This window comes from Dermochelys coriacea, chromosome 4 (genome assembly GCF_009764565.3).
Source record: "Dermochelys coriacea isolate rDerCor1 chromosome 4, rDerCor1.pri.v4, whole genome shotgun sequence".
In the NCBI taxonomy this organism is placed as follows: Eukaryota; Metazoa; Chordata; order Testudines; family Dermochelyidae; genus Dermochelys; species Dermochelys coriacea.
The window spans coordinates 109071715-109143803 of record NC_050071.1 but is presented as its reverse complement, the minus strand read 5'-3'; the positions used below and the strand labels follow the sequence as shown (position 1 = coordinate 109143803).

Genomic DNA, 72089 nt, shown 5'->3' with positions numbered 1-72089 from the left:
CATCTTGCCATAGGAAAAGATTATTAAAAATGGACCTGTTGGGGGCGCAGTAGGTCTGATCAGGCTGTATGACTACACCAGCCATCCTTTCTGCATGCTTCTTTTCCAGGCATCCATTTGAGAAAGGAGCCAATTTCAGGACCTAACCAGTGCACCTTTGAACTTTACTATTTGACAGGTCTCTCAAGAGCTGTTTTCTACATTTCAAGCTCTCATGTGAACCAGCATCAGTATTGCCATGAAAGATTTTTTTCTTTCTACAATCCCCAACACTAACTCCTCCATACTTTGACACAGGCTCAGAGATGTAAACGTTTAATATTAAACTTTACCCACCTCCCATCATTGCCTCAAGGAGGGGAAACATCCATTGAGGCAACCCAGGCTCCCTACAAATAATTGAGAGACTCCCAAAAGTGAGTGTCTTGTAAAAGGTGAGTGTTAAAATGCCAATATGGATGACTGTTGTGTACAGAAGGAAGAAACACAAATAAGTCCAGACCATGATCTGAAATCCCAATAGGGTAAAAACATAAAAATGGTCCAAACAAGCCATAGAGAAAGAGCTGGCACTAGCACTCAGCCAGGCGTACTGCTGCATGTAAGGGTGAAAATGTCGTTTTACATCAGTCAGGTCAGAAGCCTGTAAAAGAGTTGCAAGTCACTGAGCAGACAGTGGATTCCTATTCAATCTCTTATTAAGTTTACAATTAAAAATTAAAATATCACTTGTCAAACAATTTGTCAAAAGAGCACCCCAAGTAGGAGCATAGACATTAAATCAAAAAGAGATGATATTGCTCAAAAGTATCTTGAGCCATCCATAAATGGCCTGGAACAACTTCTTGTACAACCACCGAACTGAATCAGGCTTCACCCTATCCCCCCCGACAAATTGGAACACCTGGGCTTGCAGTGGAACCATGACTCAAAAAAACCTTTCTTTGTCAATCAGCAAGCCCGTCAGTTTGGTTGCCTGCATCTGTTTGCGGCTCTTGCAAAATGTAATGTCTGGAACAGGTATTCAAAAAGAGCTGTATTTTTTTTAATGTCCCTGCACCCATTCACATTCAGAGAACCATATATAAAATTATCCATCAGACCAGTACTCATCAGGAAAAATAAGAAAAAGACAGACACAACCCCCCCCCTCCGCCCCAAAAAACCTCAAACAAAAACACCACATTCTCCTACATCCATTAAACCCCAACATTGCCATTGGTCACAGACATGAACTTTGGTCATCAGTTGTTTATTTTCCCCAGTCTGTACCACTTCTGTTTGTCAAACTCAGACACAGAAACACATCACATAGTATACTAAGCAGATAACAAAAACAGGTTTCCTGATCTTAATCTATCTGCCACCTCTACTGCACATTTTCTATTAGTCTCATCTGGAAGCCTACCAATAGTATCCGGGGATATTCCCCCTCCGTGAGTTCAGGATCCAAAAGAATCTGAGTTCGTCAGACCCAACACACTCAGACTCAGAGTCACTACTGACCTTGAGAGGGGGGAGAGAGAGAGAGAGACAAAAGAGAAACCAGAGGTAGGGGGCTGTTGGGTCCAGGGGGCAAAACTAATACTTGAAAATTCTCTATGTCCCCAACCAAAGAACCACCCTCAGCAGGACCCTCAGCAGTGTGCTTCCCTACTGCTATGACCAAACTAGTCTGCTTTACAGCACCCTCAGAAACTGGAGCCCCCTCTTGTCAGAGTTTATGCTCTTTTCTATTTTCTACCAACTTCAACGGCCGTATTTTACTTTGAAGCTGTCACAGGGTATTCACTCACTGTGGGTGGTGCCTTCTCCTGGCTGTTCTGGAGATTAGCTCTCTTCCAGGTCCAACGCCTCCCCTTGTGGTCTCTCCCCATTGTTGTCTTTTTTGCTCTGCAGCCCCTCTCTCACTCTAGGAGCTGCAGCTTCCTGTTTGTGACTTGACCCTTTGGCCAGATCCCTACGTGATTTCTCCTGCTGGAGTATAGAGTCTCACTGGACCCACTGTTTGGGCAATGCCAGTCAATCAGTGGCTGGTAGGGGATCCCAGGCCCAGCCCAGGAACCCTACAACACACAGCTAAGGTCTGCTCAGTTGCCAATCTTGCTGTTCTCTATCCACCACCCATAGGCTTTCTTCTCCACCATTCTCTCTCCTGGGTATGCCCTTCCTCAGAGCCAGACTCTCTCCCTGTGTTCCCTCCTTCTGTCTCTAAAGCAGAGGGTGGCTACAGACTTTCTCACTGCAGCTATTTCTGTTGTCAGCTTCCTGGCTTTATGATAGGGCCCACACCTGCTCAGTTGAGCTTCATCTTCTGATCAGGGGTGCTTCTCCAGGCTAATTCCCGTGTGTGTGTGATCTGTCAGTGCCCTTTCTCAGGTTCCTTAACCCTTCCTGGGCTGGTGTGGGGGTGAATACCCCTTCACAGGGGCTTTGCCAACAAGCCAGAATCCTCAGCCACGGCCACAAGTTTCCATAGCAACAGGCTCAACTTCCATTTCGCAATCAGGCTCTGGCCATGAGGCCACTGAGTCAGGAGCCACAGAACCAGTAATACCATCTCTCCCAGGGTGTAAAGGGGGCACTGACCTCCCAGAACCAACATCCGCAGAGACAGCTGGAGCCTGTTGGGACACAGTCTCTGTCACAGCCACCCCACCTTGTGCTTTATTCTCAAACCCCCACATTCCCAGACACAGGGTCACCAAGCAGCCTTCTTAGGGCACTGATTAACCAAATGTCTCAGACTACCACTACAAAAACAGGCCCTGGCCTCAGTGGCAACATAGAATCATAGAATATCAGGGTTGGAAGGGACCTCAGGAGGTCATCTAGTCCAACCCCCTGCTCAAAGCAGGACCAATCCTCAACTAAATCATCACAGCCATGGCTTTGTCAAGCCTGACCTTAAAAACCTCAAAGGAAGGAGATTCCACCACCTCCTGAGGTAACACATTCCGGTGCTTCACCACCCTCCGAGTGAAAAAGTTTTTTCTAATATCCAACCTAAACCTCCCTCACTGCAACTTGAGACCATTTCTCCTTGTTCTGTCATTTGTTACCACTGAGAACAGTCTAGATCCATCCTCTTTGGAACCCCCCTTCAGGTAGTTGAAAGCAGCTATCAAATCCTCCCTCATTCTTCTCTTCTGCAGACTAAACAATCCCAGTTCCCTCAGCCTCTCTGCATAAGTAATGTGCTCTAGTCCCCTAATCATTTTTGTTGCCCTCCACTGGATGCTTTCCAATTGTTCCACATCCTTCTTGTGGTGTGGGGCCCAAAACTGGACACAGTACTCCAGATGAGGCCTCACCAATGTCAAATAGAGGGGAATGATCACGTCCCTCGATCTGCTGGAAATGCCCCTACTTATACAGCCCAAAATGCCATTAGCCTTCTTGGCAACAAGGGCACACTGTTGACTCATATCCACTTCTCGTCCACCCCTAGGTCCTTTTCTGCAGAACTGCTGCCTAGCCATTCGGTCCCTACTCTGTAGTGGTGCCTGGGATTCTTCCATCCTAAGTGCAGGACTCTGTTAGACTTGAAATCAGACGAAGGTTTTTAATCATCAGAGGAGTGAAGTTTTGGAATAGCCGTCCAAGGGAAGCAGTGGGGGCAAAAGATCTATCTGGTTTTAAGATTCTACTTGATAAGTTTATGGAGGAGATGGTATGATGGGATCATGGGATTTTGGTAAGTAATTGATCTTTAAATATTCAGGGTAAATAGGCCAAATCCCCTGAGATGGGATATTAGATGGATGGGATCTGAGTTACCCAGGAAAAAATTTTCTGTAGTATCTGGCTGGTGAATCTTGCCCATATGCTCAGGGTTTAGCTGATTGCCATATTTGGGGTCGGGAAGGAATTTTCCTCCAGGGCAGATTGGAGAGGCCCTAGAGGTTTTTCGCCTTCCTCTGTAGCATGGGGCATGGTTGACTTGAGGGAGGCTTCTCTGCTCCTTGAAGTCTTTGAACCATGATTTAAGGACTTCAATAGTTCAGACATGGGTGAGGTTTTTCATAGGAGTGGGTGGGTGAGATTCTGTGGCCTGCGCTGTGCAGGAGGTCAGACTAGATGATCAGAATGGTCCCTTCTGACCTTAGTATCTATGAATCTATGTTGAACCTTGTCCTTGTTGAACCTCATCAGATTTCTTTTGGCCCAGTTCTCTAATTTGTCTAGGTCCCTCTGTATCCTATCCCTACCCTCCAGCATATCTACCACTCCTCCCAGTTTAGTGTCATCTGCAAACTTGCTGAGGGTGCAATCCACACCATCCTCCAGATCATTAATTAACAAACCCAACATAGTCACACACCCCAATCCTATTCTTCAGGTAAACTTAAAACTTTGGAAGCATTGTTTAATAGCATATAAACTTCCCTATGAAAGGGCAAGACATGCCAAATCCTCCTAATAGAGCTGGTGAACTTACCATAACTCACCAGGTCTCTAGCCAGTTGCCCATTTTCTAAAAAAGGAGGAACGTTAGTGATAGTGACTTTAACAGCAGGTGTTGCAAGGAGCACTAGAGGGACAAAGATTTCCTGCACAAAATCGCCTCCACAACCACCAGCTCAACAAGGCTAACAAGGCAACAAACACAACAGTCTTGCTCATGCAGGAGGCATAATGCACATTTATAAACCGAGTTACCTTCCCCACAACTGGAACACACTCCTCCGCAGAGGCTGAGTCTGGAGGCAAAACCTGCAGCCCATGGCCACAGGTTAAACCCTCACAATCCAGAATAAATGGAGATTGCTCTCATCTTGGCCAGTCCAAAGGGCAGGCAGATAGCCTGATAAAAAAGTGAAATCCTGAAATGGAACCCACAACAAGCACAAAAGTAAACAAACATACAATAATCATCAAACCCCATTTCCCCAACAGAAAGAAACGTGGAGAACAGCAAAGCACACCCACTCTCAATCTCACTCCCACAATCCTCGGAGAGAGAGAGAGAGAGAGAGAGCAAGCAAGAGAGAGATCTACCCCAGAATGGGGAGAGGAAGAGTTGGGGTGGAGAGAGACTAGATGCTTGATAGATTGATATGTACTCACCTCAGAGTGCAGTGGGGTTAGCAAGAGGAAAGAGCTCAGGCATTAAGGTACTCATCTCCGAAGTAGGAGACTCAAGTTCAAATCTCTGGTTTGAATCATGCAGAGTGCCCTAATCACTGGGCTGTTTGGATTTTTTTTTTTCTGTCTCTCATTTTGACTAGAAATTCTACTCTGGACCCAAGAAACCTCCCAATACCTTTCTGCAAAAAGTTTTGGTTTTGATGATTCAATATTTTCTGATAAGTGTTTCTTAGTCAACTTCCCAAGCAGCTCCTATAACATCTTTAAACATTTAAAGTTGCTAGGTTTCAGAGTAGCAGCCGTGTTAGTCTGTATTTGCAAAAAGAAAAGGAGTACTTGTGGCACCATAGAGACTAACAAATTTATTTGAGCATAAGTTTTCGTAAGCTACAGCTCACTTCATCGGATGCATTCAGTGGAAAATACAGTGGGGAGATTTATATACATAGAGAACATGAAACAATGGGTCTTACCATACACACTGTAACGAGAGTGATCACTTAAGGTTAGCTATTATCAGCAGGAGAGCAATGGGAGGGGAACCTTTGGTAGTGATAATCAAGGTGGGCCATTTCCAGCAGTTGACAAGAACGTCTGAGGAACGGGGGGTGGGGGAGTTTTACTTTCTGTAAAGACCCATCCACTCCCAGTCTCTATTCAAGCGTAAGTTAATCGTATCCAGTTTGCAAATTAATTCCAATTCAGCCGTCTCTCCTTAAAATCGGTTTTTGAAGTTTTTTGTTGTTGAAGAATTGCCACTTTTAGGTCTGTAATCGAGTGACCAGAGAGATTGAAGTGTTCTCCAACTGGTTTTTGAATGTTATAATTCTTGATTTGTGTCCATTTATTCTTTTATGTAGAGACTTTCCAGTTTGACCAATGTACATGGCAGAGGGCCATTGCTGACACATGATGGCGTATATCACATTGGTAGATATGCAGATGAACGAGCCTCTGCTACTGTGGCTGATGTGATTAGGCTCTATGATGGTGTCCCCTGAATAGATATGTGCACACAGTTGGCAACGGGCTTTGTTGCAAGGATAGGTTCCTGGGTTAGTGGTTCTGTTGTGTGGTGTGTGGTTGCTGGTGAGTATTTGCTTCAAGTTGGGGGGCTGTCTGTAAGCAAGGACTGGCCTGTCTCCCAAGATCTGTGAGAGTGATGGGTCATCCTTCAGGATAGGTTGTAGAGCCTTGATGATACGTTGGAGAGGTTTTAGTTGGGGGCTGAAGGTGATGGCTAGCGGCGGTCTGTTATTTTCTTTGTTGGGCCTGTCCTGTAGTAGGTGACTTCTGGGTACTCTTCTGGCTCTGTCAATCTGTTTCTTCACTTCAGCAGGTGGGTATTGTAGTTGTAAGAATGAATAATAGAGATCTTGTAGGTGTTTGCCTCTGTCTGAGGGGTTGGAGTAAATGTGGTTGTATCGTAGAGCTTGGCTGTAGACAATGGATCGTGTGGTGTGGTCTGGGTGAAAGCTGGAGGCATGTAGGTAGGAATAGCGGTCAGTAGGTTTCCGATATAGGGTGGTGTTTATGTGACCATCGCTTATTAGCACCATAGTGTCCAGGAAGTGGATCTCTTGTGTGGACTGGTCCAGGCTGAGGTTGATGGTGGGATGGAAATTGTTGAAATCATTGTGGAATTCCTCAAGGGCTTCTTTTCCATGGGTCCAGATGATGAAGATGTCATCAATGTAGCGCAAGTAGGGTAGGGGCATTAGGGGATGAGAGCTGAGGAAGCGTTGTTCTAAGTCCGCCCTAAAAATGTTGGCATACTGTGGGGCCATGCGGGTACCCATAGCAGTGCCGCTGATTTGAAGGTATACGTTGTCCCCAAATGTGAAATAGTTATGGGTGAGGACAAAGTCACAAAGTTCAGCCACCAGGTGTGCTGTGACATTATCGGGAATACTGTTCCTGACAGCTTGTAGTCCATCTTTCTGTGGAATGTTGGTGTACAGGGCTTCTACATCCATAGTGGCCAGGATGGTGTTTTCAGGAAGCTCACTGATGGATTGTAGTTTCCTCAGCAAGTCAGTGGTGTCTCCTGGACAGTCGGAGAACACTTCAATCTCTTTGGTCACTCGATTACAGACCTAAAAGTTGCAATTTTTCAACTAAAAAACTTCAAAAACAGACTCCAATGAGAAACTGCTGAATTGGAATTAATTTGCAAACTGGATACAATTTGCAGGCTTGAATAGAGACTGGGAGTGGATGTGTCATAACAGAAAGTAAAACTATTTCCCCATGTTAATTTCCGCCCCTTCCCCCCACTGTTCTTCAGATGTTCTTGTCAACTGCTGGAAATGGCCCACCTTGATTATCACTACAAAAGTTTCCTCCCCTCCCGCTCTCCTGCTGGTAATAGCTCACCTTACCTGATCACTCTTGTTACAGTCTGTATGGTAACACCCATTGTTTCATGTTCTCTGTGTGTATAAAATCTCCCCACTGTATTTTCCACTGAATGCATCCGATGAAGTGAGCTGTAGCTCACGAAAGCTTATGCTCAAATAAATTTGTTAGTCTCTAAGGTGCCACAAGTACTCCTTCTCTTTTTGCGAATACAGACTAACAGGTCGGCTACTCTGTAAACTGATAGAGGAATTATAAATAGCAGATTAATAAGATAAAGGTTTAGGGATCAAGGACAGTACAAAACATCTTTGTAAATGTGTTTTATATAATTTGACATTAACCTAAAATGGTACAGTTTTGCAGACTCTGTAGGTCCTTAGTTACACATCAGCTGTAACAGACACATCTGTTTAAATCTTAATATATGCTAAAACACACTTGTTGCCTTCAGGTAAAAATTGTCTCGCCAGTGTAAGTTAACAAGTAATTCTTTCCTGCTGAGCTCCATCAATTGATGGGTGATCCATTGCTGTGAAAGTAGTTAACTGACCTTTTTAAGGTTTCAGAGTAGCAGCCATGTTAGTCTGTATTCGCAAAAAGAAAAGGAGTACTTGTGGCACCTTAGAGACTAACAAATTTATTAGAGCATAAGCTTTCGTGAGCTATGCATCCGATGAAGTGAGCTGTAGCTCACAAAAGCTTATGCTCTAATAAATTTGTTAGTTGCTAAGGTGCCACAAGTACTCCTTTTCTTTTTGACTTTTTTAAGGCACAGTCTTTTTATCCGTGGTCTTTCTAATGTTATGACAACTCTGACAAAACTTTCCAACAATAGATTCTTCTTAAGATCATGATCCTGCAAACACTTATACAGGTATATAAATTTACTTGCATTGGGGTCGTTAGGATTTCTCCTGCAAGTAAATTTATACTGATAGATAAGTGTTTGCAGGATCAGGGCCTAAGTTTGGCTTTTTAAAAGGTTTGGTGATTAGAAATCAGGGCAGACCTTTATTTAGGAGATTTGTTGGTTGCTATGTTTTAAGAATTAAAGATATCTTTTCCTGAGCATGGAAATTATTTTATAATTGTAAGTATCTTACACCTTACACATTTCACAACAGCAGAGTTGTGTGATGTTTCCCCACAAAGAGTTGTTCTAGCGCTGTGTTTACATTAAGATTTAAATAGATGTCTCCATTACTGCCTGCCAGTGGAAACACAAGCACGTATCTTTTAAAATCAGCTGTTGCCCAATAACAGTATCTGATTTTCACAACCCAGGATACTATAAGCCTGTATATCTATGGACAAGATTGTGGGTAGGATTTTGCCATAGCAAAATTTTAGTGCTGGATTCTGCCAACCTGTACGCTGAGTGGTATGTAAGGTCCTGATCTGGCAAACATTTATGCACATGAATAACTTCATTTGCATGGGTAGCATCAGTGTAACTACTAATGTGAGCAAATGTAGTCATGCATACATGTTTGCAGGATTGGGCCCTTACTTTGGAAGGAAGTCCCACTGAAGTTAGTGCCATATTTGATTTTAATAATGGAAAACACTGAAACACTAAGGGCCACATTCTGCTCTGAGGTACACACATGCAACTACTACTCATGTGTCTGTCAGGGGCAGCATTTCACTTTAAATAGTTTTCAGGAGGGTGGGGGCAGGCTTTAGAATAAGAACAACACTATTATCCCTACGTTCCTTATTTGATATTAGAAGAGAAAACTCTTTCTGGGGCTCTTGTCAAGTGACTCTTCCTTCCTTCTTTATGGTAATGAAAAAGTGTTTTTGTTTAAATTGCTAAATAAGTGTATAGATTTACCAGTTCAACCTCTCAGTGAACATATGTATGCTGATTTCACAGGATTTTTCACAGGCTACATCAGGAAAATATTGTTATTGCCTTGTGTCAAAATATTGACAATACATTGGGGGATTACCTAAAGGGGAAGTCTTTTAATGTTACCCTACCCTGTCCTGAATGCCATCTATCTAAATTAATCTTTAAAACAGAATATCCTCCCCAGTCTGTAATATGGGTGTGTATTTTAGGAATGGAAGTGGCTGGGTCGATGACATCGAGCAGTATGTTGTCAGCACCCAAGGATAATTTGTCTTTTCTGTCTATTTGAGTACTGTGTAATGTTTGGGTGTTCACTTGTGGCAAATGTCAGTGGATGAGAAACACTCAGGATATTGGTCAACCCTGCCCACATGAAACAACCCCCTGAAGGCTGTTTAGAAGACACATGCTAGGATCTTGCAACTTATAATAGTTTTCATAAAGTTCATGAATCTCTTACCAAAATGGAAATGCATCTGTGATGGTGGTTCATGGTGCACTCCAGGCTGATAAGGGGTTGTGTCACCATGTGCCTTGCAATCCTGGGTGCCTTGCAATGCTCTGCTGCTGGAGCTCCGAGCCTGGGATCTCACAGCCAGATTTCAGGCATGCAGGTCACGCCCTGAAAGTCTATGTGGTAGACAGCCCTGGTTCAGCAGCTTTGCCCCAGCAACCTGTCTATTGCCCCATAGCCCCAGTGTCGCTGACTGCGATGTCCCAGGCAGAGAGGTACAGTAGCAAGGCATTGGGAAGCATTCAGAGTTACAGTGTAAGAGGTGACACAACTCTTCACCAGTCTGGATTCCACCCCAGAATGTAACAACATCTAAGTGCCAAACATATAAAATTTCAATTCATCCTGGCAAATGCTTTCTCTGCTTCTGTGGAGATGAAGAGAGTGGATGTGCTCTAAATTACCCTATTGATGCATCCGATGAAGTGAGCTGTAGCTCACGAAAGCTGATGCTCAAATAAATTTGTTAGTCTCGAAGGTGCCACAGGTACTCCTTTTCTTTTTGCGAATACAGACTAACATGGCTGCTACTCTAAAACCTATTGATAAGGTTAATTAGTTGTCAGACATCATTGCCAGAAAACTGCTATTAATGTAACCTACCTGGGTAAGAGCAGTTAAAGTGTGAATGAACTGTAGCTGAACAGCTAGGACCTTGTCCCAGATGTTTCTACCTATATAGATAAGTGATATGGGCTTACAGGAAGCACAAAGCTCAGGATCTTTGCTTTTTTGTGTGAGTGTGTGTGAGAGAGAGTGAACAGATTCTAACCTTCAGTGTTCCCACAGGGAAGACTCTGCTTTAAATACTGTGGGAGGGGAAAAAGAGCAAAGATGGGGTGATAATGCATAAAATTCACTTTAGATTATCCACTTCTCAGCTATATCCACTGCCGTGATCTTGGTTGCTTGTTGAAGTTCTTCACCATCTAAAATGTACTCCACCGCCTATAATTTAGGTAGTTCTGCAGCTACAATGAGATGGATCTAATCTGTGTGATGAAAGTTGTGTCCTATGTGTATGGCTTCAAAGCTTCAGAATCTTTATTGATATCATAATGGGTGAAATATTGTCCCGTTAGACTTAAGGATGGCTGAGATAGTAGTGGGTTCTTCCCTACATTTTACAAAATTGCTCACATAAATATCATGCTGGAAAAAAACACTGCCACATGAAATAAGTCAAAGTGGTCTATTTTTTATTTTTACGGTAAGGAGAAGGATATTTTGGTTTTGCACAACCACATTAAATTTCAGAATATGGACCTGTCTGCTCTGGTTAAATGGTTAATATTTAACCATTAAATATGGTTTAATATTTAAATATTTAAATATGGTTAATATTAACTGCATGTGGTGTTCAAAGTAATTCATCTCTTTCCTCTAGATTCAATTGAATAAACAATTGGAATGTCGGTTTCCCTGCCAACTAGGCAATCAGAACTCCATAGGGCATGTCTGCACTTGAAACTTGTTGCAGGTTTTGTGTATCCACATTAAGTGATCCACAACATCTGTTGGGTGAGTAGTCTGTATTCACCATATTCAGAGGGGTAACTGTGCTAGTCTGTATCCACAAAAACAACAAGGAGTCCGCTGGCACCTTAAAGACTTAGAGATTTATGTGGGCATAAGCTTTCATGGGTAGAAAACCCACTTCTGAAGTGAGATTCCAGGCTGGGAACTCCAACAGCGGAGCTTGCAAGGCACCCAGGATTGCAGGGCATATGGTGACACAACCTCTTATCAATCTGGATTGCACCAAGAACCACTGTCACAGATGCATTTTCATTTTGGTAAGAGATTCATGAACTTTATGAAAACTATCATAAGTTGCAAGATCCTAGCATCTGAAGAAGTGGGTTTTTAACCCCTGAAAGCTTATGCCCAAATAAATCTGTTAGTCTTTAAGGTGCTTTGTTAGTCACCATATTGTTATTTTCCAGTTACGGTACTTTTAGGTTGTATTGTTGTGGCCAGACAGCACTGCAAAGTTTTGTAATAAGCATTCAGCTTCTCAGTAGACATCCCATGGTGCATTACTCCACTGTTGTACTGTGTGCATTCAGGGATTTTTTGCACTGTGCAATGTGAGAAACTACTGAAATTCAGGGGGTTGGGATTAAATTAAATTAAATAATTCCTATGATTCCTCTCCTTTCATCCCATCATCCGTTTGTTTTTTATGTGGCAGCTATCAAGGAGGTGCTGTCATCCTAGGTCATATGGCTGGGCAAAATAGGAGGTTATTAATTGGTTTCCATGGTTGGGGTTCCCCAGATGTATTGAGGCCAGTGATGGGACATATACCTATTCTTTGCCCTCCCATACAGGGTCTCAGAGTACATGAACAGAAAGGCCATTTCACCATGGTGCTGCAAGGTTTGCTTGATCACAGTGGAAAGGCCCATGATCCAGGATCTTTAGAAAATTTGAACTGTTTTCTCCAGTGAGAACAGCAACATTTACTCTGATGGTCATTGCAGACATTGATATTGTTGCACCTTAGAGACTAGCGAATTTATTTGAGCATAAGCTTTCGTGAGTTACAGCTCACTTCATTGGATGCCTTCAGTGGAAAATACAGTGGGGAGATTTATATACACAGAGAACATGAAACAATGGGTGTTACCATACACACTGTAAGGAGAGTGATCAGGTAAGGTGAGCTATTACCAGCAGGAGCAGGGGTGAAAAAAACATCATAGGGCCTAATCACATCAGCCACACTATCAGAGGCTCGTTCACCTGTACATCTACCAATGTGATATATGCCATCATGTGCTAGCAATGCCCCTCTGCATGTACATTGGCCAAACTCGACAGTCTCTACCTAAAAGAATAAATGGACACAAATCAGACGTCAAGAATTATAACATTAAAAAAAAAGTTGGGGAACACTTCAATCTCTTTGGTCACTCAATTACAGACCTAAAAGTGGCAATTCTTCAACAAAAAAACTTCAAAAACAGACTCCAACAAGAAACTGCTGAATTGGAATTAATTTGCAAACTGGATACAATTAATTTAGGCTTGAATAAAGACTGGAAGTGGATGTGTCATTACACAAAGTAAAACTATTTCCCCATGTTTATTCTCCCCTCCTCCCCTCCGCACCCGCTACTGTTCCTCAGACGTTCTTGTCAACTGCTGGAAATGGCCCACCTTGATTATCACTACAAAAGGTTCCCCCCCCCCCCCCGCTCTCCTGCTGGTAATAGCTCACCTTCCCTGATCACTCTGGTTACAGTGTGTATGGTAACACCTCTGGTTACAGTGTGTATGGTAACACCCATTGTTTCATGTTCTCTGTATATATAAATCTCCCCACTGTATTTTTCCATTGAATGCATCCGATGAAGTGAGCTGTAGCTCACGAAAGCTTATGCTCAAATAAATTTGTTAGTCTCTAAGGTGCCACAAGTACTCCTTTTCTTTTTGCAGATATAGACTAACATGGCTGCTACTCTGAAAATTGATATTATTGCCATTCTTCCAGTCATCTGGGAGATGCTGCTTACTCTCTGTTTTCCCCAGGGAAACAGAGCTTTTTACTTAGATGAGAAAAAGGAGCTGTTTAACTATATCCTGAGTATTTGTAGAATGACATTGGAATGTGCATTAGGGAGATTAAGATGTATATGAAGGAGCCTTTTGTTGCGGTTGGAGGCTGATGAGATATTTGTCTCTTTATGATAGCTGCTTGCTGTGTTTTGCACAACCTTTTGTGAGAGCAAGGCAGAAAGCCTTGCGGCTGGATGGGAGGAGGAAGTGGACAGATTTGCTGAATGTTTTGAATTGCCAGAGAGGCAACCTCTATAGAATGCTGTAACTACTCGGGGCAGAGTTAGCAATGCATTTTGCTACTAACCTGAGTGTTGGGGCTGCATGTGAACAATGTATTGCTTTTGTATAAGGCTTTAATTATGATTATTGCACAGCTTCATATGTATGTGCAGAGGTGCAAGGATTTTATCATGCTTCATATGTGCATTTTATCACACTTTATGTGAGGATGTAAGGATAGTAAATGTGTGGATTTTATGACAATGAAGCTAGGCATTTCAGTGAATTGTGTAAGACTCAAAACCATAAATGTAAAGATATTTTAAATGATTTCTTAATAAATTACAGTGAACACAAGTTTGTGCTTTCAAAGCCCTGCGCTTCAGGTGGATTTTTGTTTTTCCATCATCCCCAGTGGCTATGATGTGCTAGCAATTTCCCTGTCCTTTAGGAACTCAATTGAGCACCTCTGTCCAAGATTACCGCAACATGTCCGGTGCTTTGGGGAAAAGAGAGAAAAAGGACAGCTAGTTTTTGTCCAATTTATAGTCTCCATGTCAACAATGATAAAATATTGCTTTTTCCTAGATTTTTGGAATTCCAGGAGAAGAGATGAAAAGGAAAGGAGGGAGAAAGAGAGTGAGGAATGATGAAGAAGAGAGGAAATATGTTGAGTTATTTTAATCTTTAAAAATACCCCTCTCCACAAAGAATTGCATGGAAAGCAATAATCTTTTATAGTTTTTATATAAGAAGTTTGGTTGGTACTTCTTAAATAGCCTGCTTAAGCATTTAAGCTAAAATATAAAAAAATTAAAGCAGCCATGATTAAAAATTATTTAAAACATATAGCCAGACCAGTTATTTTAACCTTCTGCTGACATTGCTGCTGTGAAAAATGAAGCTATTTTATGCAAGTGGATTTGGTGTTTTAAACATACACTTTACATACACCCCACTTCCATTCCGAGAGGGTAGGAAGATGCCCAGCCACACTACAGAATTTATACAAAATTATTTCCACATATCATAGAGAAACTGGAAAAGATCCAGAGGTGAGTGACAAAGTGATCAAAGGGATGGAATAAAAGCCATATGAGCAAAGGCTGAAGGAACTGGGGATGGTTAGTTTGGAAAAGAGGAGATTAAGGTGTGACATAGCAGTCTTCAGATACTTGAAAGGCTGCCATTAAAAAGATGGAGAAAAGTAGTTCTCTTTTGCTATAGAGTGCAGAACAAGAGGCAATGGGTTCAAAATATAGCATAGCAGATTTAGATTATATCTCAGGAAAAAATTCCTAACTGTAAGAACAGTAGGACAATGGAACAGACTGTCTCATGAGGTTGTGGAAGCTCCTTCACTGGTGGTTTTCAAAAGGAGGCTTGACAGCCATCTGTCTTGGAGGGTTTAGGCACAACAAATCCTGCATCTTGACAGGGGGTTAGACTAGATGACTCTAGCAGTCACTTCTAACCCTATGATTTTATCTATCCAAATGTCTGTATTCTAGAATTAGTAAATGAATTATATGTTCCATTGAACATCAAGAAATGGGTACTGACATGTCTATTAGTTGCAAAATATTTAATCCTCAAAATGAAAATCAAATACACCTCTAGTTTATTCAGCATGGTAGAGAGAATTGTCAAACACAGCTTTGATGGAGAAAATAACTTTACATTGAAAACAGAAAAAATACACTAAAATTTGGGATCCCATAGATGCATTTGTGCTGTTATGATATAACAAGAATCATTTATGATATCATTACTGAAACAACATTTGTAGATATCATTTTAAACTATTGTAAACGGATCTTGAGGTCATGCACTGGGCTGATCCTGTCTAAAAATTAAAAAACAAAACAAATCAACAACAACAAAAAAAGCGCTAAAAAAATAAAGCAAAAGACCTCTGTGTTTTACTCTTTCATTGATTCTAATGGCTATTGTATTAATTTAAATATCGTACTCATTGTGTAGTATTTTCTTTGTTTTTTTCTTAAATTACCAATGAAAGAATTTTGTAAAAGAGAAAAGCACTGGCCTTTCAAATGCTTACATTAAATAAGATACATTTAAAACTAATTTGATCCCCTCCCTCATTTAGAGATCACGTAAAAGGATGTATGAACATTAGGAATGAAACTAATGTAGCCCTAATTATGTCATATTTAAATTGACAGTTTGGGATTGTATGTTCTTAAGTCACTTAGCTGTTTTTGAAAATCTCACCTTTAAAGGCTTACATTTTTCTAATTTAGTTGTTTTTTATAGACATCACATCTTTATACCATATGGCAGAACTGTTCTTTTCTTACACTAGAGAGACAAGGTGGATGAGGTAATATTTTTTATCGGACCAATTTCTGTTGGTGAGAAGGACAAGCTTTCAAGCTACACCGAGCTCTTCTTCAGGTCTGGGAAATATACTCAGAGTGTCACAACTAAATACAAGGTGGAACAGATTGTTTAGCATAAGTAGTTAACATACATTTCAAGGGACCGTTCAAGGCAAAGTTGCCAGTTAACACCTCTCCAGTGACAGGAGGAGGAAAAAATGCACCACGAAACCAATCATATACCTGAGATACATTGGTGATATTTTCATCCTCTGGACAGATGACCTAAACTCCCTTATAAAATTCAACCATGACTTCAACAACCAACATCATCCATCATACTCTCTCTAGAACACTCCCACAGCAGAGTTAACTTCCTGAACACCACAATCAGCTTCAACAATGGAACCCTATGGACAACTATATACAAGAAACCCATAGATCACCACACTTATCTTCACAGATCCAGTAGCCACCCTGTAAAAGGACACATTCTCACTCTGGTGGAGAGGAGACTTACTAACTCTTCTGCGCTGTTCAAAATTAATGGCGCACCCGTAGGACTTCTCCTGCCTGGGGGTGAGGAGTTTAAAAAGGAGAAACCTGCCAAATGAAGGGGTGAGGAGCAGGAAGAGGGCTGCTTCACTTCAGGGATTACTGACAACAAAGATAGGTCAGCTGAGAAGGAGACAGTTGCAGGCTATACCACTCTCAAAACTGCACAGACCAGCTGTAAAGCCGTACACCCCAAGCAGAGGGGAAGAAGGTAGGCTCCACTAAGGGGTAATAGACCCTGATAGACCAAGCTCATAGACCTGAATCCAAAAAGAGTGCCTGAGAGACAGGCCATATTTGCCCTTCTTTGTTTTCACCCAGGTTCTCCTCTCTCATCAGGGAAAGATAGGGGAGAGGACTGTTTCTTTTGCCTGTTTGTTTAACTCAGAGAACCCCTCATGTACTATGAATTGGGGAGGGGTTCTGGACCAAGAAACACACCAAGAAATCTATTATTTACAACCAGACACTTGGATACCACAGAAGATGCTCTGAGGAAAAGTCCAGGATACACACCTAAACACACTTAAAACCACCTTCAAACAAGGACACTCTGTAACACTGCCTGCGGTGACTCCAGAGTTTAAGTACCAACCTCTAGGCAGACAGTTAGGAACCAGGGCACAAACCTTAAGTTCTATACTTAGATTTCACCAACACTTATCAAGTATAAGCTTGTCAGGCACTGTAACAGCCTAAGCGGGGAGTCTCAGACAGTTCCATTGGGTACTCCGATCTGTCTCACCATCCAGGTGAACATACTTCAGTGATATATTGGACCGTTACACCAAGAATCAGAGCAGTATTCAGATTATTCTCTGTCCCAAAAGACCAGTCACTTACCTCAGGTCAATTGCACCTTAGATCTCACACCAATGATGATGCTTGTAGCCAATCCTATAATAAGTGATATAAAGTTGTATTAAATAGGAAAAGGAAATTAGAGTTATTCACAAGGTTAAAGCAAGTAAACATATATACACAAATGAGTTTATAATCTTAAATTTCCAAAGTTAATAAAAGCTTCTATAATAAGCAAGTTTTATATGTCCTTTAGGGCTAATCCAGGCTAAGTAGCTGGAGATGCCTTGCTTATGCCTCAAAAAAACCTTCCCCTCCCCCCGAGTCCAAACAGCATAGAGGAAAAACAGTTCCTTCAGTTTGGGGTTTTTATCCCCCTCCTGCCATGTACTCTGAGCTGCAAAATTAGCTGATGGGAGGAATCAATTTCATGACTCATCTTCATGGTGGGGAGAGCGAAACAACAAAGTCCTTTGTCCTCTTCAACATCCCACAATAGTCCATTTGGTGTTGATCAGTCTTTCCTATTAGGAAGGACATAGCATCTTCTGTTGAAAACCAGCATTTCACGCTACTTACTGTCTCTCTCCTGTCTGGTGATTTACACAGTCACAGAGGCTCACAATACAACTGCTCATATATTACCTTACAATATAGGATACAGATGTTCTGAGTGAGATTAATCACAAGCATTCAATAAAGTCAAAACACTACAGGCATTCTTATAATTCTAATACCTGTTTTAACAATACTAACACAGAGATGAGCCAGATGTAGGGCACATCTACACTAACATTTAAGTCAATCTAACTTATGTTGCTCAGGAGTGTGAAAAAAAACCTCCGCCCACACAGTTTTGCACTGTCCACACTGGTGCTATGTCAGCTTTTGCTGAGGTGGAGTAATTATGCCGATGATATAGCACATCTTCACCAGACACACTCCAGAGGTGCAGCTGTGTCATGGAACGGGCCACCCAAATATCCTGAGAGAACCTGCTTCAATACAGAAGTAAAACCCTTTCTGACCACATACCCCTACTTCTCACCTATTACTCCACACTGGAACCCATACGGGGTAGCATTAAACTGTTAAACAATTGCAACACATACTTGATGAGGATCACATCTTGAACGAAATCTTTCCCAAATCCTCTCTTCTGGTCTTCAAACAACCCCCCAATCTCTCCAACTTTATCATCAGAAGCAAGCACAGACCAGGACCCACCACCTCCAAGTCACACCAGACTGTGCCACAACAGGTGCAAAACCTGCAGACATATTTCCCCTGCTGTGATGATCAATAACCCTGAGAGCACACCTTTCAAGACCCATGGGTCCTACCTTTGCCTATCACAACATGTGGTATACCTCATCTGGTGCAGTAAATGCCCCAATAACAACTCTGTCGGTGAAATGAGACAATCACTATGCTCTCAGATGAACTCATATAGAAAAATGATATGACAGAAACATTGTATCATCCATAGGCAAACACTTTTCATAAAACATTTACTCCATATCTGACCTCTCAGTCCTCATCCTCAAAGGACACCTACATAAAACTGTCAAAAGATGAGCCTCGGCTGGAACCTTAAATTCATAACTTTGCTGGACACTAAAAATCATGGACTTAATAGAGACTTGGATTTATGGCTTATTACAGTGATCTACAACCTCCCTCTCCCCATTTTCTCCTATCCTATTATTGCAGAAGTCATAACTGGCCACATTGAATGGTACCTTGAAATATGTGTTAACTACTTATGCTAAACAATCTGTTCCACCTTGTATTTAGCTGTGACACTCTCAGTACATTTCTTAGACCTGAAGAAGAGCTTTGTGTATAAAAATCTTGTCTCTCTCACCAACAGAAGTTGTCCAATAAAAGATTTTACCTCAGCCACCTTGTCTCTCTAACAACCTGAGATCCACATGGCTACAACTTTTCCTAAATTGGCTTTATTTCTCATGAGTATTGTTCTGAATCATTGGATACTGTTTTTGCTTCAGAAAAGAGTTAGAAATAATCTAATCATTGTTTTTGATAGGAATCTTAATAAAAATGTGTAAGATATAAGTTTTCCAGGCGTTCAGCTCTTGTGTGGCTTCCATTTTGGTTATTTTCTCAGCCTGCTATGCTTTTTTCTTATTCCTCATTACCATTTCAGTACCTTCAGCTTTTTTGTGAGCCTTTTCTAGAGCGAGAAGATCATCATCAAATGTACCTTATCTTTTCTAACTTCCTCCTTGACCCAGGCCTTCTATTTCTGAAATTAGTATCCAGGCTTTCCTTTCCTCTTGCCTTGACTATTGCATGTCTCTGCCTATTTGCCTCTCCAGAGACCAGCACATGCAGACTGCGTCTATTCACTTTCTCATATATACAAAGAAATGCAACATCAACTCCATCCTCAAGCAACTTTATTTCTAACTCCCCATTTATTTTAGGATTCTGTTCAAATTTGTCCTCTCATTATTAAAAGCTATCATGCACTTGCTAAAAGATCCTCTCTATTTCCCCCTAGTGCTTTGGTTGTCTAACACTGGCCTCCTTTCTGTCCAATCAGAAAATCTTGTTCCATTTGGTGTGAAAGCCTGCTTTCCTCTTATTATCTGGAAAAGCCTTCCTGTGGTTTTTCACTTCATTGACTCTGCCACTCATTTCATATCTCACCATTTCCTCCTTGACTATACCTGTCAAATGCTCTCTCTTTCTGACATTATTGAGTACTGTATGTGTATATATTGAGTACTGTATATTATTTACAATAACTCTGAAGAATTTTTGGATACCATTTAGGTGATTAAAAACATTAAACTACAATGCAATTACATTTTGCATAACACATAGGATTGCCAACATTGTATTTCAAAAATAAGAGACTGTTTTCTTAGCACCCCAGCCCTATTCATCCTCCCAAATATTATTATAATAATAATAACTAATAAGCAGTACTTACCTACATTCCCCAGGGGTATTTCTTGCTGCTTTTTTTCAGCACTCAGCAACTCCTGATCTTGTTGTACAGAGATGAAACAATAAAGGACGTCCCTTTGTAATAAGGGACTGTTGGTAATCCTAGTAACACACTACTCTGTGTGATATGATGCAGATACTTTATCCACTAGGTTATGTAGCCTTTACATAATTTATATAGTTTTAAATTATCCTCAGGAAGTCTCCCTTATTATTTTCTGAATACAATAGAAATGTATTGGGACAAATACTACTCTCAGTATATTTTTGCAATCTAACCCAGCTGACAGTAAAGTCATGTGGGAAACTAAAAGTAGAATATTGCCCTGTAAGAATGCTCTCAGGCATATATGTACTGAAGTGGAAACCTCAGGTGTACTACCAAGGACAGAATTTGATCTAAATATTATTTCCCAGTTCATACGGAAGTGTATGTGAATGCAGAATTTCATACATATCAACTTTAATTTACTGTGCTTTCCTTTTTGAACAAAAAAAGTTGTTTAAATATCATCCAAAAAGTAGTCTGTATTTAAATGAAACAGATAATTTGGGGTTAAATTCTACCCTGAAAACTGCACCATGGATGTCAAGAGCACTATTTCAGGTTGTTTCAAGGCTGACAGTGGCTGGCTCTGCACCAAATAATTTTTATATCATTATCCATAATGCAATCAGTGTGGGGCTCTTTTTCGTATAGCCAACAGTTTTGTTTAAGATTGGGAGTGTGGGTGGCTAGGGGAAAGGGGAGGAAAGGAGGACATTTTAGGCCAACTATATGCACTTTCCAAACACAGATCAGTGGCCAGAATTTGGCAGAACAAGTTTCAGTGGACATTGTGTCCAGGAACTCTGAATCTTACAATACGCTCAACAGTGAGCCACATAGCTATCTGTGAAAGAAAGTGACATCAGCCTTACCTCATTTATGTAATAAATACATGGCAATATATTATTCTGATTTGTGGAACTTTAAAAGATTAAACTAAACGGTATATTGTATAAGAGGTAATTTTCTTCCTGGTGTGAGAGGAATATCTTGAAGATGCATAATAATTCTATGGGGACTATATCTAGTAATATGATCAGTATGATCCTGCAATGTTACTAATGACAAAAACAAGCCCTGTGCTGCTGTGAAGTTTTTGTTAGGGTTCATGTTAGTCAACTTTTAGATTGATTTGAAAAGTTTTATTTTAACTGTATATGATCCACATTTTTCTACTGGAACATATGTGCCCATGCTCAGGAATGAATATTGTCCCTTGGGGACAGATGGATTTATACTTGTCTTGCTCTCACTGCAATCCTATGTATTGCCAGTTTGTTTGGGGATGTTGTAAGAGAGCTTGTAGCATTTTGTGGTATGTATGCATGTGAGACATATTTCTTGACTGTTTTATAGGCTCCTGATGACAATAACAGTGTCTTGACAGAGTTCATAACTCACATAACTTACTGGCAGCCTGTAAATGAGCCATTGTTTGAGGTAGGGTTTCTACACAAACATGAAAGGACTTCAAATGGTGTTTGTTTCAAGTACCTTGAATTGTGAGTAACTACTTTCTGCAGAATAACTAACAGGACCTTGTGGCAGGTCAAACAAAACAGAAAACCACATCCATGGAGTGAATTTGTTAACTCTTTCCTTGCCAGAGATGTTTTTCCCCACTCCTCTCAGATAGGGTGATAGAATCATAGACGACTGGGGTGAAAGAGATGTCAGGAGGTCATCTAGTCCAACCCCCTGCTCAAAACCTTAAGGTATTGTTTCTGGAACAGTAAAATACTGGTCCAAGAGGGGTCACCCTCCTAAAATCTAAAAAGGTTGGTATACTCTATTAAAAGAATCATTCTGTGTTTGACAGCCAGAACAAAGTATCTTGAGTAAAAACCAAATGTTAAAAAGGTAGGCAACTACCTGGTTGAAAACTGACCATGTGTTTGAATCTTGAATATCTAATAACTTTCCCAATACCAGAGCTGGTGTTTTACACCTACAAAACCAAAGGAGGATATTGCATAGTTCACAGAACACACGGGTCTTCCTATTTTAAGTTGTTCTAATATGTATTTTTCTACAAGTGGGGGAATCAATTAAAATTATTTTGTATGTAAAATTAAAGTGCAGTTTTAGTAGGGAAAGTGACTATAAAAATGGCAATATGGATTTCCAGGTGTGGTTTCTGTCATTTATTTCCATTTCAAGTGCTTTCAGCTTTCACAAATAAAAAGGTATTTTTAATAGTCAATTTTGCAAGCGCCATCTGGGATCTGAGATTAAAGCTGGGTACTTTGCTCCTAGTGCATCATCATCAGTAATAAGGGTTATTAGGCTTTTGGTTACACCTATACAGGTCCCTTGTCTTCAAATTATGCCCTGCTCACTCCTGTGCCACCCCAGTGCCTCCATAGCATGGCATGAATTTAACAACTTAGAATTTAGTAAATAATTCTAGTAAATAACTGATAATGTATAAAAAGAATAAGATCCTGCTCACACCTTGTCAGCTGTATTGTCTCTGCAGGCTAACAGGAGTGAAAAGCCATAATAACTTGTTTTGTCACCAAACTATTTTTGTCAGTAGATATGACCTGCATACACATACGAAGCAGATCTCTTGGGTAAGACACTGCTTCACGTAGTCACTTTTCCAAGTGATGGTGCTCTTTAAGAGTGCGTAGGTCTGTAAAGCAAAAAATAATTGCAATATTTGATGTTGCCTGGTCAGTACCCAGATTCCCTACAAACCCGGTCCTGTATAGTAACTCTTGGTCTAACTTGAGTCATTTGTTTGTATAGTTCATGAATCTTTTATATCGTAATAAGCATCTTTGTACCTGTCCTACTTTCTAGACTTTGGGATACAATTACCAGGAACAGTCTCACATCTTTAAATCTCTGTAAGAATGAAAACCACACCAGCAATGGCCAAAATGCTAATTTCTCTTTAATTGGAAACACTGAGCACTGATAAGAATGAAAATGACTCCTTTGTTCTGAAAGGAATTCTTACAGGTTTCCCAATGAGACTGTTTGTTTGTTTTTTTTATCTGCTTCTCCTTCACTTCTCTTCTTAGACAGATCAATAGGCAGATGAAACAGACAGATTAACAGGTAGATGAATAGACAAATAATAGTACCATATCCCAATCAGAACCCTTTTGTTAGACTTTTGATACCACAAAATAGTTTTGGAAAATTCTTATTGGAGAGATTACTGAATGATAAGGTGCCCAGCAATCAGAGTGGAACAAACAGCTCCACAGCATTCACGGGAACATATGAGCAACTCTGTTTTAATGGTGATGAGACATTTCCTAGAATATGATGAGTGTGAAACAATTTGAAGTTTAGTACTGTTGGTTACTGCCCTACTGGAAAGAGCTGATTTGAGATCATTAAATTGCAGGTAGGCAGTGCCTCCAGAGTGTAAAGTAAGAATGTAAGTGTGTGGTGATGACAGTAGACTTTGCTCAATACCTGCGTCTATATATATTGTAGGTTTCAGTGGATACCTGGTTGATCCCTCACTCTATTGTCTGGGAAGAAAGAAGCGGTAAGTAAAAGCCACTCAGACAAACTCTCCTTTTTAAAAAACTTTACCTTAGTTTGCAAGTCAGAATCACCACAGAATTCTTTTGCAGCTCACATGAAATAGCAGCAACTAGAGCTCCTAAAGGGAAGTGGAATTATACAATGCAGTATAATTCAGTTCTTAATTTTTTCATCTTTTGTTCTTTAATTTGTACTCATAATATTTTAAAACAGAGGATAGAAATGTATACACTGTGGAGAAATGTATACATTGTGGCATAATAAATATTTTTAGAAAGAAACTATATTTTTTATTGTCAAATCCTAAAAAGGAACTAAAAGTTATTTTAATAGTGGTAAAGAGTAAGAATTAACTCAGCTATCTATAGCCTGTGGAAAGTATTGTCTGAACCTTTTATTTGGTGAGATTTTAAAATACAGCACAGTGAAGTATAGTATCCAATAGTGGGGAAAAAAGTCTAGAATGTAATAAATAAAGCATTATTTAAAGATATCCCTTTGCATTTCACTTTGTTAGTATAAATAATAGTGTAATGTCTATGTGCCACACTGTTGCAGTATCAGGAGATTTGTCAAGGATATATTGTCTTATGCTAATTCAGTTTAATATACTGAGGTAAAAGGAATACATTAGTCTAATATAGTTAGCTGAACTAATGTGACAGGAAACAGAAGTCCACGGATATCAGAAGAACTTTATTAGCGGCTCTTCTATTAGATCAGTAAGCCTTTTAATATCATTACTTTTTCCTTTCTTGAGATTCTTTACTATGTTCTTCAGATTAAGTACTGGTAGGTGCCTGTTTTATTTTCATTGTTTATTATTAAGAGTTGTTTTTCTTTCCATTTTTAAGAATTGTAACTTGTTTTATTTAAGTATCTTTCTGCCAGGTAGTTCATTGAAGTCTTTTATACGATAGTTGGTGTGGTTATGGCCGTTAGAGAGCAGCATCTCTGTTCGTGAGTTGATGGATTATTATTGGGGATTTGCTTTATTTCTGCACTGGCTTAGACATTCATTTTATTTATTATTTCATGTTATCTATGATTTAGTTTTGACATGCTTTAGATTCTATTTTGTGAGGCAACCAGAGGCCCAAGGGCTCAATATAATTGAAAAAATAATCATTATTTAGCATCCATCTACATCTATGAAGAAATGTTTAGAGGTTTTACATTGTGGCTAGATTCTGATCTCTTTATTGATGCCAATAGTCCTACCAAAGTCACTATTGCTGAAGCAAAGAAGAAACTTGTTCCTAGCGAGTTTGAGTCATTGTTTGCATGTATTTCAATTATTACCTGTTCTATCACACTTATGGGAATGGGGCAGCAAAGTGATAGACTGTTGGACCAGATCCACAGCTAATATAAATGGGTATCGCTCCAATAAAGTTAATAGAGCTAAACCGATTTACACTGTATGACAATCTGGTCCCCTCTGTCTTTACAAGTCTTAACTTTTATCTCAGATTATACATTTTAAAGAAATATTCAATATTTATTCAGAGTGTATGCTGACAAGGGTTAATGCATACTTGCTACTAAGATGTTTAGGTGATGAAATAGTATTGATTCACATAGTTAGCACTGAATATCAGACTAGCTGTAAAAAATGCCATTTTTAAAACTAAAATCTCTACAGCATGGTGAGTGACTATAAAGTATTGTGTATATGTAGAAAAGTAAAAAAAGAGGATACTTAGAAGAAAGCATGAATAGCCTGCATGAAAGAGATTTTCCATATCTTGTCTTGGAAACAGTATGAAAGACCTGGAAAGAATTTACATGTATGATAGTCTAGCTGTTCATTGTGTTTATTAATAATTGCATATGAAGGTAGCGGTACTTTCTCTACAGAGAAAACCCCTTCCCCCCCCCCACCAGCATTTCATCTCAATTTTACTTTATCCCGTTCCCCTGTAATTTTGATTTCTCTAAACCTTACTGCTTCCCAGTACTTGTTTCAAGTACAACTTGCCCTTTCACTGAACTGTCATGGATGGAAAGGTACAAACAATGCTTTGTAGACACATGGCAATTGGTAGTTTATATCTTCTTGTGTTAAGTCCAGCAAAATAAATAGACTTGTGACTGATTTTACTGTAGAATTGAAAACTACTGAAAGTTTAGCTCTACAACACAGAAAATGTGGAAGCGGTTTAATGAGACACTTGGCAGTGTAATACAGGATAATTCCATGGTGCCTAGTGCTGCTCAAGTTATTCATCAGAGAGTTGAATTTTTGTGATTGTGGCACTGTAAGTTTCCATGCAAACTGTGGGCTCACCCTTTGCTGGCATATGTCAATGGGCCACTCGTATTTCAATGTTGGTTTAAAATATTCCACTTTTTGTTCTGATGCTCTATAGGGTGACCAGATATCCTGATTTTATAGGGATAGTCCTGATTTTGGGAGCTTTTTCTTATATAGGCACCTATTCCTCCCCACCTCCGTCCTGATTTTTTACATTTGCTATCTGATCACCCTAATGCTCTATGCTTTTTAAGGAAGGGACTTTGCCTTCATTTATATTTGGAAAGCAATTAGCACACAGTGGGCACAACCAGAAGCAAGAGTTACAACTATAGGATCATATGCTTATGACTTGTGAGGATATATTGCAAGATTCACTGAGACAGATTGGATCACAGCTTGCGTCAGCATTAAATTTCATACTTTGGAAATATTACTTTCATACAGTGTGCAAAGAATCTTTTGACATGTTACTTTAAAAAAGAAATCTTTTCCATTTCAGTGCTTGCATCATTGTAGGTGGGAGCCTCTCAAAGTAGCATTCAAAATCATGACTAAAGTAAATTTCTATGTTAAGGACTGTGGAATTGATTCTCCATTCCCTTACACTTTTTATAGGCATTTATACCTATGCAAAACAAATATAAACTGCTACTAATTTGATGTGGTGATGGATGTGTTCACTGACTTTACACAGGTGTAAATAACATAGGGGTCAAGGAAGTGGATGATGAGGCCCTATGACACTAGGTTTCAGCTTCTCTGCAGTGTCCACTTTTTCTTCGAAATATTGTTTCCAAAGTTTCAGTGCTTACCCTTGGGGAAGACAGTAAACTCGGAAGTGAATATTGCAGTGATAGTATCTACATTCTGCATCGAATGGGAAAAGACCTTTATTAAATCAACTTGTGGGTAACTGTGGGCCAGAATTCTGTTAATTAGCCTGTCTGGTGGCTGAAAGTTACCTGCTCAGATGCTCTTTGTTTCACTTAGCTAGAGGTTAGGGATGGGGGGAGTGTACATCTTTTGGTAACACTTAAGAAGTCCAACCTCTACATGATTCTACTTTCAGAGACCCTTGATAACATCAGGCAGTCAGAGTTGGCTGCTACTGTGATATCCTTCCTGGAAACAGCTGCTGAGGGCAGTTACTTCTAGGAATTAGGGTATTCAGGTTGTATTCCCCATCTTGGACATTGATCAGACATCAAATTTAATATTTTGATGTATATATTTAGCTATATAGCACATCTCCTCTGTCACCTTCTCCCGCCTTCACTCCTCCCCACCTCAACTTGCTCAATGTGCTTCAGGATAATGAAATAATAACATAAAAAAGCAATAATAAAAATAAATGACGTACCTGTGGAACTCCAGACACCTTAGTGTTATGAGGCATCCTCATTATGAAAATGTGTTCTGCCAATTCTTGATCTTAGAAGATTTCTTGTTTAGTGGGATGAAAGAGGCTGTTCACCAGGTGGAGTTTTCAAGCCCTCATGCCTCTGGAGATCACCCCAGTCTCATTTTCATGTTACCTCAGTAATAGGGGAGGCTGAATCCTTGAGTTCCTCCTTGAATATGGATATAGCAAAACAGTTTTAAATGTATTTTGTAGGCGATAGGACCTGTGGTGGGTGGTGAAAACAAGCTGCCAGTCCAACCCTAAACCTGGATTTTAGACACTTTTTTTTGATGTTTGCATTTAAATTTTAGAGGGCTGCTATTGCTAAGCAATTTTGTTGCAAGCTGTTTTAATGCTGAAGTTAACATATACTAATGCAACTTGTCTAACAGGACCGGGTTGTTCAGACATGCGTGGGACTATGAGAATGGCTCCAGGCAAATGAAAACACACTGTTGAAACAAGCAAGAGTGTTTTTTCCAGCTGTGTAAAGATCATTCTCTGTATGCCCTCCGAGTTGCTATGTCTACATTACTGTTAAAACTCAACTAATAACAAATGTGTAAAGGCACAGTTATTGCTATCAGAATATTACCATAATTTTCCTGAATAATGTGGGAGGAGGAGAATGTTTTCCTTATGAGTGTCATGATACTATGCTATAGAAGGCGGTGACTGTCTGTGACTTTCTCCCTCAGCCATGGTTGAACACAAATAGCCATTGAAGGAGGGACTGGAACCTGATTCTCCTCCCTCCCACATGAGTGCCCTAGCTACTGGGCTATCAAGACATTCTCATTCTCTCTGTGGCCCAATGACCATTTAATTATTTATACAAAGTGGAATAGCTTCAACAGAAGCAATTGTGTGACACCTACCCCTTAGCCCAGTGGTAAGTGCACTCCCCAGGGAGACAGGGGAACTGGGTTTAAGTTCCAGATCAGGCAGAGTGGGGACTTGGACATGGTTTTCCTGCATCCTTGGTGAGTGCTCTAACAACTGGGATATTGGATAGAAGGGGGGAAGAAGCACCACCATCTCCTCCTCTGATGTGGGCCCTGATCTGGTCCAGATCTGGCTCTATAGGCAGGGGAACATCTAGTTTCAGACTCCAGCCAGGGCTTATATGTGAGCTAGGCACTGAGCCTCAGGACAGAGGTGGCTTTACACATGTCCACCAGCAGAAATTTAGGCACCCAGAGAACTTTGCTGGCATAAATTTAGACAGCTAAAGAATTTAGGCACTTACAGGGTGAGAGGGCAACTCCACAGGGGTTTTAAGGATCTGATTTCTGGATTTAGGCACATACATCCCTTTGTAGATCTATCCCTGAGTCGTGTAATGGCTCAGAGCAGGTCTATACAACACAGAACTTAAAATTCCAGTGGCCTCCGCAGCTTTGTCCATGTTAATAATCTCATTAGTGTTACCACAGTTGGAGATGAATTGGTGGTAGCAGCCAAGTGATATTTTAGCAAATATTTCCTACATACATAGCCTTTAGGGAACAACTTTCTGGAATATCCTTACTTTGTAAAGGGCCTGTTCAAAGGAAAGGCTCAAACGTTAGCAATATTTAGCCATGTTTTTTGCTAGAAGGGCTCTACCATGGTTCTTTTTGTATAACCATGCTATAATTGTAACTGTCCAGTGCTTAATTTGTGTCAGGGCCAAGCCCCTGGCACCTCTAGGCTTGGCAGTTCATAGCCCTGGCACCTCTGGGCTTGCTCCATCAGTTATTAATGTAAAAAATTGTTAAGTCCGGGCACCTAATTGCTTGAGCCCAGGCACCTCTTTCATTACAAATTAAGTGTGGCGGTAACTGTCTGGTCAGATGTTTATAACACTGAAGCTTTATCTACATGCAGTAATTTAGTCTTTGTTAAAAACAGCTGTCAGCAACAGATGTGGCTGAACCAATGCTAAAAACAGTTAAACTGAAGGGGCAGACAAGACCCAACCCTGATCAGCACCCAGAGTATAGGAATGTGCCTGAATGGCACAAATGGGCCCTATGATTTGGCTTCTGAAATAAACATCCTGGAAAGATTAATGGAAATGGAGAGAGCAGGGTTGTAATTCTCATATATTCAGCCAACAATAAAAATAGCTGGTCCCTCTTCAGATCCATACACTGGAATACTATTTCAGGATTACAATTACACAGTTAAGCACCAGAAAATAGAAAAAAAGTTACAGCAGTAATTTAAGTTGTTTTCTACAGGAGGCAAAATGAATGAAGAATTAAAACAACCTGTAAACTTAAACTTTGGGAAGTATGACATTCTTTGCTTCAGTAGCAGCCAAAACTAAACACATTTACAAATAGGGAGAGGAAATCATATTATCTGCTTCTTTTTCAACCACAGCCGCTAGTCAAATTTCAGGGTCTTGAGGCTGTTCCAGTTGGACGTAGAAATCGATGGAGTCTGGTATTCTTGTTGTGCAATCTTATTTATTTACAAGGAATGTACAAAGTCCTCCTTCTCTGATTGCAGGAAGAATCAAGGACAAAAGAAGTTCCTTAGCCTACTGCTCCAAGCCTCTTTAGCCAACAAACCTGAAGCTTTCTCTTTAGCTTTCCCCAGGTCACACAGGATATTGCTTGGCTTTCTTGCTTTTTGCCTCTGCTTCTCTTTTTGTTCTTTTGTGTTCTCAGTTTCTATGTGTTGTGCCTTCCTTCAGCTCCCGACCATTTTGCGCACAGACACACCTGGTTACAATACCCCGTGGAATCCCCCGGTCCACATGGTACTAGTTTCTGGGCAGACTTTATTGGCCTTGTTTTAGACTTTGTGGCCCCTTAAATGTCTCTACAATGCTCTTAAATGAGGGCTTTGTTCACACATCAGTTTGAATGAGGTTTTAACTCAGCTCATAATAAGGATTCACCCAGCTCAGAATACCCCTCAACTCCATTTTACTCACCCTCCCAATGAGGCCTAAAATGGTGCTACCCAATAACCCATCCCAAATAGAAAGAAAAAAAATAATTTAACACAAATTATTACAAATGATACAAGCGTAACTATTTACATAATCCTTGGGATGGGCCCTAGACAGGCCTATCCCAAATAAATGAAGTGGCATACAGAATGCAGTTGGGTCCCAAGACTAAACCCAAACGTAACTATTTATAGTGTCTTTCTGTCAGAGTAGTTTCACTTCACCAACATAAAATTTTATTCCCACACAAATCTGTTTGGGGGCTTTTTTCTCCATGGATTTCCTTTCAGTGTGCTCCTGAGGTGTGTCGTTTGTTTCTGTGGAACTGCTGGCAGTGACAGTCCCTGCCCTGTCTGGGTATGGGACTCATTACTGTCACAACATTCCCAGCCTCAGTATCCACAGTTACATTCTCCAATTTGGAGAGCAACCTTGCTGAAATCTTATCTCCCTTATACTGCCTTTGATGGTTCTTCTGGATAACTTTGGGTTTAGTCCTAGGACACAACTATATCCTATATTCCATTTTGTTTATTTGGGACAGTACTCTATAGGGTCCATCCCAAGGTTTATTCAGTTTAGGGGTCCTACCTTTCTTCTAGGAGTATGGAACCAGACTAGGTCCTTGCTTCTAAAAGATTCTCTATATGCCATGATATCAAAGAAGCTTTTCATTTTATCAGAGGCTATCCTCAAATTTTCCCCAGCAAAAGTGTGAGTTTTTTCAGTTTTGGGTTCCATTCCCTTTGTTCCTTTTCAGGAACTCCATACTAGAGGATTGCCGGGGTCCATAGCTCATGCCCAAACATGGGGAACACTTTTGGTACTCTCATTGATATTTTGTATGCCCTCAAAAGGAATGGAATATGCTGGGCCCAGTCCCTTTGGTGGTGCTCTACAAATGTAGCCAGCTGAACCTCCAAAGTCCTATTGACTCCTCCACCATCCCATCAGATTGTGGGTTTGCTTTTGTGGATGCCTAGAATCTCACAGATCCCAAATCTAGTGAATACCTTCACTAAGACCCCTGCTACTATCACAAGCTCTTGATTTCTTATTGGATATACCGCAGGTCATTTTTTAAAATCATCTATAGCTACCAGCAAATATCGATTGCCCGCCTCTGTCTCAGTCAACAGCATAAGAGCATCAATGGCAATGCTCTGGACTGGTGCCTCCCATAAGATCCTGCTGCAAAGGGCTCTCCCAGTTTTAGGGGGACCCTTCTTTGTAAAGCAAGCATCACTTTTCCTGCATCAACTTTTTATGTCCTGCCTTCATTTTACCCCATAGAAATTTTCTCTTAGCTTGGCTAAGGTTTTGCAAATCCAAAATGTCCAGCAGTATTAAGATCATGACGCACTGAAAAAGAAGGTTCTGATGTTACATCTGGTACAAACAGCTGTGTCCATCATCTGCTGTTTTCTCCCACCTTCTAGACAATATTTCATCTTTAAATTCCAAGCTTTCCTCGTGACCAGGAAGCTTTAATGGTGATAATGTGGGAGGAGACCACATACCAGGGTGGCTGTGTTTGCCAGTTGATTTTCTAATTACACACTATCATGAGATCAGAATCTTCTCTTTGGGAAGTTTTTAGTTTGTCCTGTGTTCCATTCCTGCAACTCTAACCCCATTGTTCCAAAGGATAAACTGGGAACATTGGGCACTTCTGTAAATTAGAGGAAGAAAAGCAGACCTGTTCCATTGAGCAACTAATTCCTTGCTCTCCTATTTGGGGCAGTGTTTTCAAATTAGTCTCCCAACAAGGCTGTCTGGACAAGGCAGGACCTTTACTATGCCTATGGCCACATCTGTGTGTGAGTGTGAAATCTTAGTGCTGCAGTTTTTCCAACCACCTGACAAGCTGTCCCTTAGACTTCCTGGATCTAAAGAGACATTGCAGGGAAGCATTGGTTGGTCCTGACCATAATCTTCCTCTCATACAAATAGTGAGGAAAACATTGTGCTGGAGTTCCTTTTGGTTGGTGCAGTAATTTCTCTCTGGAGAACTTAGATTTTTGCTATAATAAGTTACCACCCACTCAAGTCCCTTGTGTTCTTGTGTCAATATTTTCCTCAAATCATAACCACTAGCATCTGTGTCCAATATAAAGGGGGTTTTGAAACATGGATAGGCCAAGCAAGGCACCATCACAAGAGGCTTTTCACCTCTGAAAATGCTACATCACACTTTTGACCACTGAAATGGTTTCCTTTTCTCACCCATTCTATGCAAAAAGAAAAGGAGTACCCGTGGCACCTTAGAGACTAACAAATTTATTAGAGCATAAGCTTTCGTGAGCTACAGCTCACTTCATCGGATGCATTTGGTGGAAAAAGCAGAGGAGAGATTTATATACACACACACACACAGAGAACATGAAACAATGGGTTTATCATACACACTGTAAGGAGAGTGATCACTTAAGATAAGCCATCACCAGCAGCAGGGGGGGGAAAGGAGGAAAACCTTTCATGGTGACAAGCAAGGTAGGCTAATTCCAGCAGTTAACAAGAATATCAGATTTCAGAGTAGCAGCCGTGTTAGTCTGTATTCGCAAAAAGAAAAGGAGTACTTGTGGCACCTTAGAGACTAACAAATTTATTAGAGCATAAGCTTTCGTGAGCTACAGCTCACTTCATCGAATGCAAGCTTATGCTCTAAGAATATCAGAGGAACAGTGGGGGGTGGGGTGGGAGGGAGAAATACCATGGGGAAATAGTTTTACTTTGTGTAATGACTCATCCATTCCCAGTCTCGATTCAAGCCTAAGTTAATTGTATCCAGTTTGCAAATTAATTCCAATTCAGCAGTCTCTCGTTGGAGTCTGTTTTTGAAGCTTTTTTGTTGAAGTATAGCCACTCTTAGGTCTGTGATCGAGTGACCAGAGAGATTGAAGTGTTCTCCAACTGGTTTTTGAATGTTATAATTCTTGACGTCTGATTTGTGTCCATTCATTCTTTTACGTAGAGACTGTCCAGTTTGGCCAATGTACATGGCAGAGGGGCATTGCTGGCACATGATGGCATATATCACATTGGTAGATGCGCAGGTGAACGAGCCTCTGATAGTGTGGCTGATGTGATTAGGCCCTATGATGGTATCCCCTGAATAGATATGTGGACAGAGTTGGCAACGGGCTTTGTTGCAAGGATAAGTTCCTGGGTTAGTGGTTCTGTTGTGTGGTGTGTGGTTGCTGGTGAGTATTTGCTTCAGATTGGGGGGCTGTCTGTAAGCAAGGACTGGTCTGTCTCCCAAGATCTGTGAGAGTGATGGCTCGTCCTTCAGGATAGGTTGTAGATCCTTGATGATGCGTTGGAGAGGTTTTAGTTGGGGGCTGAAGGTGATGGCTAGTGGCGTTCTGTTGTTTTCTTTGTTGGGCCTGTCCTGTAGTAGGTGACTTCTGGGTACTCTTCTGGCTCTGTCAATCTGTTTCTTCACTTCAGCAGGTGGGTATTGTAGTTGTAGGAATGCATGATAGAGATCTTGTAGGTGTTTGTCTCTGTCTGAGGGGTTGGAGCAAATGCGGTTATATCGAAGCGCTTGGCTGTAGACAATGGATCGAGTGGTATGATCTGGATGAAAGCTAGAGGCATGTAGGTAGGAATAGCGGTCAGTAGGTTTCCGATATAGGGTGGTGTTTATGTGACCATCGCTTATTAGCACCGTAGTGTCCAGGAAGTGGATCTCTTGTGTGGACTGGTCCAGGCTGAGGTTGATGGTGGGATGGAAATTGTTGAAATCATGGTGGAATTCCTCAAGACCTTCTTTTCCATGGGTGCAGATGATGAAGATGTCATCAATGTAGCGGAAATAGAGTAGGGGCATTAGGGGACGAGAGCTGAGGAAGCGTTGTTCTAAGTCAGCCATAAAAATGTTGGCATACTGTGGGGCCATGCGGGTACCCATCGCAGTGCCGCTGATTTGAAGGTATACATTGTCACCAAATGTGAAATAGTTATGGGTCAGGACAAAGTCACAAAGTTCAGCCACCAGGTTAGCCGTGACATTATCGGGGATACTGTTCCTGACGGCTTGTAGTCCATCTTTGTGTGGAATGTCTATCATGCATTCCTACAACTACAATACCCACCTGCTGAAGTGAAGAAACAGATTGACAGAGCCAGAAGAGTACCCAGAAGTCACCTACTACAGGACAGGCCTAACAAAGAAAACAACAGAACGCCACTAGCCATCACCTTCAGCCCCCAACTAAAACCTCTCCAACGCATCATCAAGGATCTACAACCTATCCTGAAGAACGAGCCATCACTCTCACAGATCTTGGGAGACAGACCAGTCCTTGCTTACAGACAGCCCCCCAATCTGAAGCAAATACTCACCAGCAACCACACACCACACAACAGAACCACTAACCCAGGAACCTATCCTTGCAACAAAGCCCGTTGCCAACTCTGTCCACATATCTATTCAGGGGATACCATCATAGGGCCTAATCACATCAGCCACACTATCAGAGGCTCGTTCACCTGCGCATCTACCAATGTGATATATGCCATCATGTGCCAGCAATGCCCCTCTGCCATGTACATTGGCCAAACTGGACAGTCTCTACGTAAAAGAATGAATGGACACAAATCAGACGTCAAGAATTATAACACTCAAAAACCAGTTGGAGAACACTTCAATCTCTCTGGTCACTCGATCACAAACCTAAGAGTGGCTATACTTCAACAAAAAAGCTTCAAAACCAGACTCCAAGGAGAGACTGCTGAATTGGAATTAATTTGCAAACTGGATACAATTAACTTAGGCTTGAATAGAGACTGGGAATGGATGAGTCATTACACAAAGTAAAACTATTTCCCCATGGTATTTCTCCCTCCCACCCCACCCCCCACTGTTCCTCTGATATTCTTAAAAAGAAAAGGAGTACTTGTGGCACCTTAGAGACTAACAAATTTATTAGAGCATAAGCTTTCGTGAGCTACAGCTCACTTCATCGGATGCATCCGATGAAGTGAGCTGTAGCTCACGAAAGCTTATGCTCTAATAAATTTGTTAGTCTCTAAGGTGCCACAAGTACTCCTTTTCTTTTTGAGAATACAGACTAACACGGCTGCTACTCTGAAACCTCTGATATTCTTGTTAACTGCTGGAATTAGCCTACCTTGCTTGTCACCATGAAAGGTTTTCCTCCTTTCCCCCCCCTGCTGCTGGTGATGGCTTATCTTAAGTGATCACTCTCCTTACAGTGTGTATGATAACCCATTGTTTCATGTTCTCTGTGTGTGTGTGTGTATATAAATCTCTCCTCTGCTTTTTCCACCAAATGCATCCGATGAAGTGAGCTGTAGCTCACGAAAGCTTATGCTCTAATAAATTTGTTAGTCTCTAAGGTGCCACGGGTACTCCTTTTCTTTTTGCGAATACAGATTAACACGGCTGCTACTCTGAAACCATTCTATGCAGTGGTTTTGCAATAGTTGGAAACCCACAAATGAACTTTCTGTAATAGGAGCAGATCTCTAGAAAGCTCTACGCATTTGGTACTGTCTGGGGAGTTGGGTAGCCTTTTTAGCATGTCTGGTCTAATAACCATTATGTCTGAGTCTATGTTAACTATCCCTATACACATCACAGATCGTAATATGCACTTGATAGCCAAACTCCTCTTACTGTTTTTTAGATCTGGGCTATGAAGCCAAAACTCTGGACTGATCTTTGTACCTCCATAAGCTTTGCTCCTTCAACTTGGTATTACCTGTTTCCTAGTCCAGGAGAGAGGCTTTCACTAGACACTTTAGACACTCTATCTTGACCTGCCATAAATTTATAATAATCCTTCTTTTTGGGCCAGTTTTGTCACAGTACCATAATTTAACTGACCTATTTTTGGATTATTGGCAATTTCCCCTTTTTTACAAACCACGTATATTATTTGTTCTAATCATTCAATATTGTCATGTACCAGATTTAAATTCCCTCTTTCATCATATCGACTGGATTCAGAGCAGTACTTACAGGGCTAATGACAATCAGTTTCCAACTTCCTCACTAGCAGCTGCTTTCTCTTCTGGTGCACTATTGAAAGAAAAGCTTCAAGTTCAACGGGAAAATTTCACAGCCTCTTGGAGGGTCTTTGGTCTCCTTTTGCTGCTCTTGATCGGCAAGTCCAAGTCCAGCTGAACATCCATAAACTGGTCCAATGCCAGTTTATCCTGGAAGGCCTCTGTAACATCTGGTATGCCAAGAACACAAGTCTCCACAGATACCCTGCCAGTTCAGGTAAGGGTTCTTTCCCTCTCCTTCCAGCTCCTAGCTGTGCCCTGGCCAGCTCAGATGATGGCTAGATCCAAACAACAGGTCAAAGGTCTGGGTAAATGTGACGTTATTGACATAAGCTGGGACCGCATAGATCATTGTTGCAACCAAAGTCTTGTAATGGCACCAAATCTTGTATAAGGGAGTCCAATAAGATGTCGAAGACAGGGTTATGGTTTGCTGGTTATGATTATGCTGTCTATATGTGTGTATCATTTTTGTAGTTAAACTTATGAATACTGATGGTATTTCAAACTTATGCTATGCTTCTCAGTGACACCCCAGATAAGTTGGTGTCAGCTCTGCCTAGCCTGATTGATGGCTCATTAAGGACCATCAGCTATACAAATGACCCATTGAGAGAAGACAGACATACCTTGTGACTCAGGAAGGTATGCAGGGACATACCTATGGACAGAACTCTGAGGTTTTTCCATGTCAAGTGATGGACAGCTTGTCTTTGGGACAAAGAAAGAAAGACCACATGGCATGAGAATATAAAAAGCTGCTGCAACTCCTCCATCTTATCTTCAATCCTGCTTCTTACCTCTGGAGAACTTTGCTACACTGAAGTCATTGAACAAAGTACTGATGACCCATCCCAGCTGTGGATGTTCTCCAGAGACTTGATTTGAACCTGCAGTTTATTCTATCACTGCTGCAAGCCTGAACCAAGAACTTTGCCATTACTGTATGTAATTGATTCCGTTTAACCAATTCTAACTCTCATCTATATCTTTTTCCTTTTATGAATAAACCTTTAGATTTTAGATTCTAAAGGATTGGCAACAGCATGATTTGTGGGGTAAGATCTGATTTGTATATTGCCCTGGGTCTGGGACTTGGTCCTTTGGGATTGAGAGAACCTTTTTTCTTTTACTGGGGTATTGGTTTTCATAACCATAATTTGTCCCTATAATGAGTGGCACTAGTGGTGATACTGGGAAACTGGAGTGTGTAAGGGAATTGCTTGTGTGACTTGTGGTTAGCCAGTGGGGTAAAACCAAAGTCTTCTCTGTTTGTCTGGTTTGGTTTGCCTTGGTGTGCATAGAAACCCCAGCCTTGGGCTGTAACTGCCCTGCTTTAAGCAATTTGTCCTGAATTGGCACTTTCAGTTGGGTCCTGCCAGAACCAGCATCGTTACTGTGGCGTAGTCGTGCTAGGATCCACAGAACCAGGTCAATTAAGCTTTGGGTCAGAACCCCATGCTATCCAAATTTTAATTTTGGTATTGAGAGTTTGGTTGGTTAAAGAGCAGTTGCAAAGGGTGAGCAAGGAGCATATGAGGGCCTTGGCAAAAAAGCCCTGGAAGATTTGTGTTCAGAAAAGGGGATAAGCTTTAGAAAGAAAGCTACAAATCAAGAACTGAGAAATCTGTTAATGGCCAGTGATCAGGAGGCAGGAGCACAGCCCTTACCTGATACTGCAGAAGCAATTGGAATGCAAAAGGCAGCAAACAAATGGCAACTTGAGCATGAACAGAAACTAGAGAAATTCAATGGGTGAGAAAGCAAAGGATTGCTACTGAGGAGAGGGTTCACCAGCTGCGACAAGAAACTGCCAGAATTCAGTTGGAAGTCAAAAAAGCAATCGAGAAATTGTATCCTCTTGAAATTTCAGTTTATAACAATGTTTGTGTGTTATATTGCTCTGACCAGGGGGAGGAGGTGGGAAATAGCTGTTTGTCTGTGCAAAAAAGCAGTTTGTCTGTGAATGAAGTTTCTAAGAATGTCTGTCTAATGTCTCAGAAGTGAATCTGGAATTAGATCAAGCACAGAACTCATTGGTCAGGACAATGTTTCTCCGGAGCAGATTAAAGTGGATGGTCAAGTGGAAGCCCTAACTGAGGAAGGAAAGGATAGATTTTTGATGGGTAATGTATTATTGGCTAGTACAGCTTATAAAAGTGAACCTGAAAAGGCTAACTGTGATTTGCTGGAAGTAGCTGAGTGTAGTGAGAAGAGCAGCAGTTTATCTGTTGGGAGTGGCAATGTACCTGGTAAGGAAAGTTTGGATGAGCTTAGGCAGCCTTGTGAGCTGATGGCTTTGTCTAGTGAGCAGTTTGGGAAGGCAAGGTTAGTGGAAGATGAGTGTCCCGTGGAAGATGAGTGTCCCAATAACTTACTTGACAGGTTTCATAGTAGCAGCCTTGTTAGTCTGTATTCGCAAAAAGAAAAGGAGTACTTGTGGCACCTTAGAGACTAACAAATTTATTCGAGCATAAGCTTTCGTGCATCCGATGAAGTGAGCTGTAGCTCACGAAAGCTTATGCTCTAATAAATTTGTTAGTCTCTAAGGTGCCACAAGTACTCCTTTTCTTATAACTTACTTGTTACCTGTGTGGAAAATTGTGACAGCGAAGGGAAAGTGCCTGTGTCTGTTGACTTGCCTATGGAGGGAGCTACCCCAGGCTCCAAGCAGTTGTCTGTGAACAGCCCTGTGTGCTGGGACAAGGGAAATGAGATCCCAAGCTGTGTGTCTGGTAAAGGAGAATGTGTATCTGGCTCTTTGTCTGTGGAGGAGACAGAAGGTGCCTTTCAGCCTGTGATGGTTGAGAATATTGCAGTTGTCTCAGTTAGTTCTGAATTCAACTAAAGCCCAGGAAGGGAATGATCCTAAGTTTGTGTCTGCTAGGGAGAATGGCACTGCAACTCGGTTGCATCCAGTTAGTGTCTATGCAAAATCCCAGAGACCAGACAATTCTGGTGCTTGTATTTTGCCTGTTGCTAATGTGTGGCTGGGAAAGGATGTAGCAACTCTGTCTAATCAGGGTAATACCCTAACCAGGGCACAAGGAGATCAGAAAGGTGATTTAATTGTGTTACCTACTGATGGTGTGGAAACTGGTAGCAAGAAGGAAAAGATTCCTGAGCTTGTGTGTGACAAAGGGAAGGAGAATGCTTCTAACGTTTTATCTAGGAAGTCTAGAAGTTTGCCTGAAAGGGGATTGTATAGGAATCCGCCTGATGGGCCAGAGTTGATTTTGGATGTGAGACCCAGAAAAAGTCTGTTGTTGCTCAGGGAAGTGTTCCTTTAGAGCAAGCCCTAGGTGAAGAGGGTAACGGCAGAATTTCTGTGAGGGGTGAATTGCTGCTTAGAAAAGCTCCAGGGGAAAGGAATCCTCATGGTAGTCTGTGCAAGCAGTTTACTGCAAATGAAGGGTGTGAAAGTGATTTAATCAAGAAAGTTTCAGTTCCTAACGGCCAGAAATTTTCTGTTGTGAATAGAAAAGGAGTACTTGTGGCACCTTAGCGACTAACAAATTTATTAGAGCATAAGCTTTCGTGAGCTACAGCTCACTTCATCGAAGTGAGCTGTAGCTCACGAAAGCTTATGCTCTAATAAATTTGTTAGTCTCTAAGGTGCCACAAGTACTCCTTTTCTTTTTGCGAATACAGACTAACACGGCTGCTACTCTGAAATCTGTTGTGAATGGATCCACTGACTTTCCTTTTGAAAGATCCAGTGTGGATAGCTTTGAGAAGGTCTAAGATGGAGTGAAAGCTGTTAAGAAAGTTGAACACTCCTATAAGCAAGTGGCTGTGTTTGGCCAGCTTGTTGGGGAGCCAAGGTTGTTGAGAGAGGAATGTCTCCATGCTGATTCTGTAAGTGAACAGTCTGTGTCTCAGGTTCAGAGGGAAGACTGGATAGCTGAGTCTGCAGAGGAGAACAGCTGTGCAGTTAATCTCTCGAGAATGCAAGGGATGGCAGGTAAACTCTCATCTCTAGACACTTTGGATATGACTTGTTGCCTTTCAGTGAACTTGACATCTAATTCCATGTGGAATCAGAGGTTGGTAAGGGAAGGACAACAGAATGTTGAGTCTAGCTTGTCAGTTAAAATTGATGCTTTCTCTTTAAGACAGAGTTCAGCCTTGGAATTGGTAGCAGTGAAGGATCTGAACACTGGTGAACAGGCTTCTGTCTGTTTGAATGCAAATTACCTGACTGACTGGGAGAATAAAGACTTGCTAATAACCCTTAGCAGAGAGAGCGCATCCAATCAGCCAGTAAATTCTGTTAAGCAAGGGAAATCAGGGCTTGATCCTTCAGGACAAGGAGGAAAGAGAGACCTTCATTTTGCAAAGGAAAGCCACAGGCTGTCCCTAACAGGCCCAAACCCCAATGGTATTGAGCCAGAGGTGTGGCAAGACAAACATGACTGTAGATGGACACTTGCAATGAATTTGTTGTTATTGCTTATGGTAATTTTTGTAACTAACGTGTTGCTATTACCAAGAATTGTAAAGATGTACAATGTGCCTAATCTTTTGAAAAAAACCTTGAATATGTTAAAAGTGATACATAAGAACACACTTTATGTTAAAAGGCCTTGTTATACTGATGATGCAAAGTTAATGCCTGTAAGCAGTATTGAAACTTTTCACAGGGGAAAAGACATTTCAAACCTGATGTGCTGTATGAAAGGGGAAACTGAGTCACACTACCATATTGCTTTCACGGCTAAATGCCAAGATTCCTGTACTATGGACAACATTAATAGCCACATTGACTTGACGTTAATTAGGTTCCAAACATTTGCCAGAGTTTGTATAAATAAAGTAGCTATGTTCTTTAACTCTTGGCAAGATCACATGAGACCTACAGGAACCATGCTGCAAAAGCAGATCCAATCCACTATTGTTCTAACCAAGTTTTACCTTGAGTTTGTAAAGAGATTCAATTATGTTATTGAACATGACTTTGATGAACCACTTCTGTTATACACCAATACTTGCTGTAGTAAGACAGAACCAAGGATAGGAAGCTCTTGGGATGCAGTCAGTGATGTTTGTGTCATCCTTTTCTGCATCAATTTTGCATTGGGACTGTGACGTTATTGACATAAGCTGGGACCGTATAGATCATTGTTGCAACCAAAGTCCTGTAGTAGCACCAAATCTTGTATAAAGGGTGTCAAATAAGGTGTCTAAGACAAGGTTATGGTTTGCAGGTTATGATTATGCTGTCTATATGTGTGTATCATTTTTGTAGTTAAAGTTATGAATACTTACAACTACAATACCCACCTGCTGAAGTGAAGAAACAGATTGACAGAGCCAGAAGAGTACCCAGAAGTCACCTACTACAGGACAGGTCCAACAAAGAAAATAACAGAACGCCACTAACCATCACCTTCAGCCCCCAACTAAAACCTCTCAAACGCATCATCAAGGATCTACAACCTATCCTGAAGGACGACCCATCACTCTCACAGATCTTGGGAGACAGGCCAGTCCTTGCTTACAGACAGCCCCCCAACCTAAAGGAAATACTCACCAGCAACCACACACCACACAACAGAACCACTAACCCAGGAACCTATCCTTGCAACAAAGCCCGTTGCCAACTCTGTCCACATATCTATTCAGGGGACACCATCATAGGGCCTAATCACATCAGCCACACTATCAGAGGCTAGTTCACCTGCACATCTACCAATGTGATACATACCATCATGTGCCAGCAATGCCCCTCTGCCATGTACATTGGTCAAACTGGACAGTCGCTACGTAAAAGAATAAATGGACACAAATCAGACATCAAAAATTATAACATTCAAAAACCAGTCGGAGAACACTTCAATCTCTCTGGTCACTCGATTACAGACCTAAGAGTGGCTATTCTTCAACAAAAAAACTTCAAAAACAGACTCCAACGAGAGACTGCTGAATTGGAATTAATTTGCAAACTGGATACAATTAACTTAGGCTTGAATAGAGACTGGGAGTGGATGGTTCATTACACAAAGTAAAACTATTTCCCCATGTTATTCCCCTCCCCCACCCCACCACTGTTCCTCAGACGTCTTGTCAACTGCTGGAAATGGCCCACCTTGATTATCACTACAAAAGATTCCCCCCCCCCCCCCAGCTCTCCTGCTGGTAATAGCTCACCTTAAGTGATCACTCTGGTTACAGTGTGTATGGTAACACCCATTGTTTCATGTTCTGTGTATATAAATCTCCCCACTGTATTTTCCACTGAATGCATCCGATGAAGTGAGCTGTAGCTCTCGAAAGCTTATGCTCAAATAAATTTGTTAGTCTCTAAGGTGCTACAAGTACTCCTTTTCTTTTTGTGAATACAGACTAACACGGCTGCTACTCTGAAACTTATGCTATGCTTCTCGGTGACACCCCGGATAAGTTGGTGTCAGCTCTGTCTAGCCTGATTGTTGGCCCATTAAGAACCATCAGCTATACAATTGACCCATTGAGAGAAGACAGACATACCTTGTGACTCAGGAAGGTATGCAGGGACATACCTATGGACAGAACTCTGAGGTTTTTCCATGTCAAGTGATGGACAGCTTGTCTTTGAGACAAAGAAAGAAAGACCACATGGCATGAGAATATAAAAAGCTGCTGCAACTCCTCCATCTTATCTTCAATCCTGCTGCTTACCTCTGGAGAACTTTGCTACACTGAAGTCATTGAACAAAGTACTGATGACCCATCCCAGCTGTGGATGTTCTCCAGAGACTTGATTTGAACCTGCAGTTTATTCTATCACTGCTGCAAGCCTGAACCAAGAACTTTGCCATTACTGTATGTAATTGATTCCGTTTAACCAATTCTAGCTCTCATCTATATGTTTTCCTTTTATGAATAAACCTTTAGATTTTAGATTCTAAAGGATTGGCAACAGCTTGATTTGTGGGGTAAGATCTGATTTGTATATTGCCCTGGGTCTGGGGCTTGGTCCTTTGGGATTGAGAGAACCTTTTTTCTTTTACTGGGGTATTGGTTTTCATAACCATAATTTGTCCCTATAATGAGTGGCACTAGTGGTGATACTGGGAAACTGGAGTGTCTAAGGGAATTGCTTGTGTGACTTGTGGTTAGCCAGTGGGGTAAAACCAAAGTCTTCTCTGTTTGTCTGGTTTGGTTTGCCTTGGTGTGCATAGAAACCCCAGCCTTGGGCTGTAACTACCCTGCTTTAAGCAATTTGTCCTGAATTGGCACTCTCAGTTGGGTCCTGCCAGAACCAGCATTGTTACAGTAAGTTTTAAAGCACAATCAGAACTGGGTCTCCCAAGTTCGCTGCTAGTAACCCTCCTTTCTATCCTTCCTCCCAGCCATTCAACTACAAGGTTGAACTGGGCTAAAAAAGCCTCCACGGGAGTTTTTTTTCTCAAAGATTTTGCCTTATTTCAGCTGAGACAGCCTGACCTCTCCCCCTAGGTCTCCTTAGGTTACAAATAGAAAACTGTTGTAAATGTCCAATCTTAACCATGTTGCTGCCTTCTACTGGTCTGTGACCCTTTGATTTACTTCCAAAGGTGAATTTTTAGCTCCTTAAGTCCTTGCTGCAGCTCATCTTGGTTGGCAAATTGAAGCTTGGCTAAAGCTTGCTTAGCCTCCACTATTTCACAGAAGAAATGCTGGTCTACACCAGTCAATTGCTGGTCACCTCATCACTATTCCAGCACGGACACGTCCAGACCAATCTGTCTGGATGCTTTGTAGTTGATGCTCCCACAGAGATTTCATTTCTTTCTCGCAAACCGCCGGGTGCTGCTTCAATTCCATTTGTGAAGCTTCCAGCTCCTGTTTCAGATCTTGTTTTAAGTTCTTCTGGCCACTTCTGATTTTTGCAAGCATCCTCATTATTTGTTGCATCTTGGTTCAGCAGAAATACCAGCTCATAATCTTTCTCCTTGGAAACTGGATCCCAAGGCTAACACCAGTGTTGCCCCTTTTCGAGCCAAGTGGCAAGTCAAATTTTGGAGCCCTGGGGATTTTCCAGAAATTGATGGAGTCTGATCATCTCTTTTACCCAATCTTGTTTATTTACAAGTAATGTACTAAGTCCTATTTCTCCAAATACAGGAGGAACCAAGAACAAAAGGAGCAGTTTCTTAGATTACAGCCCCAAGCCTCTTTAGCCAACAAATCCAAAAGCTCTATCTCTAGCTTTACCCAGGATCACACTGTGCTCACAGGCTACAGCTTGGCTTTCTTGCTTTTTGCCTCTATCTCTCTCCGTTCTTGTGTGTTCTCAATTTCTGTATGTTCTACCTTCCCTCACCCTCCCATACTTCTCCCCAGTCACAATACCCAGTGGAACCCCTTGCTCCCATGGTGTTAGTTTCTGGGCAGACTCTGTTAGACCTTGTTTTAGGTGTGACTCCTTAATTGTCTCTTAAAAGTCTCTTAAATGATGGGCATGTTCACACATCAGCTTGAACAAGGTTTTAATTCAAATTATAACAAGTTTTTATGCAGCTCATAACAGTATAGCTTGTAATGGCCTAAGTTTCACAAGTAAAGCTACAATATGGTTTCACAAAGAAAATGCATTAATTCAATAAGGTTAATAAAGAACAGAGTTCAAGGATCTGTTGGTTTTAGAGGTAATCCTTTCTCTTGTCAGACACCGAAGAGTGTTTTCATCAGACTCTAACATTAATCAATGTATTTTCTTAATGTCAGATCATGGCTCCTTGGCCTGAGTTGGAAAACTCTCAACCCAATAACTATACTGAAGACTCCTCCAAGCAAGACAAGGCCATGTCTGAAAAAGATGGAGAAAATCACAAAGGTAAATTATCTCCTGTATAATTTACACGACTATAAAAACCTTACAGTTGTGCTATGGGGAAAGATGGCAAGTAATCAGTTTGGTTTGTTTGTGTTTTTATTTCGACAGACAATGTTCAAAGTAAAGGTGGACTTCAGCCTGCACATTCCAACGTTGCCTTGATAGATGAGCCAGGGCAGGAAGACCCTTGGAGTATGCTGGTGCTTCAGGACACTGGGGTCAAGTGGGCAGGTACAACCTGTCAATACACAACTTATTTACATGTCTTTATTTCTTCTCATCTTCTGCGCTCTTTATCTTAGCCATTTCTTCTCAAATGTTAATTTCTGTGGAAATGAACTTAAGATCCTCCTCTTAGACACACAGGTTTTAAAAAGTTGGCATTAACCACTCTGCTTCAGTTTCCCCATCGGTAAAATGGGGCTATTATATTTCCTCAGATCCTGTGGGTGTTGAGATTATAATACTGTTTACCCACCATTTTAAAGCACTGTGAGAGCTGTGGATGAAAGCTGTCAAGCAGTATGTTAATTTCAACCTTTCATTAACCCCACTATATGTGGTAAAAACCTAAAAGTGAACAGTAAAAAAAAAAAAGGATGAATTTCAAACTTCACTGAGTCTTTAAAGTATATGAAAAGCTTTTATGTGCAGTGATGCTGTAGTTAAAATTTTATTAACAAGAGCATTCCTTTGGGTTTATCATCCACAGAGCTCACAACACTGTCCTTGACTCCATGGACTATGGATGGGAGACTTGCTAGAAGTGCTAAACTGTTCAAAAAGAAATGCCAAATACATAAATATGTGATACATAAAAACTTATCTTATGTTTTGCAGACCTGGATAACAAAGGAAAAATCATCTGTGTACTCAGAGGGATAGCAAAGTTTATTGTCTTGCTTGGACTACTCTACTTCTTTGTGTGCTCCTTGGATATACTGAGCTCTGCCTTCCAGTTGGTGGGAGGTATGAAAACTCTTATGAAGTATCAGGTTAGGCTTTGGGTGGGCTGTTGAATCTAATTCAATTCAAAATAAAGTAACTAATCAAAGAATATTAACCTTGAGAACTCATTTCATTTAAATATGGAGGGAGGCCTCTGTGATTGAATGTTGATCTCCCTTGTTTGCAGGATGCCTTTGTTTCCAGAATTCCAGAGTAGTGTTGACATTAGAGATTAGTGACCCAAGTTTATTTTGGAAGTCCCTTTTATTTAGTGACTGTTAAATAAACAGGTATATTTGTATTATCTTCAATATGTGAAAATGTTTTTACCGTGGAGAGACTTAAAACTGGATGCTTATTGAAAGCTCTCATGATCCCAGGTTTCCTGTGCCCCAGGCTCAGGTAACTGCTGCCAACACCAAGTCTTGCAGAGAGAAATGTTATATCATGTCACCCTTTGCTCTGCTCTCTTATTCCTAGGATCTAGTTCTAGGGAGCAGGGTTCTTGCTGATAAATACAGTAGGTGCTGTCTCAAGGCCAATGCAGGAAAATCCAGTCACCACAGCTCCAGACTTGGTTAACAACTTTTACTTTATACTTACAAGTAAACCCATGAATGATCTAATTTCCACTTCATCTAGAGGTGCCCTTTACCCTCTCAAGCTTAGGAAAACCTTATTACAGATCCCAATTTTCAGGCTTCTTTCTCAGAAGCTGCTAGGTTCATGTCCTCCTAACCTGGTCTCCATGCCACTTTCCTGGTAGTCTGGACTCCTACAGTTCCCAATGGACTAATGTCTGGTGTCATGAGAGTCCATTCCTGGCACCTTCAACCAGGTCCCAGAAAAAAACACTTCCAGCCAACCAGGCTCCACTCTCCCTCCCCCAAGTCCTCTCCCAATTGCTGGCTTTTGAGCGAATGGTGGCGCTTAGCAACCAAATGGGCCTTTAGAGTCCTCAGATGTTAAATCACTGTCTCATGTCCACCCTAGGTTTTACTTTCCTCCAACCCATACACAAAATAACATTAACTTACCACATTACCTTAAATTCTACATAAAAGCATACAACATAAAGTACACTAAGATCCTTTCAGGATGCAAGGTTTTATCTAAATACATAAAGGCCAGATTCTGCTCATAGTTAAATTGGTGTAGCTCAAGGATAAATCTGTTGGCTTCTGTGGAGTTACTCTGGATTTTCACCAGTGTAACGGAAAGTAGAAATTAACCCTGAATTATTCATGATTATTCACACTGTAAACCAGAAACATTAACAATATGATCTTATTTAAATCTAGGATAATAGCTGGAAAATGGTTGCTTTTATTCTTATCCAACTTTCACACCGTTTTATTGATGTCTGAATCAGTCATTTACTTGATTAAGCATAAAACCACTCAGTAGAAAAATGCTTAAATGAGTGAATGCCCCATGTGGGATTAGACCACAGGGTCATGCTGAAAGTAAGGCAAAATATAGAGGGATTTGGACCTATCAATGCTCTACCCATGTCTGCGCCTCAGACAACTGTTTCCTCTGAAGATCCCCTAAGACTAACTACATCTTTGTACAATGATCATGATGGTCCCTTCTGACCTTAGAGTCTATAAATCTATTAATCTTTTTTCCCCTCAAGGGTTTCTCCCTCAAACCTCAACCCCTTCCCCAATTTTGATGGCCTTCCCTCAGACAAAGTAGGCTAGATACAGTTGTCTCTGGGGCCCATTGTTATACCAATAAAATAAAAACCAGCAGGATCTTATTAAAGGGGAAAAGGCAAAATGCCACATTTATTGTGAATACAGAAAGAATCATAGTAAGCAGTTAGTTATAGCTATAACATTCCATTCAATTTCATATTTATTCACACATTCATTCATACACACACGCACACAGGTTCTGTGAGGCTGTTATCATAGTTGCCAGCCTTAGAGTTGCTCATACCAAGCCACTGGCCAGATGGCCTGGACATGAGGAGGGAGCAGGGCCTTGTCAGATGCTCATCTGATGCTCCTGGAAGTTGGTTTGCAGAATCGGACCCCAAAGTTCTCACTTTCTAGAGTCCATTTTTATAGGAATTTCTTCCTATGCCAGTCTATGGGAATTGCTTCATCATGCTGTTGCTGAACCAATCAGCAGATGGCACATTCCTGATGGCTCTGCACTATCAGATGTTATCTTGTTCTTTGGTTCTCCCATTCTTGAGGCTTTTGGGTAGATACCAGTCTGCCCTCCGGGAGTCCTCTGGTTATTTCCACTTGACGCCTTCTTTGGCCGATGGACACTGGATTCTTAGGCTGGCACTTCCTGATCATTCAGTTATTATCCACACCAAGCATCCATCCACATACATCCTCTATCTCTATTTTAATCACAATTGTTAAGAAAGGGAGATGAATACAACAAAAGGGTGGGGAAGCTCTGGGTGCTGCTTCTGTTGTTACAGAGTATTGCTTTGAGTATCTCTCTGTGTGAGTAGTTGTTGTTACAAAGGATTGCTTTGAGAACAGACTCTGTCTTAGAATGTACTAACACAATTAGCAGCTTGCAAGTTTCACACAGAGAGGGAGAGAAACAGTACCAAAACCAAGAGACCAAGCTGCTAAGACAGAGTCTGTTCTCAAAAAGAAAAGGAGTACTGTGGCACCTTAGAGATTAACAAATTTATTAGAGCATAAGCTTTCGTGAGCTACAGCTCACTTCATTGGATGCATTTGGTGGAAAATACAGTGGGGAGATTTATATACACACACAGAGAACATGAAACAATGGGTTATGTGTATGATAAAACCCATTATTTTCTCTGTGTGTGTATATAAATCTCCCCACGGTATTTTCCACCGAATGCATCCGATGAAGTGAGCTGTAGCTCACAAAAGCTTATGCTCAAATAAATTTGTTAGTCTCTAAGGTGCCACAAGTGCGCCTTTTCTTTTTGCGAATACAGACTAACACGGCTGCTATTCTGAAATCTGTTCTCAAAGCAATTCTCTTTGCATGAGCAACTCTAAGGCTGGTAACTATGATAACAACCTTGCAGAACCTGTGCGTGTGTGTGTGTATGAATGAATGTGTGAATAAATATAAAATTGAATGGAATGTTATAGCTATAACTAACAGCTTACTATGATTCTTTCTGTATTCACAATAAATGTGGCATTTTGCCTTTTCCCCTTTAATAAGATCCTGCTGGTTTTTATTTTATTGGTATAACACCATCACCGTTGCTGATTTTTCAGTCAACCAAAGGAAAGAGAAAAATGTAAGGTGTTCCCTGATCACTCAGAAGGCTAGAGACTATGTTAGGGATCTGAACTTGGATCCCTTGGTTATATCACCTTTAGACTGACAGGCATGGCCACATGTTTTTATGATCTTTCACAAAATGCTGTCTTATTTACTGTTGACTATACAAGGCACTTTCTCACTAAAATAATTCCTTTACATAGGTAAAGCAGCAGGGGACATTTTTCGAGATGGTTCTGTGCTGTCAAATCCTGTTGCTGGTCTGGTGATTGGAGTTCTGGTGACAGTCATGGTGCAGAGCTCTAGCACTTCCTCATCCATTATAGTCAGCATGGTGTCTTCTACATGTAAGTCTGCTTACAATAAGCTAATGCAGATCACCCTCAGACCCTTTACATTCACCACCTTTTACCTCCAGGTATGGAAACACTGAGAATGAGGAAAGGGATTGCAGGAAAACAACCTCACAGTTATTTCATCCTGGTATAAAATAAGAAATGAACAGCAATTAAAAATGGACACATAGCATAGAAAACCAGCCACCCCCTAACTGTGTAAAATCTGTTTGGTACACTGACACTAGATTTGTTAACTTTAGGAGCACTTGCATACTTCATCCTACCAACAAAGTTATTGTAACTGATTTGCTTCTATGGTTGAGTTCTGTGAGAGTTGCATGCAGGATAATGCTTAGGATAAGACAGAATTTCTACTACTTTCACATCTTGTGGCAGTGGCAGAAAACCGGTATGCTTCAGATGCAGACCATGACCTTCAAATAATCAGATTAATCATGTAGCACGTTCTCAAGGTGCTTTGATAAAATAAACTTGTTTAGATTATAGTGCTTGATTACAGTTACTTATTTAACTGGACAAATCCTGATCCCACTGAAGTCAGTGGTAAAGCTCCCATTGATTTCAGTGGGAGGATGATTAGGTCCAATGTAAAATGTGTGCCAAGGATTTGATTTTCTCCTAATACTCCTTTTTTACTTTATAGTGTTGAGTGTAAAGTCTGCTATTCCTATCATAATGGGGGCAAATATTGGTACCTCAATTACAAACACAATTGTGGCGCTCATGCAAGCTGGAGACAGGAATGAATTTAGAAGGTATTGTGCTTTAATCTTAGCCCTTAAGAGCTATTTTCAACTCCTCTAGCAGGCTTTCTTTTGTGTTCTTATCATCACAGTAGCCACTTTACAGTTTAATTGTCCAAAGGGATGTTTTATCATTTGGAAAGGTGAAAGTCCATTTTCTAAAGCATTCAATGAATTTGTTGTGCAGTTTCAGTTATATACTTGGATATAAACTAATTAAAATAAGTCAACATTTAGTCCACAATCATGAAAAAATATGCAATCCTGTCTCACTTAAACAGGGGGAATTTTGTGATTGACCTCAATAGGCTCTGTCCTGCTTAGTCATCATACATAATTACATGGCTATTCTGTAGCTTTCTGCTTCATAAAGCTGTCAGCTTTGGTAGTACAGTAAGTACCATGTTGCCTTTGTTCATGAGCTGTGTGCCACTATAAAGTACAGTACAACCTAGACTTAATGTAGTATAATTGAAAATACATCTGAAAAGAGGCATAGTGGTTCCATTGAAAAGTTCCACAGTTCTTAGAGATTCTACTGTTGCTTAATAGAATCCTCCTTTTTAAAGATAAGGCATGTCACAGGAGCTAGTAGACTCTTTCTAACCAGTGGAATTTGAAGAGTGCCTGCTTTTCTACCCACATTTCACCATATTTCTATAATAGGCAAAGAAAAACTTTGTCTGCACAGGAGAGGTTAATGTTACATTAAATAAAATGTTTTCTACCTGTTGTTTATTCTCCTTATGATTTTTTTCAACGTCTGTCAATTCCACAGTATGTAAGATATGGTAAGATGAGGAAAGTAAAACATTCTAACAATTGACTGTATCCATTACCAGTTGATGGATTACTAACTTGACACTACAAAGGTACACTGCTAGCTTACTGATAGAGAGCAGTAAAAATGGGATGGGAGTGAGACTTTGGTACCTTGTCATTCAGTATAAATAATAACGAATATGTGCACGTAACCAGGTGCGTGAAATACATTTACCCAAAACATATCTCAATGTGTTTGTTGTCCCTCTGAATCTTACCAAAAAAGAAAAGGAGTACTTGTGGCACCTTAGAGACTAACAAATTTATTTGAGCATAAGCTTCTGTGAGCTACAGCTCACTTCATTGGATGCATTTGATGCTTATGCTCAAATAAATTTGTTAGTCTCTAAGGTGCCACAAGTACTCCTTTTCTTTTTTGCGAATACAGACCAACACGGTTGCTACTCTGAAACCTGAATCTTACCAGTCTTTGTCAATGACATACACATGACCTACCAAATAATTTGTTAGAGCTAAATAATGTATAGAAGGGAGAAACTTTAATTACTAAAGTAAAATGAAAAAGTTGCTTCGTAATATAATTATTAATAATCATATCTATCTGTTGTTAACCTGTACTGTTTGCATCACTCTTGTGGTGGTTGAAATGCATCAATATATTCATATTTCAAAGAAAGAATAAAATATGACAAGTGCCCGGTAGCAGTCAAAAATAATACTGACTATGTGACTGCATTGTCATTTCCATTGTCCAATTCTAATGTTCCAACTTCCACTAATATTCTACCCTCAAGCAATATTGCAAACCTAAGGTATCCAACAGATTAACATTTAGAAAATGTGTTTCCTTGGCTCACAACATTAAGTTTTTAGTTTTAGGAACTATATTTTAAAACATATATAGACAAATTGGAGAGAATTAAAAGGAGATTAATAAGTGATTAAAGACTTGGAAAAGAAGACCTATGAGGAAACAACTGTGAATGTTCAGTCTGCAGAAAAGAAAGCTGGAAGGAAGATCTACAGTAATTGTTTGTAAATATATACAGGATTGCTATAAAGAGGATAGGGATAAATAATTTCACGCTAGTCGGTAAGGACAGGAAAAAAAAGGTTTTAGTTACAGCAGGAAAAAGTCAGGCTAAATATTAGGGGAGAACAGTATAACTACAGTTGGGTGATGGAACAAGCTAATAGAGATTATGCGGTGGCTTTCACTGGAAATAGTTAAGGCAAGACGTGACACCCCTCTTTCAGGGAGAATTGCTTCATATGTCTGTTCTTGTTTGATGTTTTAATCCCTCAGGGCCTGTTTTGCCAATTGCATGTAAGATTCTGTGCACTGAGAGACAGGATGGCAGGTTGTGGCCCTAAAAATGAAATCATTCCTGCCTCAGTGCAGGCTCCTTTCTAACCCATATGATACATCATTTATCTATGTTATACATGTTATTCAAACAGCAAATCATCTTTTTGAATCTCTTTTTGCAGGGCCTTTGCTGGAGCTACAGTCCATGATTTCTTTAACTGGCTCTCAGTGTTTGTGTTGTTGCCCCTTGAAGCAGTATCTGGTTATCTTTATCGTCTTACTAATCTTATAGTTGAATCCTTTCATCTTGAGAGTGGCGAAAATGCCCCTGAGCTGCTAAAAGTCATCACAGATCCTTTTACAAAGCTTATCATCCAGGTAAGCTCTCACTTTAATGAGGCCACTTGCTTGATTCATCTTCAATTAATCAAACTGCTCTCAGGCTGTTGGGCTGCCTGTTAGTATTACTGTACTCATGACAGAAAAGTTCATTTTATTTTATTTTATTTTATTTTATTTTATTTTATTGTTTCACATTTCCTGAAATCTTATGTATTAGATGCATGTTTCAAATATTTCAAAAAAAATTGTCAATTTAATGCTGACACTCCAGCCAGGTGCTTGTGGGAGGGTTGGTTGGGAGTTAGGTGATTGGTGAAAAATAGAGTGAACAGGGAAACTGATACATGGAGAAGTTGATTTTATATGAAATCAACTATGTGTGTTTGTTTAAATAAGGGATAGGTGATGGCTGATTTGGTCTAGTACATGGGGAAAAGGATGTATGTTTCATTTTTTTATAGATATATAAAAACAAGAAAGGAAGATTATTTTTCCAGGAGTTAAACCCCTGTTTAAATTTCTTGTTGGGCAGGAGATCAGGCCACTTCCAAGATCATGTAAAAGCAGCAAAGAGTCCTGTGGCACCTTATAGACTAACAGACGTATTGGAGCATAAGCTTTTGTGGGTGAATACGAAAGCTTATGCTCCATTACGTTTGTTAGTCTATAGGGTGCCACAGGACTCAGTCTGGATCTGTAAAAGCAGCAAACACGGCTACCCCTCTGATACTTTCCAAGATCATGTTTGCTTTACTCATGTTATTGATTTCAGTGGGACTACTTGGAGGAGTTAGATGAGCAGGCTTGGCTCTAATTTGCAGATCCAAATACAGAGTGGAATGACTGGGTTCTATTTGTTTCTTCTCTTTTAGCTTGATAAATCAGTAATAAATGCAATTGCTACAAATGAGGAAGGAGCAAAAAACAAATCCCTGGTAAAGACTTGGTGCAAAACTAAAACAAATGTGGTGAGTATTGTGTTTAAACCGGCTTTTGTGCTCTTAAGGAAAGATATTGCCACTTAACTATCACTCCTTCATATAGAAGGAAATAGTTTGACAGTATTATAAATACATCCACAGCACAAAAAGATATTTTTCTATTACTACTAATGTTATTTACAATAGTTAGGCAAGGTATTCTAATATATGCAGTTAGTGAGATTATTTTGCGATTAGTTTTATTTGTTGCATAAAATAAATGAACAAAGTATAACACTCTTGTACCTCTACTGAAGTCAAAGGAGTTGTACCAAGTATGAATTTGACCTACTGTGGCTGACATTGAACAATTCTGTACACCTTTTGATTTGTCATTTGTGATTTGTCTTGAATCAAAAAGAAAAAGAAAAATCTCCTAAATCCACTATTATTTTAAATTTCTGGTGCTGCTGCAGAAAATATTCCTGCATGTGGAAAATATCTGCAACTCAGTGATAATAATACCACCTCCCCCTGCCATTTTCCTGTCTTGTCCATTTATATTGTAAGTTCTTCAGGGCATGGTCTGTCTTTTACTATGTGTTTGTTCAATGCCAAGCACCATGGGTCCCTATGATACAATAAAAATAATTAACAAAAAGAGGTGAAAGTCATCTGCAATGAAGCATGAATTTCAGCAGAACAGAAAAGTGCCCCTGACAGTAGTCTCTGACTGTGACTATAAATGCTAAGGTGAAGATATAAACAGCAAAGCCAAATATTCAAGCAGGAGACCACTGCAGTATGGCAGCATTCCAGTGAGTTGATCTGACAAACCAAAACAGAACTAGTTTATTCTGATGTGCATTAGTCCAGTCTTTTGGCAGTTGCCTATTTTAGTATTCTTGGAAAACTGCTTTGTGACCAACCTGACTTGGAGCTTAAACTGAATTCATAATTTAGGCAAAACTCCCAATTAAAGGTATTTCTTTCAGAAGTTAACTTCAATATACATTTTGATAGATTAACGACTGCAGGATTTGGATCTTGTTCAGTGCTTCATCTAAATAAAAACTGGTTTGTTAAAGATCCCTTGGTGCTCTTAATGAGAATGTTATCATTTCTCATATGTATTACAGTTACGTCCAAAGTCTCCAAGTCTGCGGCCCCAAATGCATAAAAAGATACAATTCCTGCTCTGAAGAATTTAAAATCTAGTGCTGGAATTTTCAGATGAGCCTAATGCAGTTAGGCACTCACCTTCCATTATTATTCAATGAGATTTGGCCACCCAACTCTCAAACACGTCTTTGAAAATCCCAGCCTAAGAAGATAAGTGAATATATGGAGCGTCTGGGAAGAGGGATATAATCAAATACATACAATTTTATGTGCATGTATACATTTGTTGTTCTAGAACTGCCACTCAAGGAAATAGTTAAATTTAAAAATAACTAAACAAGTAGTCTCAGCAGAGAGGCCAAATATTGAATAGCTATGGGAACAAATTTGATAACTCCAGGTCAGGGTTGAGGTATATTAGCAGGCAGTGTGGGAAGCTTGCACTGCCCCTGCCCATATAGTACCTTTTCTGTCAACAAATACAAAATGTTACTCAGAAAGACTTTCAATCTACCATCTTTCATGAGTATAAAATGCACTAAAAATAGTTCTTAAGATAGGAGTCATGTTAGATTCTCTGTAGTCCCTCCTGTGACCCTGTAAAAACCTGTAAGTCATATTTCGCCTTTGATTTTTTGCACTCAAGTACCATTTATTTAATAGAATACAGCCCAATATCAGTTTATAATGGGCTAGATTATGTCACCCTTACTTCCTTTGAAAACTACCTTACTAGATTTCAGTGAGACTATTTTCAGAGTAAACTACTGTCAGCATGAGTAAGAGGAGTAGGTTCTGGTCCATTAAAAATGTGACCATGCACATCTCTTTAAACGTATATTCTAAAGGCTAGATTCTGATTACTCCTTGAGTAATCTCATTGAAACCAGTGGGATGGGTTGGGGAATAAGGTTCTACTCAATGAAAGTAAGAATATTAGAATCAAGTCCTACAACAATAGCATATTGCTTGGCGCTAATACTAAGTGGTTGGCTTTGCTGCTAGTGGCTATTTCAGAAGCTCTGCTGAAAGTGGTAATGTTGTAATAATACAGTAAGTAACATTTGGCAATAAATGGGCAGTAATTGCTGCTGAATTTGCAGGAGATTCATTAAACATTGTAGGATTTCATGCTTTATTTACAATAACCCTTGGTTTCAGAGACTACTCTGAATCCTAGACAATTAGCTCTCTTGTGTTTATTAAAATGTATGCTTAGTCCAGTGTCTCTGATGAATAAAAATTCATATGAAGGAAAGGAGAAGAGATGTGTAGAACCCCTACTGCGTTGTCATTCAAAAATATTGTTAAATTGGTGCATTTAAACACACAATGTTAGAAAATTGTTTTAATAAGCCCCTTACAAGCGTAGACACAGACAACTTGTCACTGGCTGTAAGGACAACAAAGTGAGAGATAACAGAAAAGGAAAAACTTGTCTGTGGACTAGTGACAGTCACAATGTCAATGGCTCAGAGAGTCAGACTTCAAAGTCTAACTGGCTGGTAACCACTTTCTTGGACTGTACAGTTCAGCAAACAATCCATTCCATGCATTCTTAATCTGTCTAGGATGTGCAGACCTTATATTATATAACCCTGTTTCTCTGTGAACTGAAGAGTCAGGGTCAGTGTGTCTCTGCCACCCTGAATGAAGAATCCTGTTTGCATCCACTAGAGATTCATAGATTCATAGATACTAAGGTCAGAAGGGACCATTCTGATCATCTAGTCTGACCTTCTGCACAGCGCAGGCCACAGAATCTCACCCACCCACTCCTATGAAAAACCTCACCCATGTCTGAGCTATTGAAGTCCTTAAATCATGGTTCAAAGACTTCAAGGAGCAGAGAAGCCTCCCTCCAGTCACCCATGCCCCATGCTACAGAGGAAGGCGAAAAACCTCCAGGGCCTCTCCAATCTGCCCTGGAGGAAAATTCCTTCCCGACCCCAAATATGGCAATCAGCTAAACCCTGAGCATATGGGCAAGATTCACCAGCCAGATACTACAGAAAATTCTTTCCTGGGTAGAGCTGAGTCTGATCTACTCGAGGCAACTGCTTTGAAATAGCAGAACATGACTGGCTTGGCAAATCACAGCCAGCACAGAGAGTCTGGACTGGTCACTTCCCTCCTCACAGGTGTGGTTGTGGTTGGTGAACAGGTAAAGGGTCCAGTACAGGTCCCCCACTAATAGTAATTAGCTCTTCTATAGAACTTGTTGTCACTAGTATCAAAGTGCTTTATAAAGGACGTCATGGTCTCCATTCTGCAGATGAGGAAACTGAGTCATAGAGAGGTGCAGTGACTTGCCCAAGGTCACCCAGCAAGAAGAGCTGGCAGTAGAACCAGGTGTCCTGAGTCCTAGTCAAATGCTCTACCCACTAGGCAGCACTGCCTCCACTAATTTCAATTAAGGACTTCAGGGGAGATAAGTTTCTTTGATTCAAGGAAACAGTGAGATGGATAGGGATTGTCAAGGAATTCCACAGCCCTCCCACCCACCATATTACTTTAATTAACTTGAATAAAGTCTCAGCCTTTTTTCAAAATACAAGCAAATCTGCCTCTTCCTTGGTGGGATGCCATTACTTATAGACTGAGCTTAGCCCTGTTCACCGCTCTTCATTTATTATAGGAATGCTTTGTTACAGTTCTTGAAAACCCATTCATGTTAGTTTTTAATGCAAAAAATGTAGTTGATTAAATTGTCTGTTTTGCATGGCAATATCTAGACTATGCAGAATGTCACCATTCCAGCCTCAGAAAACTGTACATCCCCTGACCTTTGCTGGACTGACAGAAACTTGACATGGACCATCAAAAATGTTTCTCTTACAGAAAATATTAAAAAATGTAAGTAGAAATACCATTTACTTGTAAGTTATGGGTTTTAGATACACTTACTTTGTGTGAAGTGAACAACAAATCATTATAAAGGGATACAAGCAAAATGAAGTTTGACTGCTGCATACATTCAGACCAGCTCCTCTGGAGTTATTGACCAATTTCTTTTTGGTAGCATCACATCATTCAGATCCTACATAGTTCTCTTGCTAGGAGCCCTAAAATCAGCATGGAAGGTCTTCCATGTCATGTCACCCCTTACTAGTCCAGTGACAGGGTCCTATGGTTATTTTACAAGACTGATTTCTTGGATATTTTGATTGATCATCTTCATTGGCATATGAGTACCAGTTGGCAGAGTGGGGTGACACACTCATCCTGCCATGGAGAACACACTAAGATTTGCTCCTGCCTTTGCATACCGCTCCCTTGCGCAACATTGCCTGGAGATACACTACCCATGCATGGGTATGTTTCTGTCTCTGTCTGCCCCTTTGTGTGGGGATGCTATATATCTTATAGCTCTGTGCATAGAAGATCCACACCCCTCCACCCCTAAAACACCCATACTGGGCAGCCAGTGAGGTAAGAATTTTTTGCTACCTTTGAGCTATAGCTCACGAAAGCTTATGCTCAAATAAATTTGTTAAGGTGCCACAAGTACTCCTTTTCTTTTTTGCGAATACAGACTAACATGGCTGCTACTCTGAAACCTTTGCTACCTTTGACATTGATGCCATCACGCCTATTTATGGAAGAAAAGCAGTATGGCCTAGTGACAGAAATAAAGTTCTGGCTAGTCTGACTTTGACTTTCTTTTTCCTTTTTAGGCCAGAATCTCTTTGCAGGAACAAATCTTGCTGATCTCGCTGTTGGTCTCATCCTGCTTGCAGGGTCTTTGATAATTTTGTGCATCTGTTTGGTGCTGATAGTTAAGTTACTGAATTCTGTGCTTAAAGGACAAGTGGCCTCAGTTATCAAGAAGATGCTCAATACCGGTAACTGTGTGTTGTTTCTGTGTAACTATGAATAACTGTGGCAATAAGCATCTGTACTGACGCTTTGCACTGGCCGATCCAAAGTGACGGCATGAGTAAAGCAACATGAAGCTGAAATTCTAGAATAATATTTCATCTTGTCAGTGTGTTTCTTTTTGTTTCTTTTTATAAATTGGTGAGTGAATGTTTCACTTGTGAAGTGTGGCTGATTAAGCTGTAGAAACCAAAGTCCAGACTCTGTTTTTGATGTACTGTATAATCATTAGCTGTAGAATCCTAGGGGTTAGTAGATATATATCCTCAGTAAATACCACTGAAGTGCTGACTGCTTGCTCTGGCATGGGGCCTGCACCTCATGTTACTGCTAGAGCTAGTTGAAAAAAGGGACAATTTTTTTGGTGCTTTCCCTTCCCTCCCCAGTTCCTACCATTCCTTCCCTTGCCCTTCTACACCCCTCTTACCCTTTCTTAAGAGAGATATGACAGCCAAAAGAACCACCTTCTCTCCTGACTGAGCAGCCAGCTTCAATCCCTATGACCACCTGTCTCATTAAAAAGCCAGCTGCGTTTCTAGCACGGAGTCACTTTGCACTAGGACATTCGCCCAGGTACAGCTTTTGCCACCATCCTCTTTTGCTCTCTAGATTGAGGAGCAGGGTGGGCCTCACTAGCAGTGGGACACAGCCCTGAAAGAGGTCTGACTGAGGAAGAAGAGATGGTGCTCTGCTTGGGGAGAAGGTTAAACAAACAAGACTTGCTGTTTGCCCTTCCTTCCTCTGGGACACAAGGAACCAGTAGCTCAGGAAAAAAATTAGTCAATTCCCATGTTTACATCTAATTTGGAACTGGTCAGTTTCCTGGGTTTCTTATTTCACTTCTTCACAACTGATTAAGTCCTGATTTCTTAGTTGACTGGCAAAGCTGCAGGCTTCAGGGAAACATAGTACATCATCTCTCTAATTAGGGTCTTTAGGCCTATATTTTCAAAAGTTATTAGTGATTTTTGGGTGCCCAACTTGAGACACATTAAAGAGACCTGATTTTTCACAGGATGGGTTCTCAGTGCTTTTTGAAAAGCTGCCAAAATTGAGGCAACTGAAATTTGGAAACCTTAGGCCTTGTTGTTTCAATTTATAACTTGAAAGGCACCTATATGTTGTGTTGATCTCCATTGAAATGCTTTTATTATTATATGCACTGTGATAGCACCTAGGAGCCCTAGTCAAAGATCAGGGCCTTACTGTCCCAGGTGCTGTACTAACATAGAACAAAAAATGGTCCTTTCCCCAAATAGCTTTAACATATAATAAATAATAATAATATTTTCACATCTGTAATACATATAGCATCAAATATTTTGTGAATCTAAAAGTCATGCCCTCCCTTTTTTATTTTTCAGATTTCCCATATCCTTTTTCTTGGGTAACTGGATACTTGGCAATGGTTGTTGGAGCTGGTATGACGTTCATTGTTCAAAGCAGTTCTGTTTTCACATCTGCTATTACGCCACTTGTTGGTAAGTTCTTTGGTCTTTTATTTCTAAAGCCTCATATTTTATATTTTTAAGTCCAAAATATTCAGTCCTATTTTCTTCTTCTTCTAGGTATTGGTGTTGTAAGCATCGAGCGTGCTTACCCCCTTACGTTGGGGTCTAACATTGGTACGACCACGACTGCTATACTTGCTGCTTTAGCAAGTCCAGGCAGTACATTAAGATATTCATTACAGGTCTGTATAAATCATGCTTATTATTACTTACAGATTGAAGTCAGTGAAGCCAGAATAAGGAGGATTAAGGCATAAGGAGGATTTAGCTCTAATGATGCTGGTGTACAAATATCCCATACTAGTACCAGACTATTGCTTTCAAACCTGAGCTCTTCAGGTTATTAAGGGTCACTCATCAGTCTCTCATAATGAGGCCAGAACAAAAAGGTACATTAAATGTTCACAGAATTCTGTTATATAATGGCTTCCCTGAGATTGTCTTGATTCTGTTTATAGATTTTTAGAAATGAAAGTCTGAAGTCAGGTTCCTGAAGTCAGAATGTAGACATCTACACTGATGGTCTATTTTCAAAAATGCAGAACTCTACATAGCTCCCATTGACTTCGTTGTTGGCTCAGCCCTTGTGAAAAGCACACAGCTGATTTTAGGAGCCTAGGTTTGGGAACCTATATTTTAAAATGGTAAATGACTTTCCAGGTATATATGGTGATGTCTGAATTTACCTTTCTACATCAAGGTTATACTCTATAACCAGTATCAATGCATTTCAATAACTCTAATAAACTGATTGGGTTATTGATATACATATAAAACAGGGAAATAACAACAGTAGTCATTTTATTACCTCCACACAAGATTAAGCAGCAGCAATCTCAAGTTGGGCTAAGTCCAGTTAAGTTGATCTCATGTTAATTAATCATTTTATGACATCCTTTAAAAAACAAAACCATGTGTTTGAATTACAGCTGTCAAGTGATTAAAAAATTAATCGCAATTAATTGTGCAATTAAAAAAATTAATCGCACGATTAATCGCACTGGTAAACAATAATAGAATACCATTTATTTAAATATTTTTGGAAGTTTCCTACACTTTCAAATATATTGATTTCAATTACAACACAGAATACAAAGTATACAGCGCTCACTTTATATGTATTATTAATTACAAGTATTTGCACTGTAAAAAAAACAAAAGAAATAGTATTTTTCAATTCACCTAATACAAGTACTGTAAGACAATCTCTTTATTATGAAAGTTGAACTTACAAATGTAGAATTATGTATAAAAAAACTGCATTCAAAAATAAAACAATGTAAAGTGTTAGAGCCTGCAAATCCACTCAGTCCTACTTCTTGTTCAGCCAATCGCTCAGACAAGTTTGTTTATATTTTCAGAAGATAATGCTGCCCACTTCTTGTTTATAATGTCACTTGAAAGTGAGAATAAGCGTTCTCATGGCACTGTGGTAGCCAGCTTCGCAAGATATTTACGTGCCATATGCGCTAAAGATTCATATGTCTCTTCATGCTTCAACCACCATTCCAGGGGACATGTATCCATGCTGATGACCGTTTCTGCTCGATAACAATCCAAAGCAGTATGGAGCGACGCATGTTCATTTTCATTATCTAAGTCAGATGCCACCAGCAGAAGGTTGATTTTCTTTTTGGTGATTCGGGTTCTGTAGTTTCTGCATCATAGTGGTGCTCTTTTAAGACTTCTGAAAGCATGATCCACACTTCGTCCTGCTCAGATTTTGGAAGGCATTTCAGATTCTTAAACCTTTGGTCGAGTGCTATAGCTATCTTTGCATTTTGTCAAATCTGCTGTGAAAGTGTTCTTAAAATGAACAACATTTGTTGGGTGATCATTGGAGACTGCTATAACACGAAATATGTGGCAGAATGCAGGTAAAATAGAACAGGGGACATACAATTTTCCCCCATGGAGTTCAGTCACAAATTTAATTAATGCATTATTTTTTTAACGACCGTCATCAGCATGGAAGCATGTCCTCTGGAAAGGTGGCCAAAAAATGAAGGGACATATGAATGTTTAGCATATCTGGCATGTAAATATCTTTTGACACTGGCTACAACAGTGCCATGAAAATGTCTGTTCTCACTTTCAGGTGACCTTGTAAACAAGAAGTGGACAGCATTATCTTTTGCAAATATACACAAACTTGTTTGTCTGAGTGATAGGGTGAACAAGAAGTAGGACTGAGTGGATTTGTAGGCTCTGAAGTTTTACATTTTTTTGTTTTTGAGTGAAGTTATGTAACAAAAAAAATCTACATTTGTAAGTTGCACTTTCACGACAAAGAGATTGCACTACAGTACTTGTATGAGTTGAATTGAAAAATACTATTTCTTTTATCATTTTTATAGTGCAAATACTTGTAATAAACAATATACACTTTGATTTCAATTACAACACAGAATACTATATGAAAATGTAGAAAAACATCCAAAATATTTAATAAATTTCAATTGGTATTCTATTGTTTAACAGTGCAATTAAAACTGTAATTAATCGCAATTAATTTTTTTTTAGTTAATTGTGTGAATTAACTGTGATTAATCTACAGCCCTAGTTTAAGTGTTAGTTTTAATCAAATAACAATTACATAAGGGAAATAAGATAAGGGCAGGGATCTACAGATTTGGTCAGCAGACACTGGGCTTATTTTGCCCAAGCCCCTTCTTGAGGCTTTAGAAAGCAGGTCGTAGGGTTAAGGCCAGAAGGAACCACCAGATCATCTAGGCTATGTCACTCTTAAACTGCTACAGCAGCTGTAGCACTGCAGCATAGACACTTGCTGTGGCAATGGGAGGGTTTCTCCCATTGCTGTAGTTAATCTACCTCCCTGAGGGGAGTTAATTTGGTTAACAGAAGAATTATTCTGTCAATCTAACAGGGTTGTCCACAGGGGGCGGTTAGGCTGATTTATGTGTGGCTTTTTCACACTCCTGAGTGACACAACTGGGCTGACTTAACTTTTTAGAGTAGACCTGGCCCTCGTGTGACTTTCTGTATATCACAGGCCACCAATATCACCCAACACCCCTTCGCTAAACCCAACAATCAAAATGAGATGAAAATTCTGTAGCCCACAAGAGACTAAATTATTATCTGGCTCAGGCAGAGAAGGGGGGAGACTGAGGTGTACCAATGCTGGAAGCCTTTGCCATAGTAGGGAATTGATTGAGTGAAACATATCGAGATGATCCCAGCAAGTTAACTGCACTCCATGCTGCAAAGGAAGGTGAAACCCGCCCAAAGCCACACTCTGACCTTGGGGAAAATTCCTTCCCAACCCCACATATGGCAATCAGCTAGAGGCTGAGCACATGAGCAAGCACCCGAGTGAGAGAATGCTCAGTGCCACCTTAAAGCACCGTTTGTCCAGTGTCCCATCTCTGATGCTTCAGAGGAAGGAGAAAAAATCATCAGACAATCCTACTCATAAATGTATCCATCTCTCAGAACTAATTAACTTATTTGTCCCATAACTCCTATTGCGAGGCTGTTCCAGAATTTCACCCTTTTAATGGTTAGAAACCTTCTTTAAATTTCTGGTCTTAATTTGTTCGTGGCCAGCTTGTGGCCAGTTTATACCCATATGTTCTTGTGCCAGCACTGTCCTTCAAACTGAATAGCTCTTCATCCTCCCTGGTGTTTACGTCCTCTCAGACTTCATTTTCTAGGCCACGCAAGACAAACTCTTCCATTCTCCTCTCATAAAATAGACCCTCCATATCCCAGTCATCCTAGTAGCTCTTCTCTGCACCTGTTCCAGTTTGAATTAATTTTTCTTGAACATGGGTGACCAGAGTTTTACACAATATTCCAGTTGAGTTTTTAACCAGTACTTTGTACAATGACATTAATACTTCTCTGTCTCTACTGGAAATGTCTTGCCTAATACATCCTAAAAAATGTCCTGCCTTTTTCACAGCTACAACATGGTGGTGGCTCATAGTTATCCTGTGATTAACCTATACACTTAGTCTCTGTTGCTTCTAAGTGATAAGCTCTGAATTTATAACAGAAATTCTTATTATTGGACTCTACCTTGCACTTTGTACTATTGAATTCCATCCCACTTCTATCACTCCAGTTTTGAAGGTCTTCCTGCATAATATTCAGATCCTCCTCTGTATTGCCAATACCTCCCACCTTTGTATCAACAGCAAATTTTATTAGCATACTCCTACTTTTTGTGCCAAAGTCATTAATTAAAATATTAAATAATATTGGCCCAAACACCAATTCTTGAGGAACTCCACTAGTAACCTCTCTGCAATCTGATATTTCACCTTTCAGCACAATCCATTGCCTTTTCCCCTTTAGCCAGTCTCTTGTACTAATCTTCATCTCTCCAATTTAACTAATAATTTTCCATGTGGTACCATGTCAGATGCTTTACTGATGTCCAAGTGTATTAGATCTGCTGCATTTCCCTTACCTAAAAAAACAGTTCCCTTCTCAAAGAAATAAATCAGGTTAATCTGGCACACTTTATTTTTGGTAAACCCATGTTGCGTTACATCCCCTTTTCCATGAATTTAATTGTTCTTTCCTTCACAGTTTGTTCTAAAACCTTGCATACCATATAGGTCAGACTAATACCTCTGTAATTTCCTGGATCACTTATTTTCCTTTTCTTAAATATTGGAACAATGATAGCTATTCTCCAGTCGCACGATACTACTGCCAAATAGATAGATTTATTAAAAATCTTTGCTACTGGATTAGCAATTTCATGTGCCAGTTTTTTCAGTATTCTGGGAAAGAAATTATCTTGTCTCCCTAATTTTAGATCATTAAACTCTTAAAGTTTTTCTTTCACCTACAATGTGACAGTCTCCATTCCATATGCTCATTTCCATCAGTCGTACTGCCTTCATGTCCCTGTTCTGTATTATCATCCTTATTGAAAACTGAGGCAACATATTCATTTAGTTTTTGGGCCATGCCTAGATTTTTAATCTCCCTGCCCCTTCCACACGGCATAGTGGCCCAGCCTCATCCTTCCTTTTATTTTCATAACTAAAAAACCCTCTTATTATTTATTTTAATTTTCTTGATGAGCAAATTCAACTTGATTTTTAGCAATTGACACTTTACCCTACATTTTTCTAACCTCAGAAATATAGTTTTCTTTGCTGACAAATCCTTTTTTCCATTCCCTGTAGGCTCTCTGCTTACTCCTAATAAGCTTTTTGAGGTGGTTTTTTATCCAGTTATGTCTGGAGCCTTTCCCTTGCTTTTTCCCCCTTGCTTGGGATGCAAATTGCAGATAGTTTTTGTCTACTTGATTTAAAAAATACAAAAACTTTCTCCACATTTAAGTCCTTGAGCTCTTCAGTCCAGTTGACTTCTCTAACTAATTCCCTTAATTTCCCAAAGTCTGTCCTTTGACGAATGTCTGTGTTGGAAATGTTTATTGCAGATGTCGGAAATCGGCAGATGCACACTTATGTGCTTTGGTCACATTAGGCATACAGATGGAAATAACCTTGAAAAAGTTGTTGTGGAAGAAATAGTGGAGGGTCATCATAGTAGGGAACTACCACGAGTAGTGGTAGTGAGGAGTGAGGAGATGAATCATGGTATGTGGCAGATCATTGGAAGGTCAGTTTCTGAATGTGCAAAGACAGCAGTGGATGATGAAGGCTTCTAAAAGTTCTGCTATGGTGTCACCAATATTCAGACATGAATAAATGGATTTTCTTACTTTACTGTCTTTTTGAAATCATAAACCATAGCTGATTACCTGGTTTTGATTGTCCTTCCATTTAGTTTAAACCAAATCAACTCATGATCACTCCATCCAAGGTTATTTTCTATGACCAACACTATTACAAAGATGTCCTCACTGCTTACCAAAACCAAGTCTAAAATTGCATCACCTCATGTTATTTCAGTGTCTATTTATTGAAGAAAACTGTCGTCTATCACATCCATCAATAAGTGGGCCCTACCAATATTAATAGCATTTATTCTCCAATCTATACCTGGGAACTGAAAGTCTCCCTTTATGACACAATTCCTAGTAATATTTATCTCTTACATTATTCAATATATTGCTGTCCATAACCAAGTCTGAAACTAGGAGTCTATTGCAGACCCATAAAACTATCCCAATAGAACCTCTTTTATAATCCTTCCCCAAAGTGATTTTTGACCCAGTTTGTTTTATCCATATTGTCACTTATTCCTTTACAGTTTTCTGCATCATTTATTTATTCATCATCATTTATTACATTACCCCCCCTCCATTTACCTTTATTTCTCTCTCTACTAAACAGCACATACCTTTCAATACCTGTGTTCCAGGGATGAGTGCTATTCCACCATGTTTTTGTAATCCCTATAATATTCAGTTTGACCTCTTGCACCACTAGTGCCAATTCCTCCCATTTTATTACCCAGACTCATTGCATTTGTGTAGATGCATCTCAGTTGTTTTCTTCAGACCTTACCCAATTTTCTGGCTGGATTAGGTATAGTCCTTTAACTAACTGTATCTCCTACCTGACTACTACTCCAATCAATATTTGTACTTTCTTTCTCCTCGCTGTCCCTGCTCTTACTTTCTAGTATTCCTTTAATCCTGACTATATCTTCATTTAGTTGATTTTCCTCATCCTGTGTATTGAAACCAGGCGTGGAGATTGAATGATTATCTTCCAACCTTCTCTCCTTGAAAACCCTTCTTATCAATCATGCCAGCTTTGATCTCAGAATGTTAATATCCCAGGACTCAAGGGGATTTCATCAGTGAAGAAGAGTCTTCTTTCTGTGAATGCCTCTTACTGGTCAGTCATCCCCAAATTTCCTCATAATACCAATCCTTGAGCCATCAGCTGATCTTCATTATCTTTTCATGCCTTCACTCGCCTTCTCTAAGGACTGGAAGTATTCCACTGAAGATCACCTGAGTTTCCACTTCATTAAGTGTCTTACCGAGCTAAGCATAATTGTCCTGGATCCATTCCATATCAAATTTATATCTGGGGATGGATATCTATAGAGATGCAGACTGCTGTGTGGAAGAGACTCCTGTTTGGAAGTGTGAAAGCCGCTAGCACACACTAGCATGACCAGGAACAGCTGCTGGGGACCCTGGTGCCCACCCCAATGGGCAAAGCTGGAGGTGGTACAGCCATGCTGGAGGAGTTGCCGGGGCTGGGCGCTGGCTTCTGTGAGCGGCGGCCTGACATGCTACTGCTTTTCCCGCTGCGGTTCCTGGTAGAGCTCTCAGAGTAGCAGCCGTGTTAGTCTGTATTCGCAAAAAGAAAAGGAGTACTTGTGGCACCTTAGAGACTAACAAATTTATTTGAGCATAAGCTTTCGTGAGCTACAGCTCACTTCATCGGATGCATTGGTAGAGCTCTGCAGCTCTGCGGATATCTGCTTTATATCCGTGGATATCCACATCTGGGGATATAAATTTTGTATCTGCACAGGGCTCTACCAATGTTAGCTAGTGACTGACTTTTAAACCTTGCCCACTATATCATCACCATCCCCTTGTTAATGAATATGAATGAGCACTAGCTCACGCCACAAGCCTGGAACAAATCATTCAAAAATCAAGACTACGCCTCCAGACCACAAAATTGCCTCCTCTCATGCCACCCTCCCACAAAAACTGCTGCTAACTGTTCACTCAAGAATTTCTTTAAGCTTTGTATTTTAGGAAGTTTTTCCTAATGTCCAACCTAAACCGCCCTTGCTGCAATTTAAGCCCATTGCTTCTTGTCTTACCCTTAGAGGTTAAGAGGAACAATTTTTCTCCCTCCTCCTTATAGCAACCTTTTAGATACTTGAAAACTGTTATCATGTCCCCTCTCAGTCTTTTCTTCTCCAGACTAGACATCCCCAATTTTTTCAATCTTCCCTCATAGGTCATGTTTTCTAGACCCTGAATCATTTGTGTTGCTCTTCTCTGGACTTCCTCCAATTTGTCCACATCTTTCCTGAAATGTGGCACCCAGAACTGAACACAATACTCCAGTTGAGGCCTAATTAGCACAGAGTAAAGTAGAAGAATTACTTCTCATGTCTTGCTTACAATACTCCTGCTAATACATCCCAGAATGATGTTTGCTTTTTTTTTGCAACAGTGTTACATGTTGACTCATTATTAGTTTGTGATACACTATGACCCCTAGATCCTTTTCTGCAGTACTCCTTCCTAGGCAGTCATTTCCCATTTTGTATTTGTGCAACTGATTGTTCTTTCCTAAGTGGAGGACTTTGCATGTGTCCTGATTGACTTGTTAGACTGCCGGAGTCTAAAGGCAGCACCTTATTTCCTTATAAGCCACACATTTTTTACATTCAAAAATTAGGCTTGTGTGCCCTTCTCATTGATTTGTACTTGTATCTTTTTTAGTTGAAAAAGAAATTGCTTGTTGTTTGAGTTGGCTGGCTTTGTCCCTAGCATGCAGCGCTGGGGTGAAGGGCTGCATGGTAGAACTACTCAGCAGAGCTGCGTGCAGGATGGGAGTTCTGTTTTGTGAAGGATTTCGAGATATTGAGTTTTGGCTTTGTTCCAAATCGGAGCAAACACCCCAAATTTCCAAATTCTCCACAACGGGAAATTAAAAATAATATTTTGGGTCATTTGAAATGTTTCTTTTTGATTTTAACTTTTTGCATTTTTTATTGACCTAAAAAAAATTAGATATGAAAAGTAGTTTCAAAGCAAAAAATCAAAATGTTTTGTTCCAAAAATGTCAAAATGGGACATTTGTTGAAACCTTTTCCCCCTTCCCCCCAATGATATTCCGGCAAAATGGACCCAGTTTCATTAAGCATTTTGATGCTGATGGAACCACATATTCCAACAGAATCTGGTTCTCTCAGAGCTTCTCTGACCAGCTCTATGTCTCATTGTGCATGTGGATGTGCTGTCCATTGTACACTTGTAATGACCTGACCCCATACTCTTGTTGTAGGCTCCCTGATTTCACTTGGAATTTTGCTAGTGTGAGAGTAAGGAATCAGACCCTTAGGCCAAGTCAGATGCAACTTAGTTGTCTTATGTTGATGACTCATCAAAAACACACAGAAGTCTGGATATTTTCCAAACATTATCTTGATTTTTAATCATTATTAATAATTATGTAGTACCCACAGTGTGCATAGTGCTTCCCAGAACATAGACAAGACCTTATAACCTAAATCTAATAATAACTCTAAGTGTGATAATAGAGTAAGAGGGGAACAAGGGAAGACAGAACACAGATTCTGAGGAAGATCATAGGTTTGTTGATATTTGGGACACAGTATTTAAAGGCACTCTAACTGTTCAAAATGTGCTTGCTTTCAGATTGCTTTGTGTCACTTTTTTTTCAATATTTCCGGGATTATTCTGTGGTACCCAATACCTTTCACCCGGGTACCAATCCGCCTCGCAAAGAGTTTGGGGAACATAACAGCCAAGTACAGATGGTTTGCTGTTTTTTATCTAATCCTCTGCTTCTTCCTGATCCCATTGGCTGTGTTTGGTTTGTCGGTAGCTGGCTGGCAGGTCCTTCTGGGTGTTTGTGGTCCCATCCTACTGGCTTTGATTGTGGTGATTGTGATTAATGTTCTGCAGTCCAAACGGCCAAATATACTGCCTACAAAGCTCCAAAACTGGGATTTCCTTCCCAGGTGGATGCACTCCTTGAAGCCATGGGATAATGTGATAATTTCTGCAGTCTCCTTCTGTGGGAGATACTGCTTCTGCGACAAGTGCTGCAAATGCTGCAAAGGCAAGACGGAAGATGAGCTGGCCAGAGACAAGCAGGGAAAGGCTATGGCAGTTTATGATAACACAGTTGAATTGACTGATGAAGAAAATTGTGTTACAAAGACACAATCAGCAGCTGGTGGTGAGAAAACCTACTCAGACAACACAGCCTTCTAGGAGGGGGTCAATCTGTAACAGAAAAGGTACAGTATAAGACAATCAATCTCTTGAAAATCAGCTTGGGCAGTATACTGAGGAATGAATGAAAACTTTGTTAGGTTCTTGTATCCAGTGGTATACTACTCATCAAGGAATGCAGTAGAACAAATTCTACAGGGTTCCCAGAAAATCTAAGATCAGGTAAAAAGCTAAGGATGGATTTTTATCTGAAGGATCTACCAAAGGATACATTAATTCAAGGTCAGCAGTACCAAACAAATGAACGTTGATATGCAGTCCCATTAACAGAATGGCTCCAATGAGTTGAGACATATGAACTTAAAAAAAACCCACTCTGGAATGTGCAGAACATTTTCTCCAAATTACAGGGATATTAAAGCACACTCACCCGATGATACCACAAAGTTTCTGGAAGAGGCAAAAAATCAGAAGAATGAAAATGGGTTCATATATTCATTTCCTGTAACATTAGAGAGCTTAGGTGCTGTATTTCATGACTTCTAGCTAAAGGCGAACATATGACAATTTTAAATTGCTGGTGCACTTGCCTTTTGAAAGTATAAATCGGTTAAGGATTGGGTGCCTACTGAAGGACTTGCTGGAACCTCTTTACTAAACCATAAAACAGCCTTTTAAAATAGTGGTAAAGGTTGGATTTAGAGCAATAAAAGCAAGGAAATTTGGACTTCAGCATTATGCCTACTGCGGGGTTTATGCTAAGGTCACACATTCTTAAAGAAATCTTTTAACATCTACTGTAGAGAAAATGTGTGTTAACTGTAACCATGTACAGCATGGCCAATGTCAACTTAGTTGGAATCAGCATAGTGCCTGATGTGAATTTGAACTGTCAGTATTATGCATGTGCATATTTGGAATCCAAATCTCTAATAAAAATCCATAGGTAAAGTAATCATACAGCACATGCTGGGAATTCCCTTGTCCTCACTCTCTGTGGGTATTAATGATTTAGTAAATGCCCGGGAAGACTAGTCCACATCACAGACTGACAAACTGCAACATTTCAGAATGAGCCATTTTTGCAAAGCCTTCAAAAATCAGTACACTTTTGTTGGCTTTATGTAATTTAAAAATGATCAAATCATGGGAGATGTAGTGGGTGAGGGCTGGAATGTATGAAGGTTGACAGTTGTGAGGGATGGAAAAATTACATAGAGCATGGCTCTATGCTAATTTTTAGTTTATATAGCTGAGTTATAAATGAGACTTATAATGGAAATGCTGACAAGACCCTGTCATTGTAGCATAGCTACTCAGTGCTACTAAAATAGATTTACTTCTGAAACAAGTTTCCTATTTTCTTAATGTTATGTAATTTAATAGGCAGAACTCAGTTATAATGTAAATATGTACATTTTGAGGGTGAAAATAAGTTCTTCACATTTTTAAATTGACATGTTTACAAGTTGTGTAAAGTTTGCTTTTTCATACTATATTAAATTTTATTCAGACTGAGCTTTTGATTTTTTTCTGTAACCGTGAGCCAATGACAAGATGCTAAGCATAGTTGCGATTTGTATCTATTAGCACAGATAGGATTTTCAAAAGGACTCAGTGTAGGCTTAACTCTGCTTCTCTGATCTCAATAGAGAGCTCAGAGTTAGGACCAGCCACCCCATTCCTTTTTCTGTTTTCTTGATGTTAATGTTTGTTGAACCTTGTTGTCTTTGAACCACTCTTCTCAGATGAACAAGATCTCTAGTCTGCCGCT

General features: G+C 40.2%; 1 protein-coding gene across 2 annotated transcripts; it reads left to right on the top strand.

Annotated features, from left to right (window-relative positions):
• Positions 1–23751: 23751 nt before the first annotated feature.
• Positions 23752–70666, top strand: SLC34A2 (solute carrier family 34 member 2). Of its 2 annotated transcripts, XM_043514056.1 has the most exons (14): positions 23809–23847; positions 36482–36708; positions 45183–45291; positions 45400–45522; positions 46132–46260; positions 49692–49835; positions 50491–50602; positions 52865–53060; positions 53897–53992; positions 57802–57922; positions 58744–58911; positions 60310–60426; positions 60514–60638; positions 69773–70666. In XM_043514056.1, the coding sequence occupies exons 2-14, from the start codon at positions 36667–36669 to the stop codon at positions 70352–70354; spliced, it is 2064 nt and encodes a 687-aa protein (XP_043369991.1). In that variant the 5' UTR covers positions 23809–23847; positions 36482–36666; the 3' UTR covers positions 70355–70666. The 2 variants fall into 2 exon arrangements, with proteins under 2 accessions (XP_038255868.1, XP_043369991.1); XM_038399940.2 differs by lacking the exon at positions 36482–36708 and having other exon boundaries at positions 23752–23847.
• The last annotated feature ends 1423 nt before the right edge of the window (positions 70667–72089 follow it).

Bases quoted from the DNA above. Each gene is read 5' to 3' on its own strand.
- SLC34A2 (XM_043514056.1), top strand. From the start codon at position 36,667: ATGCCAAGAACACAAGTCTCCACAGATACCCTGCCAGTTCAG. The intron at 45,523-46,131 runs GTACAACCTGTC...TATGTTTTGCAG, and splicing joins CACTGGGGTCAAGTGGGCAG to ACCTGGATAACAAAGGAAAA. The intron at 50,603-52,864 runs GTATTGTGCTTT...CTCTTTTTGCAG, and splicing joins GACAGGAATGAATTTAGAAG to GGCCTTTGCTGGAGCTACAG.